The 72,089-nt window shown below is 41.7% G+C and overlaps 1 long non-coding RNA gene across 1 annotated transcript; it reads right to left on the reverse strand.

Annotated features, from left to right (window-relative positions):
* Window positions 1-16,966: 16,966 nt before the first annotated feature.
* LOC138739895 (uncharacterized) lies at window positions 16,967-53,836 on the reverse strand. The gene is made up of 3 exons (XR_011342528.1): window positions 53,786-53,836; window positions 52,526-52,600; window positions 16,967-17,359 (listed from the first exon to the last, which is right to left on the reverse strand). It is a non-coding gene; the product is annotated as an uncharacterized lncRNA (long non-coding RNA).
* Window positions 53,837-72,089: the final 18,253 nt, after the last annotated feature.

Here is a 72,089-nt window from a genome sequence, read left to right on the forward strand (position 1 = left end):
AGTTGCATTACATGTGTTGGAATCTAGGGGTTAAAACATCATGGAATATATGACTATTTAACAATCTTATATTTACTTTATGTTTACAATATATATATGACTATGTAACAATATTATATTTACTTCATGTTTACTGGTGGAATCTAGGGGTTAAAATATCATGGAATATATGACTAGGTAACAATTTTATATTTACTTCATGGTTAAGGGAAAAGAGTAATGTAATTAAGTGGCAATCACAGCATGGAGCAAAGTTGGCTGAGTACAGTAGGGGCAGAATTGTCTGGTCCCAAAATACAAGGGAGAGGAAATGTATGAAACGATTTAGGAGAAATGCTCAAACTGAAGGAGGTGTTGAGTAGCGCAGGAGACACAGGTCAGACCAGAACAAAGAGTATCCTATAAGAAACAAAGGGAATGGAAAGCCAGTCTAGGAAGAAGATTAAGGCATGAGGAGGTGTTAAGGAGAACAGAAGAAATTGGCCAGACAGGAACAGAACGATGATTGGAAATATCTGGGGTAGGAATTGATTTCTGTTCAAAACAATAGGATGGTCTGATCTTGAGGATTTAAGATAAGAGGACTACACCTGAGATAAACTGTAGAATAGGAAATTGCTGGTGATATACTTTAAATGTAAAAAATCTAGCATACAGAACTTTTGTTCTGTATGGTAATTTGGATCTATATAAACTGAGCAGACTGGACAATAGGGGTCAGTCTTGGTGAATAGCTCACTGTGCAGGTGACCTATGAACTAACGACTGACCCGGAGCTCTGTTAAGCTTTATTCTTGTGCTGTGTAATAAACTGATTGTTGAACTGAATACCTTCTCCTATCACTTCATTCTAAAGAACACGCTGGACTCAGACGACACATGGACTAAATTCTTTGGCTTGGCTTCGCGGACGAAGATTTATGGAGGGGGTAAAAAGTCCACGTCAGCTGCAGGCTCGTTTGTGGCTGACCAGTCCGATGCGGGACAGGCAGACACGATTGCAGCGGTTGCAAGGGAAAATTGGTTGGTTGGGGTTGGGTGTTGGGTTTTTCCTCCTTTGCCTTTTGTCAGTGAGGTGGGCTCTGCGGTCTTCTTCAAAGGAGGCTGCTGCCCGCCAAACTGTGAGGCGCCAAGATGCACGGTTTGAGGCGTTATCAGCCCACTGGCGGTGGTCAATGTGGCAGGCACCAAGAGATTTCTTTAGGCAGTCCTTGTACCTTTTCTTTGGTGCACCTCTGTCACGGTGGCCAGTGGAGAGCTCGCCATATAATACGATCTTGGGAAGGCGATGGTCCTCCATTCTGGAGACGTGACCCATCCAGCGCAGCTGGATCTTCAGCAGCGTGGACTCGATGCTGTCGACAGCATCGACAGCATGGACTAAATTAAGGGTAGGGTAAAGCCAGAGTCTGACACATGCCAAGTGTATTTTTAGTGTGTTGTGTTTTTACATGATTATTATGATAGAATGTTATCAGATCAGATACTATATATTGTTATGTGATAAAACAGAAATTACATATCATCTGAAATTGCCTTTAGTCTGCCATAAAGCAGACAAAGATTCACCATTAGCATTGCTTGGTGCCTCTTACAGTTAGAGAAAGTTTAGTGTCTATGGATTCGCTCTAGTTCTCCCACAGCCTCTGTAGCCATAGACTCTAGGTCAGTCCAAACCCTCAGCAGCTCGAGCTCAGATCCAAATTTTGCAGCATTCAATGCCAGGTCCCTTCAGGAGCCCTTCTTGCCCCCAACACTCTCATGATTTATGAATGCTAATGTGACAAAATACATCTTTATTACCCTATCCATCTGCAATGCCACTTTCAGGGAATTATGTATCTGTATTCCAAAGACCTCTTTATTCTACTGCACTCCTCCCTGCCCGACCATTTACTGTATATGTCCTAACTTGGCTTGTCCTTCCAAAATACTCCTCAGTCTTCTCTGCATTAACTTCCACTTGCCATTTTGCAGCCCATTTTCACAGCTGATCCAACTCTCTCTGCAAGCTTTTAAAGCCTTCCTCGCTGTTCACTGCACCTTCAATCTTTTGTGTCATCTGCAAATTTGCTAATCCAATTTAGCATATCATTGATATAGATGGCAAACAACAATGGACCAAGCACTGATCCCTGAGGCACACCACTAGTCATAGGCCTCTAGTCTGAAAGGCAATCATCCACTACCACACTCTGGCTTGACTCATAAAGTCTACTTAGAATCCTGTTTACTACCTCAGCATGAATACTGAACATCTGAATCATCCTGACTAACCTCCCATGAGGGACTTGTCAAAGGACTTACTAAAGTCCATGTAGACAACATTCACAACAGCCTTTCCTTTATCAACTTTCCTCATAAACTCCTCAGAAAATTCTATGATATCAGTCCCTGATTGTATATTTGATCTCTTGAACAACTTCCAATAACTTGGCTACTACTTTTGAGCCTTTTTTAAACAACAGAGCAGCATACCACCATACCTCATCCATGGCCAAGGTTATTTTAGGTATATCTGTCAGAGTCCTCCAATTTCTACATTAGCTCCCTCAAGGTCTTAGATGATACCTTGTCAGGCCCTGGGGATTTACCTACGTTTATTTGCTTTAAGACATCAAGCGCTTCCTCTTTAATCTATAGAGGTTCAATGACTTCACTGCTTGTTTGTCTTATTTCCCAAGATGCTTCCAGTTTTCTGGGTAAATAATGATGCAAAAATAAAACATTTAAGATTATTCCCTTCTCTTCTGGCTCCATACATAGCTGGACATTCTGTTCTTCAAGAGGACCAATTGTGTCCCTTACTATCCTTTTTCTTTTAATTAACCTGTAGAAACCCTTAGGATTTTTCTTTGCCTTGTCTGCCAGAGAAACCATATGTCTTCTTTTAGCCTTCCTGAACTCCTTCTTGAGTTTTTATTGCATTAATTATATTCCCCAAATAGCTTATTTGTCCTCTGTTCCTTATATCTGCTATACACCCCTCTCTTCTTAACCAGATTCTCAATGTCCTTCAAAAACCAAAGTTCCTTATGCCTTTAATTCTAACAGGAACACACAAACTCTGTACTCTCAAAATCTAGCCTTTGAAGGCCTTCCACTTACTGAGCACATCTTTGCCAGGAAACAACTTATCTCACTCCATTCTATTTTGATCCTTTCTCATTTCCTCAAATTTTATTCAATTTGGCCTTATTCCAATTTAGAATATCAATCCAAGGAACAGACCAATCCTTATACATAATTATCTTGAAACTAATGGCATATGATCATTGGACCCAAATTGTTCCCTTACGATTACCAAGTCTTTACACATGTAATGTATGCATTTATAGCAGGCACGGGAAAGTCAAATCAGTAATTTATAGCAGGTGTGGGAATGTAATAGCAGCATTGAAAGAGCATGCACAATTTATAGCCAGTATGGGAAATTTTGATCTTGGGAATGTCCTCTTGGCTTGAGTGCCATGGTATTCCGAGAAACAGGATATCTGGCTAGGGCACTACACCTTATCAATGTAAATTGCTGTATTGCAAAGTGTTGTAGGTGTCATGTGACAGCACTGCCCCCCCCCACCCCACCTAGTCACAGGACACACCAGCTGCCATTCAAGATTTGGTTCGACCCCACCCACTAGTGCACATCTTGCCATTGGAACCATGTAAATGACCTGGACTGGATTCTCCAGCCTGCCTGTATTTCGCCTTTGGTCATTGGCTGTTGTAATTGGATTAACCCTCCTGGAACAGAGCCATTGGTCTCTGCTAACAACCTGGGCTGAAATCTCCAGCACTATAAAGGTACCATGTGTTCATTTTGCTTACTTTTTGCCAGTTTGTGACCACTCTGCTTTACTCGAGGCCTAGAAAAGTGGAAGGGTGCTGGAAAAAGTTTTGGTAAGATGTGCACTTGTGAGAGATGGGAAAATTGATCTAAAATTATGAACATGGAAGAAACTAAAGTTCATCAGTAAAATGGCTGAAACCAGTTCAAACAGGATAAGTTTGGGGCTTAGGATGCAGGAAAGCAGAATCAGCACGATTAACATAAGAATCTTCGATCCTTTGTGACAAGACCATAGGACTAAGATAAGGAATGGTAAGGTACAATAGAATGTAGGAAGTTGAGGTAGTCTGGATCAGATAAGGGTCTCCTAGCCCTGGACAGAAGTACCAAGTCATACATTTCTAATTAGCTAACCATACACAGATTTATACATATGAAATTAGCCAACCCTAGATAGAATGAGTCAACTCTGCATATCAAGAGACTGTAGCCCCGAGAATCAGGAAGGTGTGAATAAGGACAATGACATGAAGGGACACCGACAGGATAACCCCCCCTGGTTCTCCAAGTATACTGAAATTTCACGTAGGCAGGCAGGATTGCCTAATGCCAAACCTCTCCAGCAGGAGGCAGAAGAATGTAAGGGGGGAGGGTATTCCTACACTGAAATCAACTGTATAAAAGTTGGGTGAGCCCCAGTGTGTGTGTGTATTCCCAGGGTAAGGGGAAGCACCCAACTTTGCATTGTTGTAGTAATAAATGTTCTTTGTTCTCAATTTTTGTCTCGAGCAATTTCTTTAAAGGTACTTTAATTCCTAACACACTGTTTATAAGGGTTGGGAGTGTTTAATTAGTGTCCCTTGTATCATAGAGTCATGCCTGCACTGAATTGAGGGGTAATTTTTCCTTGTTCATTGTAGGTATCAGTTCATTATGTGTATATTTTGTTCTCATTGTATTTTCCCCAAGTTTGTTATTAATTGTCCATTATCCTGCAGCAGACGTGGACATTACCCCTCCATAAATCTTCATCCGCGAAGCCAAGCCAAACTAAAATTACTTTCCCATGGCTGCTGAAAACTGTGTTTGTGGTATCTGTTACTATTTCCCACACTTGCCTTCTGTAAATAAAATCCTTCCCTACCAAAACTGTGTGTCCTTGCCTTTGAGACCTACCAAACTGGTTTCCTCGCTCATAACAATTGCCCAGACCTGTCCCCTGAGGGAGGTGATTAGCACATCAAGTGCCTCTGATCTGAGACAACAACAATTAGGATGATTCTTACCTTTCAAACCATAAAATTCACAGTTGCACACTTATCCTCATTTACATGAAATCAAACCATAAAATTCACAGTTGCACACTTATTTTTAACAAGATAGACTAAAGAAAGGCGTTTTAAATTGTGACAGAATTAAAATCCTGCCTACTCTGCCTGTCTTCCATCTATTTAATTGATTATTCTTCAAAGCTTGTTAATGTGGTGGAGCCACATCTATATAATGGGTGATTGACACATCTGAGGGAAGTTGATTGGGTGTTAATTGCGAGAGATCAACTGTGACAGATAATGGGACTATGGAATCTGCTTTGTCTCATGTCCCAAGTAAATGCAAATTGCTCTTGTAAATTTGAATGTAGACTACACCAGCGGGGTATATGCATGTGTGCACTAGACAAAAATATTTTACTCAATTTATGATTTTCTGTGCATTATATGCGCATGTGTGGTTTATGAGTGAAAATAAAAGATCCAATATTGCATTCTCTCTAGTTGATACCTCAATATATTGATTTATCAAACTTTCCTGAGCACATTTGACAAGCTCCAAGCCATCCAGCCCTTTTAGGGTATGGGAGTCCGAATCAATATGTCGAAAGTTAACGTCAACTAATATCACAACTTTGTTTCCTACTGCTGATTGCTATCTCTCTGTAGATTTGGACCTCCAATTCTCCCTGACTTTTGGGTGGTCTGTAATGCAACCCCATTAATGTGGTCCTGTTCCTCAGCCCCACCCATTTAGCCACAGTAGTCCAGCCTTACTCAATATCCTTTAGACTATGCCCCCCTTAAAACTCAGCTCAATGTTTATGGACCCCCCCTAAACCAGTCAAGTTTTGGTTTCTGTATTGCTCTCCAACCAACTATATAAAAAAACTATTCTGCCTGAGCACAGGTGTGATATTTTCCCTGATGAGCAATATCACTCCTCCCCCTTTCATCCCTCCTGCTCTATCACATCTGAAACAATGGAAACCCAGAACACTGAGCTGCCAGTCCTACCTCTCCTGTAACCAAGTTTCACCAATGGCCACAATGTCATAATTTCAGCTGCCAATCTACACACCATGCTTGTCTGCCTTTCCTACACTAAAACACAATTATTTTATAATATTTTTGTCATCATTACTGCAAAGGAAGTTTCACTTTCTGTACTCGAGGCTTTTCCATCAGCCAGTGTCCATCAAAAATCACCATTGTCTTCTCTTGCACTCTCCTCGCCACCTGTTGCCAACAATCTACAACGTCCACTCTCGTGGACTGTAAATTGTGAGCTTCCTCTGTCTACTAGAATTATAACGAGGACAAGTTCTTAACTGGACCTGGCTCCTTATGTCTGGGGCCATAAAGCTAAATTGATTTATCGCAAGGAGTTGCAATTTTCTTTTGAAATTGCTGTTACCTTGGTCACCAATAAATTGCACTAATTCTTTCTGTGCTACATGGGAGAATTAATTTAAACTGAGTTTATGTCTCTTACGCACCGATTGGGCACTCTAGTAATCTTGCTCTGGATATTTCCATACCTAAAAGGGGACATTGCCCTTTCAATGCCTGAGGAAGAGTGAGGTAGTTTAAGGTAAGAGAAAGCGTAGAGATGGAACTTTGCAGTCCACTTTCATGGTAATCTTTTATCATTCACAAGGGGGAAATTGAGCAGGTGGAAGGATGCTCATAATGAGGGTGGGTGGTGGAGATGGCAGTTGTAGGAGGCACACAGTGACAGGTATGGAGGATCTAAGCTTGAGGTGCAGCATGGGGTGGTTTTGAAACCTTTCTTTGAAACTTCAAAGAAAGGAGAGAAGAAAGAGTAGTGAAAAGCTCCTATGGAGACCTACCTATGAGAAGGTAAATGCCTCAAACTTAATAGTCACAGACTAAGAAATGTGCTTCAACTCGTCAGTTAAGCTCTGCTCTGTGTAGGATAGATGTGAGGGAGATAATTTTTATCATGGAAGAAAAGCTCAAAGACAGTGAAAGCAAAAACCTTTTAATAGTTTTAAGGCAGAATGAAACAGATAATTGATTAGCAAAGGGTTCAAAAGCTATCTGAGGTAGACAGGAATATAGAGTCAAAGTTTCAGTCAACAACTACACAAAGGATGTGTTGGTGTGTTAATTTTATACAGACATTTTCACTCACAGAAATTTGTTTAACCCACGCACACACCTGCTCCATCCTTTGTTTAGTTGTTTATTGATCTGATTGAAACTTTGATTCTATATTCTTGTCTACCTCAGATAGCTTTTGAACCCCTTGCTCATCAATGATCTATTCAATTCTACCTGGTGTGGTAGTTTCCCTGATGACTACAAATGCTAGAAGTGCATCCAGCTGATGCTCCTGACAAACCGTGCTAAGGCTTTGGAGCAGGAGTTGGATAAATTCCAGAGCATCCAGTAAGCCGAAGGTGTGTTGGGTAGGAGTTACAGGGACACCATTGCACCTTGGAGACAGGAACAGAGTAGATGGGTTGCAGTTAGGAGAGGGAAGAGGCAGGCACAGACCTGTAGGAGTCCCCCTGAAAAATAAGTATACAATTATGCATATTGTCGAGGGAGATGACTTACCAAGCACAACCATGGTAATCAGGTCACTGGCATGGAGTCTGGTGCTATGGCTAAGAAGGAAAGCGGGAAAAAGAGGTGAGCTGTAGTAATAGGGGTTTCCATAGTTAGGAAAACAGATGAGAGGTTCTGTGGATGAGATTGTGAATCCCAGATGGTATGTTACCTCCCTGGTCCCAGGGTCCAGGATATGTCAGATCAAGTTCATTACGTTCTTGGGTGGGAGAGTGATCAGCCAGATGTCATGGTCCATGTAGGGGCCAATGCCATAGGTAGAAAGGGTGAGGAGGTCCAGCAGGGAGAGTTTGGGGAGTTAAGGGCTAGGTTGAAGAAGAGGGCCTCCAGGGTAATGATCTCAGGATTGCTTCCCATGGTACTGCTGGAGGTGTTAGAAATAGGAGGATAAGGCAGCTTAACATGTGGCTGAGGACATGATGTGGTCAGCAGGGCTTCAGGTTTCTAGATCACTGGGCTCTGTTCCAGGGAAGGTGGGATCAGTACCTACAGGTCAGATCACATCTAAACAATAAGGGGATTAATATCCTTGTGGGTAGGTTTGTTAGTTTTGTCCTGATGGGTTGAAGCTAGATTTGCAGGGGGAGGGGAATCAGAATGTTAGAGCAGTTAGTGAAGAGGAGGAGGAGGAGGAGGATCAAGGTCATGTGAGGACTGCATGTGTGACAGAAATCAAAAGTTTGTACATGATAGAAATGTTCTTAAGTGCATTTATTGTAATGCAAGGAGTATTGTTAGAAAGGCTGAAGTGTTTAGGGCATGGATTGGCACGTGGGATTATGACTTTATTGTTATTAGTTCCAGGAGGGCAGGTCTGGCATCTCAGAGTTCCAGGGTTCTGTTGCTTCTGATGTCATAAAGGGAGAAATGAAAGGGGGAGGAGTGGCATTGCTAATCAGGGAAAATATCACAGCGGTGAGATGGCAGGACAGCTAGGAGGGTTTGTCTACACAGGTAGAGTTGTGGTACGGGAAAGGTATGATCACTCTAATAGGGTTGTATTATAGATTGCCCAATAGTCAGAGAATTGGAGGAGCACATCTGTAGACATAGCAGACAGAGGCAAGAAGCAGAAAGTTGTGATAGTATGAGATTTTAACTTTCCACATATTGACTCGGACCCCCATACTGTGAAAGGGCTGAACGGCTTGGAGTTTGTGAAATGTGTTCAAGAAAGTTTTCTAAATCAATATATAGAGGTACAAATGAGAGAGGATCAATACTTGATCTCCTATTAGGGATCAGGATAGGCCAGGTGACAGATAAGTAGGTGAACATTATGCGTCCAGTGACCATAATGTCATTAGCTTCAGGATAAATCTGGTCCTCATGTTGGGATTCTAAATTGGAGGAAGGCAAATTTTGTGGAAATGAGAAAGGATCTAGGAAGAGTGGATTGGGATATGTTGTTTTCTGGCAAGGGTGTGTTAAGTAAGTGGATGGACTTCAAAGGTGAAATTTTGACAGTGCAGAGTTTACATGTTCCTGTTAGGGTTAAAAGCAAAGTTTACAGGCATAGTGAACCTTGGTTTTCAAGGGACATTAGTGATCTGGTTAAGAAGAGGGAGGACTATAAGCAGGTATAGGCAACAAGGAGCTAATGAGGTTCTTGAAGAGTACAGACAATGCAAGAAAATACTTGAGAAGGAAATCAGGAAGGCAAAAGGAAGACATACGGTTGCTTTGGCAGACAATGTAAAGGTAAAATATAAATATAGTAATAATGAAAGGGACAAAATTGGTCCCCTAGAGGATCAGAGTGGTCAACTATGTGGGGAGCCTCATGTAATGGGGGAGATCTTAAACAGTTTTTTTCCATCAGTATTTACTTAAAAAACTGGCACAGTGTATAAGGAAGGGAAACAAACAGAAGTGTCATGGAACATATGGAGATTGAGGAGGAAGTGCTTGTTGCCTTACAGTTAATAAAGGTAGATAAATCCTCAGGATGGATATGATATTCCCTCAGACCTTGATGGAGACTAGTGTTGAAATTTCAGCGACCCTGGCAGATATATTCAAAATTACCTTTGCCATGGGTGAGATGACAGAATTGGAGGGTAACTCATGTTGTCCCATTGTTTTAAAAAAAAAGCTCCAAAAATTATAGGCCGGTGAGCCTGATGTCAGTAGTAGGTAAATTATTGGAAGGAATTCTGAGAGATAGGATATATAGGTATTTGGACAGACATGGAATGATTAAAGACAGTCAGCATGGCTTTGTGTGTGGTAGGTCATGCTTCACGAATCTTGTAGAGTTTTTGGAGGAGGTTACCAAGAAGGTAGATGAAGGAAAGGCTGTGGATGTGGTCTACATGAACTTTAGTAAGGCCTTTAACAAGGTCCCATATGGGAGGTTAGTTTAGAAGTTTAAGACACTAGATACCCATCGAGAGGTTATAAACTGGATTTGAAATTGGCTGTGTGGGAGAAAACTGAGTGGTAGTGGATGGTTGCTTTCCAGACTGGAGGCCTGTGACTAGTGGTGTGCCTCATGGATCTGTGATGGGAACATTGTTGTTTGTTGTCTATATCAATGATCTGGATGATAATGTGGTAAACTGAATCAACAAGTTTTCTGATGACACAAACATAGGAGGCATGTGGACAGCAAGGAAAATTTTCAAAGCTTGCAGAGGGATCTGGACCAACTGTGAGAATGGGCCAAAAAATGGCAGATGGAGTTTAAAGCAGACAAGTGTGAGGTGTTGAATTTTTGGAGGGCAAACCAGGAAAGGGCATACACAGTAAATGGTAGGGCACTGAGAAGTATAGAGAAGCAAGGAGATCTGGGAATACAGATACATTGTTCCCTGAAGGTGGTGTTGCAGGTGGACAGTGATATAAAGAAAGCTTTTGGCATCTTGGCCTTTATAAATCAAAGTATTGAGTATAGGAGTTGGGATGTTATGTTGAAGTTGTTTAAGACATTAGTGAGGCCAAATTTGGAATATTGTGTGCAGCTCTGGTCACCTAATTACAGGAAGGATATCAAAAAGATTGAACGAGTTCAGCAAAGATTTAGTAGGATGTTCAGGAGTTGTTACAGGAAAATAACTTTATCCCTTGGAGTGAAGAAGAATGAGGGGTGATTTGATAAAGGTTTACAAGATTGAGAGGTATAGACAGAATGGATGTGAGTAGGCATGTTCCTCTTAGATTGCAGGAGATAAATATGAGAGGTCATGGTTTTAAGCTGAAAGGGGAAAGGTTTAGGGAGAGCATTAGGGGAAAGTTCTTCACTCAGAGTGATGGGAGGAGGAATGAGCTGCCATCTGATGTGGTGAATGCAGGCTCAATCTTAAGTTTTAAGAATAAATTGGATAAATACAAGGATAGGAGCAGTCAGGATGGTTATGGAACAAGAGCAAGTCAATGGGAATAATGGAATGATGATCGGCACAGACTGGAAGGGCCAAATGGCCTGTTTTCTGTGCTGTAGGATTCTATGGATTGAGAGTCTAAAACTATTAAAAGGTTTTTGCTTTCACCAGCCTTTGAGGTTTTCTTCCATGATAAATACTTTCACTCCTCCATCTATCCTGTTAAGATCCCTCAGCATTTTTCACGTTTCAATCAACTTAGCTCTCACTCTTTTGAACTCTGATGGATACTAACACAAAATTAATTTGTGCATCCAAGAACCATGCAATGTGCTTACAGAGGCCCAGAGCTTAACTGATGAGTTGAAGCACATTTTTGAGATACTTAAATTAGACTAGGCATTTGTCTGTGACCAACAAGTCTGAGGCATTTAGAATTTCTTTTAAGAATCAGTCAGTGTGTCAATAGGAAACAATTAAAAATGCATTCAAGACGTAAGTCACCTTTGTATCAGGTGCCTCGCACCACTGGATGAAATGATACTGATGAGATAGCAAATTTCTGGACTCCATTGATGTTGCTCAGATGATCCTACTATATTTATGTATTCACTTTTGTAAGGATGGTGATGGAAGAGTTCCCAGGAGAACCATGCATAATGGTGCAAACCACTTCATATGTTATTCCCTGGAAACACTGATGTGCACACTTTCTGGGGCATTATTGCAAATACTCAAAAATTCTAGCTTGGCACTTTTTTCTTCACAGTTCGAAACAATGACATACAATGCCACAAATACAAGAATGCTGTGAGAAAAGAAATTCAGTGCATGTGAATATGCTTCTGAGAGCCCGAGAACCAGCAGTGCTGATCAGTCAAGAAAGGTTAGGAGAATAGATTGACTAAAGATGTACACCATTCCCTAGCTTTTGGGGGTAAGGGGAATGGTTGGGGGAGGTATTATAGATCATGAATAATGGTTCCTGGTGAATCAGGATAGGGTGGATTGGAGCCTTGGATGGTTAAGTGTGGAAGGCCTCAGAAACTTTGAGAGTGAAACCAAGCTGATGATGTCCCATACAGAAAATGGATTAGGCATGTAAACATCAAGTCCTCAGGTTCAAATTGGGCTCAACTCAGTGCCTTAGTTTGCTAACTACCCTCAAGTCACATTTTCCCTCTGCCTATGATGTGGGACAAGCTCTGTGCCCTGGATAGGATTCTCTAGACAACAGAGATGCCTTTCATTCCAGGGATCACTTTTTTTGTAAATTCAAGTAGGCTTTTATCATCAAAGTTAAGTGGGACAAGAACAAGAGGACATGGGTAAGATGTTTGGAGAACATTCGGGAAAATTTCTTCATGCAGAGAGTAGTGAGAATGTGAAACAAGCTGCCAGCTGAAGTGGTGAATGCAGACTCGATTATGAAATTTTGCATAGGTACAAGGGTGGAGTGGTATGGAAGGCAATAGTCTGTGTGCAGGTCAGTTGGATAACTGAGAATAATAGTTGGGCATAAACTATATGGACTGAAGGGCCTGTTTCTGTGCTGCACTGTTCTATGTTTTAGGAGGAGAGTAGCTGGGTAACAGTTAGTGGAGGGACAGGCAGGTAGTGAAGAGCACTCCTGAGGCCATTCCCCTCAATAACATGTATACCAATTTGGATACTTTTGTGGGGGTGAGATATGACCTACCAGGGACAAGCCTGGTACAGAGTCTGGTCTGGTGGCCAAGGGAGAAGAGGCAAACTCCAGTGATGGGCATTTCATAGTTAAAGAGACAGATAAGAGGTTCTGTGGAAGGGATCGAGAATCCCTGATGCCATGTTGTCTCCATGGTGCCAGGATCTGAGATACAGTATCTCAGATAGAGTTCATGGCATTCTCAGGAGGGATGATGAGCAGCCAGATGTCGTGGTGCATGTTGGGACCAGTAGCCTTGGTAGGAAAGGTGATGAGGTCCTGCAGAGAGAATTAATTGAATTAGGTGCTAAGTTGAAGGACAGGGTTGTGATCTCAGAATTGCTATCTGTGCCACGTGGTTCTGAGGTTAGTAATAGGAGGATACTGCAGCTTAACATGTGGCTAAAGACATGGAGCAGGAGAGAGGGCTTCAGGTTTCTGGATCATTGGGCTCTCTTCTAGGGAAGGTGGTACCTGTTCCGATGCATCTGAACTGGAGGGTGACTATTATCTTTGTGGAAGGCAGAGGTTTAAATTAGATTTGCAGAGGGATGAGAACCAGAGTGTAAGAACAGATCGGGGAGTGGAGGAGGGAAAAGTTTGTGAAAATTGCTTGTAAAATGTTAGAGGTCAATGGGTAATACATGGTGGAAAAGTTCTCAGGTTCTATTTCAATGCAAGAAATATTGTAGGAAAGGCAGACAAGCTAAGATCATGGTTTAGCATGTGGAATTATGACATTGTGGCCATTAGTGAAACTTGGTTGCAGGAGAGGGGTGGGAATGGCAGCTCAATGTTCTGGGTTTCCATTTGCTTCAGATGTGACAGAATGGGGGTGAGGGATAGGGAATGAAAGGGGGAGGATTAGCATTCCTCACCAGGGAAAACAGCTGTTCTCAGGCAGGACAGACCAGATGGCTCACCGAGTGGGTCCATATGAGTGGAGCTGAGGAATGGGAATGGTATAACCACACTCATGGAGTTGTACTATAGACTTGCCATAGTCAATGAGAATTAGGATAACAAATCTGTAGTGAGATAGCAGACAGCTGCAGGAAACATAAGGTTGAGATAGTAGAGGATTTTAATTTTCCCACTCGTTGACTGGGACTCCCATACTGTAAAATGACAGAATGGTTTGGAATTTGTCAAATGTGTTCAGTAAAGTTCTCTAAATCAATACATGGAGGTACTAACTAGAAAGAATGCATTAATGAATCTCCTTTTAGGGAACTAGACAGGACAGGGGACAGATGTATGTGTAGAGGAACATTTTGGGTCTAGTGATCATAATGCAACAAGTTTAGAATTAATTATGAAAAAGGATAGGTCTGGACCTCAGTTGAGATTCTAAATTGGAGAAAGGTCAATTTTGAGGAAATGAGAAAGGATCTTGAATTTGTGGATTGGGATAAGTTGTTTTCAAGCAATGATGTGAGAGTTAAGTGGAGTAACTTCAAAGGTGAAATTTTGAGAGTGCAGAGTTTGTATGTCCCTGTCAGGATTACAGGCAAGGTTAGAAGGCATAGGGAACCTTGGTTTTTGAGGGATATTAGGGATCTGGTTCAGAAGAAGAAAGGTGTATAGCAGATATAGGCAACGTGGAACAAGTGGGGTACTTGAGTAATGTAAGAAATGCAAGAAACTACTCAAGAAAGAAATCAGGATGGCTTAAAGAAGACATGAAGTTGCGTTGCCGGACAATGTGAAGCAAAATCCTAAGGGTTTCTACAGGTATATCGAGAGGAAAAGGATAGTAAGAGACAGAATTGACCTCTTAAAGATCAGTGATCAGCAAAAAGAGATTGGGGAAGGTCTTCAATGGTTTTTTTTTTGTGGCATCAGTATTTACTCAAGAAACTGGTGCAGAATCTAGGGGAGTAAGAAAAACAAGCAATGAGGTCATGGAACAAATACAGATTAAAGAGGAGGAAGTGTATGATGCCTTAAAGCAAATAAGGGTGGATAAATCCCCATGGTCTGGCAAGATAGTGCCTCGGACCTTGAGGGAGGCTAATGTAGAAATTGCAGGGGTCTGAAAGAAATATTTAAAATGTCCTTAGCCACAGGTGTGGTGCCGGAAGTTTGGACGGGAGCTCATTTTAAAAAAAAGGCTCCAAAAATTACTGGAAATTAGTGGCCGGTGAGCCTGACATCAGTAGTAGGTACATTATTGGAAGGGGTTCTAAGAGAGCGGATATATATATATGTACTTGGAAAGCCAGGTACTAATTAGGGATAGTCATCATGGCTTTGTGCATGGTAGGTCTTTTTTTTAAACCATATTTATGGAGGAGTTTACCAGGGAAGTTGATGAAGGGAGGGCAGTGAATGTTGCCTGTATGGACTTTAGTAAGGCCTTTGACAAGTTTCCACATGGAAGGTTAGTCAGGAAGGTTTAGAAGCTCAGATTAATGGTGAGGTAGTAAAGTAGATTCAACATTGGCTGGATGGGAGAAGCCAGAGGGTGATGGTGGATGATTGCTTCTCAGACTGGAGGCCTCAGAGATCGGTGAAGGAATCATTGTATTTTTCATCTATATCAATGATCTGGATGATAATGTGGTAAATTAAATTGCAGATGACAGTAAGATTGCAGGCATTGTGGGCAGTGAGGAAGGTTTTCAAAACTTGAAGGGATTTAGACCAGTGGAAAAACATGCTGAATAATGGCAGATTGAATTTAATGCAGATACACAAGTCTGAGGTGTTGCATCTTTAGAAGGACAAGGCCAAGAAAGGACGTACATGGTAAATGGCAGGATACAGAGGAGTGCCGTAGAACAAAAGGGATCTGGGAATACAGATACATAAATTCCCTGAAAGTGGCCTCACAGGTAGAAAGGATTGAAGAGAGAGCTTTTGGCACATAGGTCTTCATTGAATCAAAGTATTGATTATAGCAGTTGGGATATTATGGTAAAGCTGTATAAGACATTGGTGAGGCTAAATTTGGACTATTGTGTGCAGTTTTGATCACCTAACTACTACAAGAAAATTATCAATAAGATAGCAAGAGTGCAGAGAAAATTTACTAGGAAAAACCCAACACCCAAACCCAACCAATTTTCCCTTGCAACTGCTGCCTGTCCCGCATTGGACTTGTCAGCCGCAAATGAGCCTGCAGCTGACGTGGACTTTACCCATCCATAAATCTTCGTCTGCGAAGCCAAGCCAAAGGAAAAGAAATAATTGGTTAATAAGTGCTTCAAGGGAAGGGTCACACTATTGATGGGGCTGACCAATGTGTGCTGTTAAAATTGAAGTGTCTTTTTCTCTGCTTGGTATGAAGAACCATGCAGCAAACGTGGCAAAACGAAATTAATTCAGAGATCACTGAAGAGCAGAACAGATGCAAGGGGCTAAAAGGGATCCTCCTGTTGCTCTCTTTCTGCCATCCATGACTAGCAGACTGCCTGGTGCACTCATCTTACTGATGGCATTTAACTGAGGCAGGGCAGCAGGAATTAGCATGCACACAGCTCCTTCTCTGGACTAGCTTTGTAGCCACAAGTCAAATTTGTTCATGGCATACTGCAATTCAAAATCAAAATGACAGATGATTATCCTGGTTTCTCCTTCTGCCTGAACTGCACACAGATTTTTTTTCTGATCATTACACTCTCTGGCCATTGAAATATTGTAGCTGGAGTGAGCATGAAGATGTGTTCCTTTAGAAAATATTTCCAATTTCACGACCCTGATTAAAGGAATTTGCTGCAGTATTTATGAGCGCTTAAACTAAATGGGAAAAAAAAAATTCTAATGAATGCTCACCTTTGTAAGGGAGGTTCGTAGACACGGTTTCAATGCTAAACACCAGTGCTGTCTGTGTGGAGTTTGTTCAATCTCCCTATTACAATGGGAGTTTCCTCTAGGTGTTCTAGTTTCCTTCCACATCCCAAAGACATGCAGGTTGGTAGATTAACTGACTACTGCAAATTGTTCCTACTGTGCAGACAAGTGGGGGGAGGTTGATGGGAATGTGGAGAGAATAGGTCACTGGGAAGATTATTGGGGGGGAGGGGGAAATATGATTGGTTTTTGAGCTCGCATAGACTTGATGGGCCAAAATAATGTTCTAGGATGAAAGGAAATACAAGTTTTTTAGTGTAAATTCTGTGACTAAATTTATTTGACACTGGAATTCCACATGAAAGGAATTTATGTAAGATTTTCAATTTCTATGTGCTCTGTGGTAAATCAACCAGGCCAAAATTAAAATTAAAGTAGGAAAGTTTTAAAAAATTAGAAACTTCCTAGGTTGAACAAGTAAAATTTAAAAAAAAAAACAGAAAATGCTGGAAACAGTCAGCAGGTGAGATGCAATGAAAAGAGAAACTGTTCATGTTCCAGATCTTAAATTGAATTGAGAAAAAAGAGAAATCCAGATAGTTTAGCAGCAGTGAAGATGGAAGAGGATTGGACAGAACAAAAGGAATATCTCTGATTAGGTGAGACCCAATAATTTAAATTAGTCATTAGACACTCATTATGTTTCTTTATCTGTTAGTAAAGGCTGAGGCTTGAGTTGTGGCCTGGGTTAGAATTTCTCAGCCAGAATGGTCTTGGGGAATGGGGGATGGAGAGAAGTCCTCTTCACTGTCATGATTGGGATATGCTCAACCACTGTTCCTGCTCCATCATTTCTGTCCAGTGACACTGTGGCACATCGATATCATTGCGGTGCCTGCAGGAGGAAGGAAGGAAAGCATGGGAATATGTGTGGTAAACCACTGTTACGCTATGATTGGCTGATGCCGGATGGATGCCTCCTGAGACCAATCCTACCCATAGCCATCTGCACGCTCCACATTCCACTCTGCCTTGATCAGTCGATGAGATGGACGGCTGTCCAGCCTATAGCTGATAAAAGACTCTCAGTTTCACAACTTCAGTTTTTTGTGATTATTGGTGGTGCCTCAATATGGGGAAAAGGAAACTTTCCCAATAGCGGGCCAGTTCCCAGTTTATTTTAAATACATGGAACCATTCAAAGATCAATGTTAACCTTTCTTTAGTCTTTTTTTAAGCTTTACTAAGTTAAAAATACTAAATATATTTTCAATAAAAATAGACACATTTATAGAATAAGTAGTCTAATAATAAAACAAACCCATCCCCTCTCCCCTCCCACAACAGATCTCTAAAAGGAAGCATTAAAAATAAACAAAAACATTCAGTAACGTGCATTACTAAATTCATATTCTTCATATATTGTGTCCACAAAAAAAATCATAATTATGTTATTTTCTCCATATAGATACACGACTTCAACTCATGATGCCATTGAACTACATTTAACTCCGCTTCATCTTTCCAAGACATTTACGAGGAACTGTCAATGTTAGACAAATAAACGGTGTCTGAAACTTATCCAACCCCAAGTCCCCTAACGGAGTAAAATAACCCAACAAAAAAAAAATTTGGATCTAAAGGAAATTGAATTTTAAACAAACTTTGAAGAAACTTCCTAATTTTAAACCAAAAAGGATGAACTTTATCATAAAACCACAGAAGGTAGAAATGTTCCAACACATGCTCCACACCTAAAACATAAATCAATTACTAAATCCATATTTTTTCCATTTTTCAGGGGTTAAATATAACTGATGCAAAAAATTATAATGAACCATACTATATCTTACATTAATTAATTTAGTTAACCCATCATAACACCTATTTTCCCAATCCACCTGACTAATCTCACAACTTAAATCATGCTCCCATTTAATCCTAGATGTATCTAATTTTTTGTAACCATTGTATCTTGCAATAATGCACACATTTCTGATATAAAACCTTTATCTGAAAAATATGAAACCATTAACTCAAATTTAGTTAACTCAGGAATTTTCATTTCTCTTCCAAAATTATCTTTCACTAATGCCTTAATTTGATAATAAACGAACAGAGAATTCTCTAAAATCCCAAATTTCTCTTTAAGCTGATTAAATAATAAAAATTTTCCTTCTTCAAAAAAAATCCTGCAATCTTCTAAAACTCTATTATTTAATGAAAAAGGGAATCAATTTATTTTGTTGGGGTTTGAACTGATGAACTACCTTTTGATCCTGTTAATAAATTCCTTTTAGTCCAAATTTCTAATAAATGTTTCAAAATTGGTACAGTATATTTCTGTAGTAAGACAGTATTCCATTTAAATACAAACCGGTGGGGACAAAAGCAGGAATTGAAAGCCAATTATAAGCTGATGCAAGGGTGATTGTAGAAATCTCAGGATCGACTTCCTTTTTGATACATTGTTGATTATCTGAAACTATGAATTGCGAAAGAATCCAAGCAATAAAGAGGTTGTGCCTTTCTCTATTAAACCCCTCCCCACTCCTCCATCTCTGCCTCTCAATTGCTGCTCAAAGTGTTTTCTGAGTTGACTATGGCCTGTAATTAGCAGAAAAACCTAATTTCTCATGATCTTGGTGGTGCACTGTTGGACAGAATCAGACACACACAAGGTAAAGACTGTACAACAGGCTTTAATCCACAAAGACTTCCACAGAGCCAGGCTGGCTGTGGCTGCAGCAACTCTGAGTGAGGCCTCGGGAGGCCGGCACAGGCTTGTATCCCGAAGGGTAATTAACACCCAGCCGGGTGGGGCTTGATCCATTCAGGCCAACTGATTGACAGCCAGCCATGTGTTGTCCTGTCCCCTTACACTCCTGCAGGTACAGAGGTTGCCCCCTGCAGTAGGCCATTGGTGTACCACCACACTGCCCATTCCTATTTCTCCTTGAAATGAGTGCCTTCCTAAGTCATTTCAGAGCAGCCAATCACATTGGTGAAAGGAAACAAATGTAATTTGGTCAAGGTAAAGATGAGGAATTTCATCTCCTGAGGGAGACTGGTAAACTTGAAGGGTTTTTCTGACAATCTGGTGGTTTTGTGATCATCTGGTAATTTTTCATAATTAGCTAAATTAAATTCCACAACTACACTTGACGGGGTTTAAACCCAGGCCTTTGGATTGAGATGTGTATCATCACTGTTCTTCCAAAACACCTGTCTGGTTAATTGTTTTTAGATAATATTTTCTTACTAGCAATTGTTAAATGATTTTCATATAATGACAAGTAATTCAACTTTTACTCCTCTTGAAGTTTCCTATGAACTGGTCACAAAACTTTACTTCTTTCCCAAAAACTCAGCATCATCATGTTTCCGATTTGTCTCGAGGACCCAATCCTTCCTGGGGTATCGATCAGCCAGAAATCTTCACCATTCAGAATCCAGGTGTACTGTGAAAAAGCAGCATTCAGCACAGGTAAGGTGGGGAAATTCCAAGCTTCAGTTGAGCTTGGTTGTGAGTAAGGAATCAATTTGAATGCTGCATGGGTTGGTCAGATGGTTGGATGATTGGGAACCAGACTGTTCTTCTAATAAACCAGCCACTGCCCACATAAACAACTGAGATTACCCTGAGAACTTCTGTTGGTAGGTCAGATATTGTAGCTATGAATTTGCTTGTCATTGTTTATTTATTTAGGCATACAACATGGTAACAGGCCCTTTTGCCCAATGATCTTGTGCTGTCCAATTTACACCCAATTGACCTTCAACCCCAGTACATTTTGAACGGTGGGAGGAAACCAGAGCCCCTGGGGAAAGACCATGCAGACACGGGGAGAACGAACATACTCCTTACATACAGCGCGGGATTCGAACCCCAGTCGGTGTTGCTGAAACAGTGTTGAGCTAACCGCTACTTTAACTGTGCCACCCTTGTTTTGTTTTTAACGTTTTAATAAAATCACTATTTTTCATAGTGTGATTAATATTTAAGACATTCCAAGTTGTGAATGTTTATGAATCTCTTGTGCATTCAAATATGCTCTTAACTCTTTTGTCGGTTGATTAAACTACCACTCGATTATGTTTTCCCATATTTCTGCAACTGGTATAACCCAGCAAATCTTTTGGTTGAAACTAATGTGACAGCAAACCACTTTTACCCAAGGAATCAGACTGGAGACCTGTGACTGGTGATGTCCTACAAGGTGTAGTGTGTCATCTTCATCAATAATTGAGAGGTAAACTCATATATGCCATGATTAGCAGTTTTGCAGGTGACATTAAAATGCTTGGTATTATAGATAGAGAAGACGGTTGCCAAAAAATTGCAGAAGAGCATTGATTGGTTGGGCAGGTGAGAAGAGGAATGGTTGATGGAATTTAATGCAGAGAAATGAGATGTATTCTGTGAAGTCTTACATAATGAATGGCATGGATATGGGTTGTTTTGAAGAGCAGAGGATCTAGGAGCATAGATTCACAGTACCTTGAAAGTGATGCCACAGGTTGATAATTTGGCACATTGGTCTTTGTCAATCAGAGTATTGAGTAATGAAGTTAGGAGGCCATGTTGAAGTTTTATAAGATGTGGTGAGGCCCTATATGGAGTATTGTGTTCAGTTTTAGTCACTGAGCTGTAGAGGAACAACGTTGTCAAGCTGGAGAGGTGCTGAGGAAACATGAGAATGTTGAGCCTGAGCAGGTTGAAGCAGGCTAGAGCTTTATTCCCTGGAGTGTGGGAGATGAGGGGTGATGTCACAAAGATGTACAAAATCATGAGGGGAATAGATCAGGTGAACGCAGAGTCTTTTGGCCAGATTTGGGATATCAGTAACCTGAGGCTATAGGTTAAAGGTGAGGGGAAAGAGATTCAACAGGAAACTGAGGGGTATCTTTTTTATGCAGAGTCTGGTGGGTGTATGGAATGGACTGCAGAGGAGGGGACTGAGCCAGGAACTATTTCAATGTTTAAGGTTGTACAAATAGATGGATCGGGCTGTACCAGGTATTCAAACCGAGATGTAAGATGGTGTCATTGGGTGGGTTGGTGGTGGGCGGGGGGTGGGGGGGGGGGGTTGGTTTCCATGATCATGTCAGGGGTTTGGATCTGGAATTTGTGTTGCCGACGGTTTGGACTGAAAGCGGTGTAGCTGCAGGAGAGCAGGAGGTGAATCCATAGACACTTGGTGTCACTGGGGGACTCTTTTGCTTTTCTTTCACTGACTGTAAGGGGTGCTGAACAATTTCTGCTGATGGCAAATCTTTCTGTCTTATTGTAGACTAAAGGAAATTTCATGTAATATTACATTTTCTATTTTATTACATGACAGTAATGAATCTTGAATAGGATGCATCTAGCGGTATATGGGCCAGATGCAGGCAGGTAGGATATTTTAGTTGGACGGGCAAGTTAGGACAAAGGGCCTTTTTCCACATTGTATGACTCTGTGAGAAATAGTCACTCCAATCAATAAAAAGCATGATAATGGGGTAGACTTGTACTTTACAATGCTCACAGGAATTGATTTCTCATTATAAAATATCACACTACTTTCAATACAACTTATTTTAGCATTTCCTGGCAGTTACACAAGTCATCCAAAATCCTCATCCTTTCCTCATCATCCCTCTCGCCCTGTTCTCTTTACACAGCTTCTGAACTGAATTCCTTCAGGCCTGATGAAGAGTCGGCCATTCTTTTTCTCCCACTGAATCTGCTGAGCCCCTGCAGATTGTATTTGGTTCTTTATCTTTCCCAGCTGGTTGCTTTTTCTGGGCCCATATACTAAAGGGCAGAGAGTGCACTGGGGGACTTTACAGCTTTGTTCACAGTAAAGAATTCAGAATAAGTGTTGGAGAATGCAGATTTAACATATTTGGTTTTAAAAACAATGACGAGAGTTTATTGTCAAGCACAAGTACAATGTACAAATGCACTGAAATTCTTGCTTGCTGCAGTAGCATTGGTACACAAAATACACTAACAAACAGTAAGTGTAAGTTACCACGAGGGGTAAAAATAAAAGGATAGATCGATATTCACAGTTGCAGATGGTGTAAAACAGAATGGGAGTTTATAATAGTGCAGTCAGATCGTTGGTCCTGGAATGCTACAGTTAAGGTAGTATGGGAAGGTTTAAGAACATGATAGCTATTGAGGAAAACAGACTGTTCTTGAAACCAGAGATCCCAGACTTCAGGCCAGGCATGGGATGAGGAAACATTTGTTGTTACTACAATCCGAGATGCTTTGGTTGAAGGAGGACTGGAACTGAATCAACAATGACTTCCAAAGAAGAATTGGATAAATGATTTTAGATTTGTAAGGTTGTGGGCAAAAATAAAACAAATGGGGATAGTGGGACACAGTGACAGACTCTTTCAAAGAGCTTGTATGATCATCATAATGGCCAGAATATCCTTTTTTCTTTTCTGCATCATTTTATGTTCAATGCATGTATTTCATGGTACCTTGTTACCTCGTACCATGTGGCGGACCCAAGAAAATGAATACTGCAATGTATTATCGATGTTGAGGGAGAAATCTGCTTGCAGATTTTAAAAGCAAAACTTTTCATTTCAGAGTTGGTAGATAATGCAATAGATGACATTGCATACAGCAACATTCATGTTTCACACAGAACAAACGAGCGAAAATATCATCAAACATTTTTCAGCTGCACAAATGCCCATTTAACACTCTGAGGAGCCTATTCTATGCCAATAAATCAAAATGCACTCAGGTGGTGTTTTGTTGATGATGGCTTTATAGGAATGCGCTCGACTTCTTCCACAGTCAGGTTCTCATTGAATTCCAGTGACAGTGAAATGCAGAATAGCAAATTGAAATCAGACAGCTGGAAACATGAATCTAGCAATTGTCATAGATTAAAACAAGCTTGTGGAAGAATCAAGTGATAAATAATTAAGTTATATGCCCAACAGGACTGAGCTTGGATACACTTCAATATTAAAACCAGTGGAGAATGTATTATAGAAGGTGTTGGTTGATGGTGGGATTAATATTGTTTTATAAACCAGAAGGAATGAATAGCTGCTTCAGTTGAAAAAAAAATTGCATTCATAATGAATGAAATACCTGACTGGTGAAAAGGTGTTGAATTCAGGGTTGGAGTGTGGATAACATTGACTATTTCTGTCAGTAGCATGCCTCACCTGGCTCCCTCAGGTGAAGGGTACCCCACGGACAACAGATGGAGGAAGTTGGGCAGAAAAAGAAACAAATTAGTGATGCCGTAATCAGAGTCACTCATCCTTGGGCAACATGTCATCTTGAATCATCATATTCTGCTTGGTCCATCCAAATTGGGTCAGATAAAATGAGGAACTCATTGTAAACATTGATGTTCCCCCCCCCCTCTCCTGCTCCCTCCCCCTCCCAGATACTTCCCTTCCAATTTTAAGCAGTTGTCTGAAGAAAATATTTAATGGTTAGTGGGTTTAATCATCTGCACTACATTTTTTTTTATCATGGCTACATATTATTTTCAGCTTGCACATGCTGTGAAACTGTTTCAAACCTTAAAACTTAACTTGAATAGCTGTAAGAGCTATTGTTTTCCTGGCATTTCTATGAAAATGCTATCATAGGGTTTTATTATGACATCATTGCAGATTTCACACTTATCACTGTACAATTCCTACAATGGAGTTACACTTCATAAAGTATTTCATTGGCGTGGATAACTCTGAAGAGCTCTGTGGCTGAAAAAATGCCTCTAAAATGCACAACTTCCTTTTTTAGCAATTCATTTACTTCTCATGTCTGTTGCAGAAAAAGGCAGAAATATCACAAAGCAAACAAACCAACAAACTCAGCGGATCAAGCAATATCCATCGAGAGAAATGGAAGGGGTGGGGTGAGAGGCAGGCATAAAAAGGGGAGCAGGAGGGCCAGGGAGGTTAGACAAATGTGAGGGTGGTGGTCAGTTAGAAAGGCAACAACTTAGGGAGGGGGTGTGAACTGAAAAGTGAGTACTGGAATGGGCTAGCAACAACGGGAAAAAGGATTAGGTCTTTGTATCATATCACTCAGTTTACAAAGGGTAAACAATTACAGATGTAAGGGGAACAGTCAGACATTCGAACTTGCTTCTTAACATCTAACGTTTTGACAAAGCCTTCTGATCCATCCAGGGTCACATCTTAAAGATGGAGACCAAAGGTGATCTGACAATACTGGATGTGATCGGGATTGCTGTGCATGAGCCACAATGGTGAAGTCAATGGCAGTAGTCATATGTAAGGTGTCTTTGTTGTGCCTGGACAGGGCAGCCAGGCCATTTGCTTTTCCTCGGATGTGCCGTATGTCCAATGAAAATTGTAGAATAAAGTCCAAGTACCGAATCTCTCTGGGTGAGTAGAGATGTGCTTGTACTTGCAGTATGAGTGCTGGTGGTCTGTATAAATGGTGAAAGCACGAACTTCCTATAAAAAGCGGAAATATTTCAACCAAACGTATTTTACTTTGCCACAGCTGGCGAAAGCTTGGCTGAAAAAAAACACCAGAAGTTCCATTTCTCTACAGACTCATTGTTCTTTATTTGTCTGTAAGCTGTGGCAAATCAATGCCGTTACAATGGTCAGTTCTGGGTTTGATTTTTCATTTCTGATTTTTTTATTAACAACCACAGTTGAAATCCTCTCATGCGATGTTAACAATAAGCCTGTTAAAACTATATAGGGAATTCATTTATACTTCACTGGTCTAAATAAGGCATTAATCTTTGTAAAATAAACATTGTCCAATTCTGCTTTATGTTTCTATGTCTATACAACAATAGAGGAGACTACACTCATTCTTCAAAGATCCATCACCTTTGTGATCTTGGTGACAAATTTTAAGTCCTTAAATGTGAACACCATTGCAGGAAATTCACAGGGCATTAAAGAGACTATGCCTTTCGTATTGCACGTTGCTTTAATCTCCTAACTTGATGAGGAATATTGGAGAATTTGGAGTAAGTTCACTGGGTGATTCCTGGGTTGACGGATTAACACATGAGAAATGGTTGAAAATGGGTTGGCCACTCCTGAGTTCTGAAAAAGGAAGGGTGACCTTTTCAAAACATTAACAATTCTGTGAGGTTTTGCCAGGGCAGTTGTTGAAAGAAGCAAATTTGAAAAAGATTCTCCCAAATTACCCTCAATTAATGGAGTGAGGACTTTTGAAAGCTGTATTGTTGTCCATTCTTCTGGGATTGTCACCTGTCAACGAATCAAGCCTGTTGCATCTGTGGCTGAGCAGAATTTACTGGGAGAAGCCAGGTGAGGAGGATCATTGAAGCGACTTTCCCTGTGGGAGGTGGTAGAGCAACTTTTCTGTAGTCACTGAAATTGGAATTATATCCTTCGTTGAACACAATGATTTAGGTCTTAGATCTTCTCCTTTTCAGATGGCTGAGGCGACATCATGAATTTGTGCCAGAAGAGCTCTCCACTATTGTTTACTTACTTCAGATCTACTCAGTATGCCTTGTAATTTTTCAGTTATAGATGGTTTTCATGACCACTAGCTGAGCAAGGGTATGGTCACGATTGTGGCAAATTGTTCACTCTGGGAAGGAAGTAAAGATAATTATATCAATGATAGAGGCTTGTTTAAAGAACACTTTATTTTCTTTCCTGTGAGAATTCTCTCTGATCTTCAAAGCTCTCTTCCATCCTTGATTCTTATTGCGTTGAGTCTTTGAGCGACAGATGCACTTGACAAAGTTGAAAAATCCAGATCATGTTATTGGCTAATAACTGGATCCCCCATGCTTTTTCTATACCTTGGTTAAAGTCATTTTTTTTATACTGGACCTCAGCTTTTGTTTTGCTTGAGTTTGCTACATTGTAGGATATGTGTTTCCCTGGAGTTCCTAACATCCAAAAAAAAAATTTGGAGAATATGTAAACAAATACTCATGGCACAGGAAGCTTGCAACAAAGCATACTCTCATTGTGCAAGGGCTCTTCAAAGACCATCACTTCAGAACTTTCTATGGCATTGTTGCTGTTCAGAGAAAAGTTTGCCATATAACACAATGTTGAAAGAAGTAACAGCCTTGATGGAATATTTGTTATTCAAAGCCAAGAGAAGGCACTATCCAAAAACACCTTGAATTGTGTTTTGTCACATGTACTAAGGTACATGAGAAAGCTAATTTTGCAAACTGTATGGCTGGTCAACCTGTACATAATACAGTTGTTAAAAAAAAAATTACCAAGCATGTTTTGAGAGTACAGAGGAATCAGTTAGAACAGAAAAACTGCAACACCATTTACAAGTGTCAGGTTCATTTGGAGTCTCGTAACAGTGGGAACAAAATTCTTCCTGAATTTAGTCATGCGTGATCTAACAGTCATGAATTTTCCTCTCGAGAGGAGGAGAGTATAGAAATTGGAGCTAGAGTGAGATGAGTCTATTAAAATGCTGACTGCTTTACCAAAGCAGAAGGAAGTATAGATGGAGTTGACGAGGGTTAGAGGGGGTGTGAGATGGTCTGAGATGCGTTCACAACTCTTTACGTCACTGGCACTCTGGGGACCCTATGGCTTCTCAGTGCCTTGAAGAGAGGCTCAGGCCTAAATTATCGATTATATATCTTTACTTCCTATGGACACTGTGAGACTGTTTGAGTTCCTCCAGCATTTCTGTTTTCACTACAATCACAGCATCTGCATACTTGTTTAACCCTATGGCTTCTGTTGGTCAAGTCTCATCAACGTTGATGGCAGCCCTGACTGGATTCGGTTCTCCAAAAGCAAACATTTTATATATTCTTATGATGTAGGAAGAATCATGTAATGTAGAAGGAATCGATGATGGTTCTCAGAGCAAATCCCATTTGCTCTTCTTTGTGCTCACACTTGCCCATCAAAAACCACCAAACTCCCCTTACCTCCATTCTCCCATGACACCAGGATCAGTTCATAGCAGTTAACCAACTAACAGCTTTGAGATAAGTGAAGAAACTGGAGCTCTGAGGGAAACACATTGCAATTGAAAGGGTAACATGCAAACTCCACATAGATAGCATCAGAGAGAGGGAATGAAATGGTGATAGTAAGGGGTGGAACAAAACCATTTATCCCATGGAGTCCATGCCAGCTCTTAGAAAGTCCTAAATCTCCACTCATTTTCCTTGCATGCCCATTAACTCCTCTTGGATTCTCCTTCCACCCAATATCGATTAAGTTTGAGTTCAATTAGATTTCAGAATTTAGTACATATATGATATCACATACAACCCTGAGATTCTTGTTCCTGCAGGTAAGAAAGAATGACTGCTTATTGGTTGTGCAAAAAAACTATAATCAATGTACACATGTAAACAAATAGAACTGTAAACAAACTGTGCAATACAGACGGGGGAAGAAATCAATAAATTACAAAAGTAAGATTCTGAAAATAAGATCTTGAGTTTGTTGTTGAGGACTCTGATGGTGGAGGGGTAGCAGTTGTTCCTGAACCTGGTGGTGCGAGTCTTGTGGCTACGATCACTACTGGCTATCCAGTCGACCTCTGTAAAGATTTTAACGCTGTGGTGTTATTGTGTCTCCATATGTTTTACTGTATGCAGACAATGGGGTGCTTTTTGCTTCTTTTTCTTTGTTCTTTCTCTGTTTAATAGGACAAGAAGAGGGGAGGGGGTGGAGGGAGGGGTTTGCTTGATGTTTTGCATTTTGTATGATTTTTGATTGTTAAATAAATTAAAAATGATAAATAAAATATTCCAAAAAAAAGAGATGGCATGCACCATAGTAGACCTCTTGCTATAGTAAGCAAATTGGAATGGATCCATGTTGCTGCTCAGACAGGAGCTGACATGCTTCAACACCACGCTTTCAAAACACTTCATCACTGTTGATATAAGTAGCCACTGGTCAATAGTGTTTTAGGCAGGTTACCACACTCTTCTTGGCCAATGGTACGATTAACACCTGTTTGAAACAGGTGGGTATCATGCGTAAAGTTTAAAACCTTGTGTTTTTGATTTTTGTTAATTTTGTTCCTATCCCTTTAAGGAATTGTTTGTAGTGTTACCATAGTTACTATGAGGTAATATCCAAGCAGATGAGGAGTTTGTATCTCATTCTTCGAAGAGCCATGAAAGATGTGTGAGCTTGAGATACTTTTCTTTGAATCATCTTATTTAATCATAATCATCTTATTTTTGGTTTATATCTGTTTAAAGTTGAATATCTTTATCATTATACAGTATGCTTTGTTCACTCATCGTATGAAAATCTCAATGCAAAGTTATGCAAAATGTTTATCAATGAATTAAAGCTACTTACAGCTGCAACTCCAAAGTTTGATTTATTGGATTAATAAAATAGTAATTTGGAATATTGTCACTTGTGTTTCTGTGAAGATGACATGTTTTGAAATTGGGAAATATGAGAGCTTGGAAAGTGTCTATACCATGCCCTGTCAGAGTGAGGTGTTGAAGATATTTGTGAAAACATTGGTAAGTTGATCAGCACTGATTTTTAATACCCGACCTGATACTCCATTCAGGCTTGATGCTCTCCTTTGATTCATTCTCCTGAAGGCAGCCCACACGTCATCCTCAGATACGGACAGGAGAGGATCATCATGATGGTTCTTCCTTGTTTTTGTAGTTGAATCAGACTTAAAGGCATTGAGTTCATCTGGGAGTGAAGCTTTGCCATTTCCTATTGCACTGGATTTGGTTTTGTAGAATTTGTCATTTAAGCCTTGCCACAGCTGTCGGGTATCCTTGATCGTTTCCATTTTCCTCTGGAAACTCCACTTCACCCAGGTCGTACCTGCTCCTTCTCTAGTGATCTGGATCTCCACACTTAAATTCTCAGCAGATTATATTTCTAGTGCATAAGCAATTCATTTTAATAGATAGCTCATAAATTATGATAATGCTAGTTACCTTGGTTACATTTCTGAGAGAGGTTTCAAATGTGTTGGCAAATTATTCTTAATGAATTTACATCCAAGTGGATTTAGGCTTGAGTGCCTAAACTGAATTCAGTTCATTGAAGGGAGGCAGAGAACTATAAGCTAGTTTAACATCTGTTGTTGTGAAACTGCTTGAAGCCATCATTAAAGAAGGAATAGCGAGGCATCTGGAGTGAAACGGATCCATCAGGCAGACACAACATGGATTCAGCAAAAGCAGGTCCTGTTTGACAAACTTAATGGAGTTCTTTGTGGATATAATGAGTGTGGTAGATAGAGGGGAGGTGATGGACATGGTTTACCTGGATTTCCAAAAGTTATTCGATAAAAGACTTGTACATCTCAAGCAGGATGGATAATTGCACAGAAAATACCAACATTCTGTTCGGCTGCAGCAAGTAAGAGTTTTGGTGCATTGGGCAATGTACATGACAATACACCTTGTCATTAACATTGTAACCTTTACAGGAAAGAATCATGCAGAATTGATCAAATGAACCGAAGCCAATAACAGAATGATAACAATTCAAATTTGTTTGTAGATATTATCTCTAGAGTTACTGTACTAGGATGATTCTTGGAATGCAAGGGCTAATGTCTGAGGAAAGTTTGGCAGCTCTTGGACTGTATCCATTGGAGTATAGAAGATTGAGAGGGAGATCCTCTTTCGAATTTTGAAAGGTTTTGACAGAGTGAATGTAGATATTTCCCTTGGTGGGTGAATCAAGGACAAGAGGGCAGTCTTAAAATTAGAATGATGATTTCCTGACAGATTAATGAAATTAAGTTGAATAAAAACAGCTGGTATAAACAAAGAACTTTTGTGAATGATTCAACAAATAGAAGCAATGGACAAATTTAGGGACTCGTCTCAAACAAATAATACATCTTAAAGCAATGCCTGAAAACTAGCTAATAAATTGCATATAATTTGACAGATACAGTGTTAAATAATCTCACTAACTTGTATTTTTATAGAACTGTGAATGTTAAAACATTATTATGCGAACATACCAGAAGCAGTTTTGTGATTTAGGGGACTAAAATGGTAAAATTATGGAACACAGCAGCTGCTTGGTTACATTGTGGTGTAAAATGTAATAAATATTAATAAAACAGATTCTGGATATCTGAAACTTAAAAAATGGAAAATAATCATAGGGTTGGGCAGCATTTGTGGAAAGAGAAGAAAAAAAAAGCACCAGAACTAATAGATGTATTTAAAAGCAATATCTGCTCGATGAATCTCCTTAATAGTCTTCAAATGGCATGTCGATCTGTTCCAAATGTGCAGCTGACAAATTAATCAAAAGGCAAGAATTTATAAATTTATTAGACATGATGGTAACAGGCCCTATTAGCCCTTGAGCCCATGCTGCTCAATTTCAGCCAGTTGACCCACTACCCCTGCTACGTTTTGAATGTATGGAAGGTGACAACTGAGATCTTTTTAATAGCTTAAATAAATGAATGTGTTGAAGATTTGGGCACTGATTAAAAGATGGTGGCTGCTGCTAAATCCACAGGTAAAAGACTCGGCAACTGGTAGGTGTTGGGAGTTGGGCTTCGTTTCAGGAAGTCAATAGACTTTGGCATGATTCCAAAGGATTGGAAGGTTACAAATGTGGTTCTGCTGTTTAAGAAAGGTGGGAGACAGAAAAAAGGAACCTATAGGCCTACTAGTCTGATGTCGGTGGTTGGGAAGATATTAGAGTCGATCCTCAAGGACGTGGTCATGAAATACCTAGAGACGCTTGACAGGATAGGTTCAAGTCAGCATGGTTTGTTGAAGAGTAGATCCTGCCTGTCCAACCTATTAGAATTTTTTGAAGAAATCTCAGGTAGGATGGCTGTGGATGCTGTATATTTGGATTTTCAGAAGGCTTTTGATAAGGTGCCGAATGTGAGACTGCTTCATAAGATGAGAGACCATGGAATTACAGGGACGATATTAGATCGGATAGAAAATTGGCTGATAGGGTAGGAAGCAAAGGGTTGAAATAAAGGGATCTTATTCATGTTGACTCCCTGTAACAAGTGGTGTTCCACAGGGGATCGCTACTGTTTATAATTTATATTAATGATTTGGATTGTGGATTGAATGGTTTTGTGGTCAAATTTGCAGATGACATTAAGACAGGTGGCGGAGCAGCAAGGGTTGAAGAAACCATAAAGTTATAGAAGGATATAGACAGCTTGGGGGACTGGGCAAAAAATGGCAGATGAGATGCAATGTTGAGAAATGAATGGTTCTACATTTTGGTAGTGGAAATAAACAGGCAGTGTACTATTTGGATGAAGAGAAAATTCAAACCTTAGAAGTGTAAATGGACCTGGGCATCCTTGTGTAGGGAAACCTAAAAGTTAGTGACCAGGTTGGATCGGTAGTAAAGAAAATGGATGCTATATTGGCATTCATTTCAAGAGGATTAGTTCTGGTGCTTTTTTTTTCTTCTCTTTCCACAAATGCTGCCCAACCCTATGATTATTTTCCATTTTTTAAGTTTCAGATATCCAGAATCTGTTTTATTAATATTTATTACACTCTTCTTTCAAGAAGAGTAAAGAGGTGTTGATGAGGTTCTATGAGACCTCAATTGGAGAACTGTATGCAGTTTTGGGCCCCCATCTTAGAATGGAATGTGATGGTGTAGAGGAGATTTACTAGTATGATTCTTTGAATGCAAGGGCTAATGTATGAGGAACCTTTGGCAGCTCTTGGACTGTATCCATTGGAGTATAGAAGATTGAGAGGGAGATCCTGTTTTGAATTTTGAAAGGTTTTGACAGAGTGAATGTAGATATTTCCCTTGGTGGGTGAATCAAGGACGAGAGGGCAGTCTTAAAATTAGAAGTTATCCATTTAAAACAGATGAGAAAAAACATCTTTAATCAGAGGGTCATGGATTTGTGGAACTCATTCCCACATACAGTGGTGGAGGCCCGATCACTGGGAGAGTTTAAGCTGGAGACTGATAAGCATCTAATTGGTTGAGGCATCAGGGGATATGGGTAAAAGGTTGGAAATTGGAACTAGGTATGAATATAGTCCAGCTTCGGGTTGAGTCATAGGACAGACTCGATGGGCCAAGTGGCCTACTTTAGTTTCTTAACCTTATGATCTTGTGAAAAAGGACGTGGAGACAGGAATCGGCAACTGATGAGTGTCAGGAGCTGGACTTTGTTTCAGGATCTTTAAAATGATAAACAAAGCAAAGATTGGTTGGAGTACAGACTACAGATAGAGCCCGCAACATATAAAAACAGAAAAGCTCAAGCGGAGCAGCCAGTGCATGAGTGGCCCGCTGTTGTGGAGATTTAGTACCCTACTGTACGGTGGGGATTTAGTGGCCCGCTGAAAGGTGAGGATTTAATGGCCCGCTGAAGGGTGAGGATTTAGTGGCCCGCTGAAGGGTGAGGATTTAGTGGCCCGCTGAAGGGTGAGGATTTAGTGGCCCGATGTTGGACTGGAGATTTCGTGGCCCGCTGTAGGGATGGGGATATAGTGCCCGTTGTTGGAGTGGCGATTTCGTGGCCCGCCGCCGGGGCGGGGGCCTCCCGGCCCGCCGCCGGGGCGGGGGCCTCCCGGCCCGCCGCCGGGGCGGGGATTTAGAGGCTTTTGTGAGCAGAGAGTGAGGACGTACAACTGGTAAGTTCAGGTAAGATCTTTGTATCACAGCAAAGAGTGGGTAGTGGAAATGGCATCTGAGGCAGTGGAATGCTCTGATTGCAGGATATGAAATCTTTGGGAAAGCATAATTGTCCCTCGTGACTACACCAGCAAGAGGTGTATCCAGCTGTAGTCCCTTACAGACCATTTTAGGGAACGGAGCTGGATGAACTCCAGATCATTCGAGAGGCAGAAGGGTTGATAAACAAAAGCTAAAAGTAGACGGTCATACCCAAAAGGCAGCTAACTGTGTGACTGTCAGGAGAGTGAAGGGAATTAAAGGGAAAGTGCAGAGAACCCCTGTGGCCATTCCCTTCAACAATGTATAATGATTTGGATACTGTAGGGGGGTCTATTAGGAATATGGCACAGTAATCAGGACTGGTACAGTGTCTTGCCCTTTGGCTTAGAGAGAAGGGGGAGAAGTGGAAAGCTATAGTGATTGGGGATTCAATGGGTGAATAGATTGGCAATTTTGTGAACAAGATTGAGATTGCTAGATGGTACCAGAATCAGCATCAAGGATGTCTTGGATCGAGTATGCAGCATTCTCAAACAGGATGAAGAGCCAGATGTTGTGGTCCACAATGGTACCAATGACATAGATAGGAGTAGGGATGTGATCCTGAAGAGAGAATATAATGATTTAGGAAGGAAGCTGAAAATCAGGACCTCAAGGGTGGTAATCTTGTGAATGCTGCCTGTGCCACATGCCATTGAGTGTAGTAATAGAAAGTTGTGACAGATGAATGCATGGCTGAAGAGTAGGTGGAGGGGCAGGGGTTCAGATTTGTGCATCAATGGGATCTCTTCTGGAGAATGTATGGCCTATACAAAAAGGTCAGGCTGCACCTGAACCAGAGGGGAACCAATATCCTGGCGGGCAGATTTGCTAGAGCTGTTGGGGAAGGTTTAATCTAGTTTGGAAGGATGATAGGTTACAGAATGTGGGGGGAGAGAACAGAACAGAGCAGAACATGGAAAGAATGATGCAATGTGTTGTGAGTTGGTGAGGAAGGACAGGCCGGGTAGGAAACATAAATGCAACCATTTGGAGGGTTTGAAATGTTTCTATTTCAATGCAAGGAGGTTTAGGAATAAAAGCGAGTTAGAGCATGGATCAGTATTTGAATTACGGTGTTGTGGCCATTGCAGAGACTTGCCTAACGCAAGGATGGAATTGGTTGCTGCAGGTACCAAGGTTTAGATCTTTTAATAGAATAGGATGGGAAGTAAAAGACTGGAGGGGAGGGGTTGGTGGGAGTAGCATTATTGGTAAGGGATAGTATCACAGCTACAGAAAGGCTGTTTGTTGTGAAGGGAGTGTCTAATGATTTGGTGTGGGCGGAAATCAGATACAGGAAGGGAATAATCACTATATTGAGTGTAGACTATAGATTCCCATATACCCTCAGGACACTGAGGGACAGATAAGAAGGCAGATTTTTCACTGGTGCAGAAATAGCAGGGTTGTTGTTATGGGAGACTTCAACTTCCCAAATATTGACTTGCACCTCCTTACTGTAAGAGGGATAGATGGGGCCAGAATTTGTCAGGTGTGTGCAAGACGATTCTTAACACAAAGTGACAAGCAGCCTCAAGGAGAGGCCATACTGGATCTAGACCTGGTCAGATGGGGGAGTAATATGGTGATAGTCGCCACAACTCCGAGCTTGAAATATAATTATGGACAAGGGTAAAACACCAGACAAAATTGCAAGGTGTTTAATTGAGGAAGGGATAATCATGATGGAATGAGGCAGGAACTAGGAAGAGTAAATTGGAAACAAATATTCTTGGGGAAAAAACACAGAAGTGATGTGGAGGATGTTTTGGGACTACTTGAGCTGTGTCCTGGACAGGTTTGTTTCTCTGAGATGGGGAAGAGATGGTTGATAAAGCAGGTTAGGCAGCTAGTTAAGAGGAAGAAGGAAGCGTACATTAGATTTAGGAAGCAAAAACAGGAAGGGCTCCTGAGAATTGTAGTCAGGAAGGAACTTTTTATATCGTATACTAACACTATATAAAATACAGAGGTATTCTATCTCTTAGGAGAGATAGAAAGAGGCCATGACAAGGTCTTAGCAAGTAGGATTAAGGAAAACCCTAAGGTGTCCTATGCACATATGAAGAACAGAAAGTTACCAAGAGTGAAGGTAGCACTGCTTAAGGATAAAGATTGAAACCTGTGCCCAAAGGTTGAGGAGGTCCTAAACTTTGCCTCAGTATTCACCAGAGAAAAAGATCTTGCTCAAGGTGAGATCAGAATAAAACATGCTTATGTACTGTACTAAGTTGAGATTTTAAAAAGAGAAAGACCTGGGTCTTCTTAAAAACATTAGGATTGATAAATCCTTTGGACCAGACAAGATGCTGTATGTCCCAGGTTGCTGTGGAAAAGGAGGAAAGAGATAGATGGGGTGTTTGCAATGATCTTTGTATCCTCTTTGGCCACAGGAGAGGTTTTGGAGGATTGGAGAAGGGAAAATGTGGTCCACTTGATTAAAAGAGGTAATGGGGGAATCCTGTGAATTATAGACCAATGAGTCTTGTATCAGTGGTGGGCAATCTATTGAGAGGATTCTTAAGGAGGACAGGATTACGAGCATTTAGAGAAGTACAATCTTCTCAGGGATAATCAGCATGGGTTTGTAAGGGGGTTTTGCCTTATGAGCCTAATTGATTTTTTTTTTGAAGAGCTATCTAAAGAAATTGATGAAGGTAGGGTGACAGATTTAGTGTACATGGCATTTGACAAGGTTCCTCATGGGAGACTCATTCAGAAAGTCATGAGGCAAGGAATTCATGAAACCTTGACTGTGAGGATTCAGAATTGACTTCTCTGAAGTAAGAGGAGAGTAGGAATGATGAGAAAGTATTCTATCTGGAGGTCAATGATGACTAGTGGAATTCTGCAGCGATTTGTTCTGAGACTCCTGCTCTTTGTGATTTTTTTTTAGAAATGACCTGAACAAAGAAGTAGAGGAATGGGTCAGTAAATTTGCAGATGACACAAAGGTTGGAGATGTTGTGGGTAGTGCTGAAGGTTGTTGTAGGTTAAAAGTGGATATAGACAGAATTCAAATTTGGGCGGAAATTGGCAGATAGAGTTCAATCGGGATAAGTGTGAGATGATGTATTTTGGAAAGTCAAACCTGAAGGCAGAGTACAGGGTTAATGGTGGGATACTTAACAATGTGGAAGAATAGAGGGACCTTGAAGTCCAAATCCATAGATCTCTTAAGGCTGCTACACAGGTTGATAGGATTGTTAAGAAGGCCTATGGCATTCTGGGCTTCATTAGATGGAGAATGAGTTTATCAATTGTGAGTTAATGGTGCAGCTCTATAAATCTCTGGTGAGACCACTCTTGGTATATTGTGTTCAGTTCTGGTCACCTTTTTACAGGAAGGATGCGGAAGCCATGGAGAGGGTGCAGAGATTTACCATAATGCTGCCTGGATTGGAAAATATGACACAAGACAAGGTTATCTCTTTGAAGCAAAGAAGGATGAGATGTGACTTAATAGAGGTCGACAAGATTATGAGAGGCATAGATAAGGTAGGCCACCAGCATCATTTCCCAGGGCTGGAGTAGCAAACACTAGAAATCATCTGTGAAAAATTTAGCAGAGACATCAGGGATTTTTTTAACACAGTTGTGGGTTCCTGGAATGCATTGTCAGGGATAGTAGTGGATACGAGAACGATCGGGGGCATTTAAGGGATTCTCAGGCACATGAATGAAAGAAAAATAGAGAGATGAGGTAGGAAATGTTTAGAATTTTGGGGGTAGGTATATATCAGTCAGAACAGCATAGTGGGCCAAAGGGCCAGTGCTGTGCTTTAATGTTCTATGTCTTAAATGAATATTACCATTCATTAACATGTCAGAAGTCCAGATATAATTCATATTCAGAATCAGGTTTATTGCCATGTACATGTGTCATGAAATTTCTTGGTTTGCCTCAGCATTATTATGCTTTACAAGTTCAAAACTTGCTATAAATTCAGTTTTGTTAATACACTACATTAAAAAAAAGTGCAAAATAATAGAAAAAAGTGAAGTATCTGTGGCTCATTGTGCATTTAGAAATCTAATAGTGGAGGGGAAGAATCTGTTTTTGTTACTTTGGGTGTTCATCTTCAGGGTCCTGTACCTCCTTCCTGATGGTAGCAGTGAGAAGAGGGAATGGCCTGTGAGGTGGTGGTCCATGATGATAGTGGCTGCTTTCTTGAGATGTAGATGTCCTTGGTGGAGAGAAGACTAATGCCCACGATGGCTCTGGCCGGATGGTAGCAGTATGAAGAGGGCATGGCCTGGATGGTGAGGATCCTTGAGGAGAGAGGCTGTGTTTTTTTAAGAAAATACCTCTTGTAGATGTCTTTGGGGTGAAGACTGATGCCCATGGTGGTGCTGGCTGAGTTCACAACTCTCTGTAGACTTTTTCTTTGACACCTCCACACCAGACGGTGATGCCACTAAACAAAATGCTCTCCACTGTGCATCTGTGGAAATTTCAAGTTTTGGTGACCTACCAAATCTTCTGAAATTCCTAACAAAATAGAGCCGATGGTGAGCCTTCTTCCTGACTGCAGCGACATGAAGTTACTAGGATATGTTTACAGAGATGTTGACACTCAGGAATTTGAAGTTATTTGCCCTCTCCACTGCTGTGTCCTCAGTGAGGACTGGTATATGTTCTCCTCTTTTCCTCTTCCTGCAGTCCACATTCAATTGCTTAGTCTTGCTAACGTTGAGAGAAAAGTTGTTGCGATACCACTCAATGAGCTGATCTGTCATCCTCCTGCATGCTTCCTCATTGCTGACTGTGATTCGGCTGACGACCATGGGGTCATGGAACAATTTGTGGATGGCATTTGAAATGTGCCTAGCCTCACAGTCATGGGTGCAGAGAGCAGAGCAGTGGGAAAGCACGCATCCTTGAGGTGCGCCAGTTATTTGTCAGTGAAGAGGCTATGTTATTACCGATCCTCACTGACTGTAATCTTCCAATGAGCAAGTTGCAGAGACAGGTGTAAAGGCTCAGATTTTGAAGCTTGTTGACCAAGACCGAGGAGATAATGGTTCTCAGAGCAATGTGTAATTTGGACTATCATGCCCCGTAGACAACAACGAATTCATGCCATTTTGCCTTATTTCATCATTAGACATCTGGTAATGTGACCCCCATGCCCATATTTAGATGTACCGTGAGTATCCTCACAATCACCATTTAAAAATAGAACAACAAGAGCAGGACAAAGCCATTTGGCTGAGCTTTTGCTCCACTATTTACTTGGATCATGGGTGAATTTTTGTCTCAAGACAATATTCCTCTTTTCTCCCCATATTCCTTAATGGCCTTTATATCTACTCTTAACTTCATGGGTTAGACCATTCATCTCTCTAAATGACTTCTCCTTAGCACAATTGTACGCAAGTTGCTTCTTCAAACATCACTCTCAGGTACAGAGATGCCTATGCTCAGGGCATGAAAAAACTCTAGAGCACACATGTCAAACTCTGATATAATTATATTTGGCCCGCAAGATCATTTCAAAAATGTATTAGAGGTGGCCCACCCTGCAGCGAGAGCCGATGCTGTTTTTTGGTAATGTCACCCCCACCATCTTCCCTTTTCATTGCACATCCTTCCCCATTGTTACACGAGAAATTGTAACATGAGAAGTCTGTCGATGTCATCAGCCGGCAAGCCAGTTGGAAGGCTCCCCGCACAACCAGTCACTTCTCCCACCTGTTGAGCGGTGTGGCGGATTGGCGAGCGCCTGTGATTTCCTGTCGGTGCGACGGGCATGGCAGGCTGCGCACGGCCCCTGGGCAGCGCGAGCCCTGCGCGACTGGCACCGGATGGCCCTTCCACAGCGCGAGCACACTTCTCCCGGTCGCAACGGCCTTCAGCGCTTGCACCCGCGCGGACCCCAGGGACGGCTGGTTCGGCCCTGCACGTGAAGAGAGAGATGGTGGCTGTCTGCAAAGGCTGATCGGCAGCGCACTGGGCCTGAGTGGGTGGGTAAGCAGGGGTGAGTAGAGGGTTTAGGTGAGGAGTAATGGGCAGGGGAAGTTATGGTGGTGCGAGGGGCAGTTAGAGGGAGGGATGAGTAGAAGGAGGGGTGGATAGGGAAGAGGTAAAAGGGGAGGGGCAGGGCGAGTAGGGGAGGGGTGATTAGAGGGTGAGAGATTGGTAGAGGGAGGAACAGGTTGAGGGGAGAGGCAGTAGAGGGGCGTATATAGGATGGGGTGGGTAGAGGCAGAGCGAGTGGAGTGAGGGGTGAGTAGAGGTTGGGTAAAGGACTGGTCAGGTAGAGGGATGGTGGGTCGAGGGTGAATAGAGGCCTAGAGCCTGAGGAGTGAGCAGGAAATGCTGAGTCCTGATGCAGGCCAAAATGGACACAACCTGGGAGGAAGTTTTAGGGAGAAGTGCAAGATAAATGTTTTACAGAGAGTGGCAGGTGCTTGGAATGGGCTCGCAGAAGTGATGACTACATCTCCACAGGGACCAAATATGTTTCCCTCAGGTCAAGCAAAGGGTGAACTTGAGCTACCTACTCCTGACCTGTAACATTATCCTCCTAAAGTTGTATCCTAAAGTTTAACATTACATATGTTGAAAGAAGAGAAAACATGCAGATGTTGTTGAAAATTTTCAGTAAAATTCGGCCCTCAACTTAGTCCAAGTTTTTAATTTTGGCCCTCTGTGAATTTGAGTTTGACACCCCTGCTCTAGAGGGTTGTTAATTTGGTCTGCAACATCACAGTCTTCACTCCATCGAGGACATCTACAAGAGGTGGTGTCCTAAGAAAGAAGGTTCTGTTCTCAAGGACCTCCACTGCCCAGGCCATGCCCTCATCACTCTGCTACCTTTGGGGGAGAAAGGTATGGGAGCCCAAAGACGAGCACTCAGCGCCACAAGGACAGTTTCTGCCCCGCTGCCATCAGATTCCTGAATGAACAATGAATCAAAGCACTGCCTGACTTTGATATTTTCTTGCATTACTTTTATTTATTTTATAAGGTGGTTTATATTAAATGTTTACACAATAATGTTGCCATAAAACAACACATTCTGTGACATATTCATGACAATAAATTCTGAAATTTTCTTTCAATACAATGCATGAGCTGCTGCCATGGCAGGAGCTTGCATGGTTTGATGAGCATAATGGTCTCCTCTGTGTCATGATAAATAAATAAGATAGTAATAATTTTGTACAACAGTAATAATGCTTCAGGCCTGGGATTTTTCTGGGGGCAGACATGTAACCTGCACTTGAACAATTTGCTGGAGAAAGTTGCCTGAATGAGGAAAAAAAAATCAATGAAGCCCTGCCTCTTATATTCACAAATATTCAGAAAGGGTACAGGAGAGATTTACCAGGTATATTGCATGACTAGAGGGTGTGATTATGAAGAGAGATTGGACAAACAGGGGTATTTTCTCTGGACCATGTCCAGCTGAGGGCATTTATGAGGCGGACGGGCAGAATCTTTTCCCTGGCGTAAAAATTTCGCTCACTGAAGAACAAGCATTTAAAGTGAGTGGGAGGAAGTTTTAGGGAGAAGTGCAAGATAAATGTTTTACAGAGAGTGGCAGGTGCTTGGAATGGGCTCGCAGAAGTGATGATGGAAACCGATACAATAGTAGCATTTAAAAGGTTTCTTCAAAATAGTAATATGAAGGGAATAAGGGGGGGTTGTCTATTAAGTGCAAGCAACATATTTTTAGTTTGATTTGGACTTCATATTCAGCACAGACGCGTGGGCCAAAGAGTCTGTTCCTGTGCTGTTCTATGGAGTGAAATATGATGGTCAACAAACACTGTGACTGGAGTAAAAACATAGAAATGCTGGGGGATCTCATCAGGTCTCATAGTGTTCACAAGAAGTGGTGTATGATTCAAAAACTAGAATTCATGTGCTATATTAATTCAAAACATTTGGAACTTATCCAAACATGTCCCTGTTTCTTACAACCATGCGATCCCAGATGTTACGCCATTATGGTGATGGAAATATTTATTTGAAATACTTATTGACTGAATTACTTTCTGAATTGCTATCAATGTACATAATTGACTGTAAACTGCTTTGGGATATCCTGAACTCGTGAAAAGCACTGTAAATTTAATTCTTCCATTAATAATTTTGGATATTTTACAAGAGCTAAGATCATTATTGGTAATAAATCGGAAGTCTATCAGTGCTTTCTACCTTTTCTGAGGCAGATTAAGAACACAGTGGGGCTGAAGATCAAATGCTACTTCTCACTCCATCCTTCAACTTGTCCTTGGTTCTTGGGACATTCCATAGAATGCAATCTTCATGCCCAGTCCTTTATCTTCAGGCCAGCTATAATTGGCATGCCAACTAGATGTGAGCTCATCCATTTGTATAGGGTTGCTGATTAGTTTTATTCGTTTCACTCTATATTTACATTTGTAAGGAATCAACAGCAGGTTAATGCATTTATAAATCAGATTATTTTAGATTTTCACAAATTTTATCTGTAAAATTAATTTAATTTCAATTGTTTTTCGACATATTTTTTTCAAAAGGTTTTATTCCTGAAAATCAATTGGGGATTATGATAAACGACTTCAAGCTGAACACGGGTAATTTCAGATCTGCTCTATCACGTAGGAAGTTGGAGCAACATTAACTTGAACTTAGCCTATTTAATTGCCAAATGATGCTGACACATTGCATTCGTTCAACTGACCTAAAAATGTTTTGCCGCTGATTTTCATTTGTACTCAGCATCTGATGCCTCTCATGTCAGTGTCCAACAATAGTTGACCAGCATTAATGGATTCCAATTGCCCTAATATCGGTTTTCCAAAGTCACAATGTCCTGGTTAAAAACTTTCACTGTGTTTGTCACTGACGGCACTAAGATCAGCAGGGAACAAGTCCAAGTGCGAATGCAGAAAATGGATTATCAATGTCATGTTTGCACGTGATGATTTTGAATGCTTGAAGTAGACTTAAAATATGACAGGAAATCACAAAACTAGGTTATACCTTTAAAAAAATTCAGGTGACTTTTTGATCAGCAGCCCAAAATCCATAAAATACACCCAGAAATGTTCAGGAAGCAAAATTTTTGTTGTCCCATGGTATTTGAACCCGTAAATGGGGTTCTTTTGTCAGCAATTCATAATGTTTAATCAAAAATTCTGAATAATTAATTCTAGCTTTTATTACTTCCTTCATTATAACTGCTCTTGCATCCAAATTAAATTGGTAACACAATCTTCCATGAAAAGGGACATAATAAAATTCATATTCTTTTACAATGTTGATACAGTGTTTATTTTGCAGACCAGTCATTATTTTTATATTTCTTCCTTAAATACTTAAACCAGCTTCTGCTAAAGTGCACCCATATTTTTTGCTTCAGTTACTTTATGGAAGAAGTTCCACATTCCTTCTTCGCTGAGTAAATATATTTCTCCTGAACATCTTACTAAAGTTACGAGTTGCTCTCTTAAAATTAAGTGCCTAGCTTAAGGGGGCTTGTGGGCATCTCTATGTGCATCTTCCCAATTTTATTTCATTATTTAACCTTTTGGACTGTCCATTTTTAACCTTTCAAAATATATAGTCAAGACTGGCTATATATGGTAGTTTATATATGGTACATATATGGCTATATGTAGTTTACTGGCTGTAAACTACAGAACAAACATCAATATGAATCAGCTGGTGGTTGGGTGTAAAACCAGTCCAGAAAAATGGGGACACCAAATCCCTGAAAACTGGGACATGTAGTTCAAAAAGTTAGACTCCTGAAATCTCTTTTTCAGAGAGGAGACCTGCAGCTTATTCACTTGCTTCTCAAATTAATTATCTCTTAACTCTAACCTTTCAAATGTTTTCACTTTATTTGGTGCCTTAATTTTCCCTGCAACTTAAGAATACAATACATGATGAGAGGTTTGAATGATAGAAACCAGAGAACATTACAGCACAGAACAGCCCTTCTAGTCTGTGCTGATCTATTTTTCTGCCTAGTCCCACTGACCTGCACCCAATTCAGTGATGTTTGGTATTAGTTTAGCATTCTGTATTGCAGGATACAAGTTGGCTGAAGTTGGGTGGCACAGTTGGTGCAGCGGTTAGCACAATTCATTTATAGTGCCGGTAATCGGGACTGGGGTTTGAATCCTGTACTGTCTGTAAGGAATTTGTACATTCTCCCTGTATCTGCTTGGGTTTCTGCAGGGACTCAGTTTTTTTTCCACTGTTCGAAATGTACTGGGTGTTTGGCAATTGGGTGTAAGTTGGGTGGCACGATCTCATGGGGTGAAATGGCCTGTTATCATGCTGTATGTCTAAATAAAATATGTCAGCAGGGCTAGAACATGGATAAATGATTGGTTATAAATTGATCTTTAGACACAAATGCTGCACTCATTGCGATGTCTGCACATTTGGACTGTTCTTCTCAAATTCTGTTCAATTCAAACTGAAATCAGGAGTTGTGTTCAATAAACATTTGTGTTCTACTGTACGTTTTGTATGATCAACTGAGGATGAACTTCAGGTGAATGTGAAGTGATGTCAACATTTATGCATTGTGTCCCTTCTATGGATGTTTAGGAATGTTCCTGAAGATTATTATAAATATTACATTCTGGGAGCACAAATTATTGCAGATATTTAAATTTGGAATACAAAAAAAAATCCGCTGGAGGAACTCAGTTGGTCGAGCCGTATCAATCGTAGAAATAGAATAGAAACATAGAAACATAGAAGATAAGAGCAGGAGTAGGTCATTCGACCCTTCAAGCCTGCTCCGCCATTCAACGAGATCATGGCTGATCTTAAAGTTCAGTACCCCATCCCTGCCTTCTCTCTGTAACCTTTAATACCCTTATACTGAAGAAATATATCTAATTCCCTCTTAAATATATTTAATGAACCTGCCTCTACTGCCCTCTGTGGTAATGAATTCCACAGATTCACCACCCTCTGGGTCAAGAAATTCCTCCTCATCTTGGTCCTAAATGGTTTGCCTATTATCCTCAAACCATGGCCCTGGGTTCTGGATTTTCCCATCATTCGAAACATCCCATCTGCATCCATTCTGTCCAGTCCTGCCAGAGTTTTATGTCTCTGAGATCCCCTCTCAATCTTCTAAACTCCACCGAGTACAATCTCATATTGCGCAATCTTTCCTCATAAGTCATTCCTGCCATTCCAGGTATCAGCCTGGTGAATCGCCTCTGCATTCCCTCCATTGCAAGAACATCCTTCCTTGGATAAGGTGACCAAAACTGAACACAATACTCCAGGTGTGGTCTCACCAAGGCCCTGTACAGCTGCAGTAAGGTATCCTTGTTCCTATACTCAAACCCTCTTGATATGAAGGCCAACATGCATTTGCCTTTTTAACCACCTGCTGTACCTGCATGCTCGCCTTCAGAGACTGGTGTACAAGTACCCCTAGGTCTCTCTGCACTTCCCCATCTCTTAATCTATTGCCATTCAAATAGTAATCTGCCCTCTGGTTTGTATTACCAAAGTGGATAACCTCACATTTATCCACATTGTAGTGCATTTGCCATGTATCTGCCCAGTCCCTCAATTTATCCAAATCACACTGGAGCTTCCTGACCCCCTCTTCCGTGCACACAACCCCTCCTAGCTTAGTGTCATCTGCAAACTTGGAGATATTACATCCAATCCCCTCATCCAGATCATTAATGTAAATTGTGAACAGCTGGGGTCCCAGTACAGATCCCTGTGGCACCCCACTGGTCACTGTCTGCCATTCAGAAAATGAGCCATTTATCCCAACTCTCTGTCTTCTACCTGCCAGCCAGTTAATGGTCGAAATGTTAGGTTGGAATCCTTTTTGAGACTCGGTTTCATCTCAGGTAGTGTGGATAAATCCATATAAATATATCTGTGGTAGTTCAGGGATCATAAAGAGCAGTCTGATTTCTGTCCACAATAATCAAAGTATATTCCTGATGAACAGCTTATCTACGCAATATGCAACAAGCCCATTTTTATTCCATTAGTAAGTTAAACAAATGAACTAACCAGTACACCATCCACCACAAAGCCCTGTCAAAATATCCCTGGAACCTCGTACATTATCTATTGCAGGACACTTGGTTTCTGATTGCAAAGTTTAGTAAGAAAGGTAATGGTGTATATATGGTTGTTGGGCACTATCAGTAGCCCCAATAATGATGCAGAGAAAGACTGAGGGTAACCGGTAACAACAAAACCCAGAGGCAATACAAGAGCAATAGAGAAATATTTAACAAACAACCAGGTTGAAGAAGCGGGCGCCCCCCACCAGCTAGAGGTTGAGCTGCACAGGCGGCCTCCATCTGACGGACCACCGAGGAACCGGCGTGCAAGTATGGAGCTCCTCCGAAGAGGGGGCTGATGGGGGAGTGTCTGCTGCAGGAACTGTGGGGGTTGGGGTGCTGGCGGTGGACTCCTGGAGTACTGGGGGGGGGGGGGTCCTCCGCAGCTGCAGGAGTGGTAGAAGGCTGGATGTCCAGCTGCAAGGTAGGCGACTCGGACTCCAGGGCTGTGGTTGGATGTGGATGTGGCACCATCGGGTCCGCGGCATGGTCAGCAGCTGGCAAGGCAGCCTTAGGGTCTCCAGCCCTTGCTAGGTCTTGTATAGGCACAGTGTCCTCGTGGCCGTCTGGTTACCTCACAAATGCATATTGGGGGTTAGCATGAATGAGATGTACTGCTTCAACCAGTGGATCCATCTTATGGCCTCTGATGTGCCTATGAAGGAGAACTGGTCCTGGGGATATCTGCCAGGGAGGGATGGAAGATCCATTCGCTGACCTCCTAGGAAAGCAAAGAGGCGTTCATGCGGGGTTGGTGTTAATAGCGGTGCAGAGTAACGACCAGATAGCGTGGAGGGCTTCGGGCAACATGTCCTGCCAGCAGGACACTAGCAAGTTTTTGGACCTCAGGGCCAGGAGCACAGTGTCATTCTCCCTTTCCACCTGGCAATTACCTCTAGGGTTATAGCTGGTGGTCCTGCTGGTGGCTATGCCTCTGGTCAGGAAGTACTGACGCAGCTCCTCACTCATGAACGAGGTCCCCCGGTCACTATGAATGTAGTCAGGGTACCCAAACAGAGTGAAGATACTGCTCAGGGCCTTGATGGCCGAGGTCATATCCGGGCAGGGAATTGCAAAGGGGAACCTAGAAAACTCATCCACCACCGTCAGGAAGTAGATGTTCCTATTTGTGGTCAGGAGGGGGCCATTGAAATTGACACTGAGTCACTCGAAAGGGTGAGAGGTCTTGATGAGGTGCGCCTTTTCTGGCCGGTAGAACTGAGGCTTACACTCGGCGCAGATTTTGCAGCATCTGGTCGTGGACTGAACATCCTCGACGGAGTACGGGAGGTTCCTTGACCTGATAAAGTGATATAACCTCGTAACTCTGGGGTGGCATAGACTGTTGTGCAGGACCTGGAGATGGTCAAGATGCGCACTGGCGCACGTCCCTTGGGATAGGGTATCCGGGGGATCGTTGAACTTACCCGGTTGATACAAGATGTCAAAATTGTAGGTGGATAGCTCAATCCTCCACCTCAGAATCTTGTCATTTTTGATTTTACCCTGTTGTTTGGCACTGAACATGAAGGCCATTGCCCTCTGATCAGTCAACAGGGTAAATCTTTTACCGGCTATGTAGTGCCGCCATTGGCGCACTGCCTCAACGATCGCTTGTGCCTCCTTCTCGACGGAGGAGTGCCGGAGTTTGGGGCTATGGAGGGTGCGGGAAAAAAATGCTACCAGCCTAATTTAATGTGGCAGCCAGTGCAAAGTCGAAGGCTTCACTTTCCACCTGAAAGGGGACGGACTCATCCAAGGCATGCATCGTAGCCTCAGCGATGTCCCCACAGATCTGATTAAAAGCAGCTTGTGCCTCTGCCGAAGTGGAAGAGTTTCCCGTCGGCTTCGAACCTGGTATAGATTCGATCGCTTGGACGGAGGGGGAGTTGGTGGTAAGCCAACTTAAGGTTAATAGTTGAAAAAATTCTGTATTTGGCGACCTTATTGACCAAGTCAGCTATACAGGAGAGTGGGTACGCATCCAGCTGGGTGAAGCGGTTGATGGTTTGACTATAGTCAATTACCATCCAGGGCTTGCCCGCTCCTCTGACCACGAGGACCTGTGCTCTCCAGGGGCTGGAGCTAGGGGCTATGATTCCCTCCGCCAGGAGTCGCTGAAACTCAACCCGGATAAATTGCATATCCTCCGAACTATAGCGCCGACTCTTGGTGGTGATTGGTTTGCAATCCGGGGTGAGGTTCGTGAACAGTGACGGAGGGGGCACTCTTAAGGTGGTGAAGCCACAGGTCGTAGTCAGGTACCCAGTGTCGGAACCGCTGGACGGTGTCAAGGACCGAGTGCCAATACCTTTGGACTGTGTCGGAGATTGGGTGCTGGGGCCACAGGACGGTAATGGGGGCTGCCTATCCAGTCGGGGATGGACACCCGAATGCTGTGAGCTGCAAATGATCAACGGTGGCTAGGGGCCTTGGAATGCCATCGTCACACTCCTAAACTGACTCTGAAAGTCAAGGCCGAGGAGGATCAGCGCGCAGTGGCAGGGCATGGTTAATAACAAAGTCTAACATTCCACCCCCCCCCACCATCAGCGACGCTACACAATACCCCTGAATACTTGTCTGTTGGTCCCTAGACGCCATTGAAACTATCCCGGACATGGGTCAGACTGGGAGGTTGAGTCTCTGGACCACATCGGGATGTACAAAGGTTTCTGAACTGCCGCTATCAAAAAGACAGTTAGTTTTATGTCCATTCACCTCGATCTGCATCAATGAGTTTGAGATCGGGTGAGGTCCGGCTTGATTTAGTGTCATTGAAACGAGGAGCGGCGTTCCTTCATCATCGTTGTCAGTGGGGAGGCTCGCCAAAGATGGCATCCTCCATGTTGACCACACAGCATTGGATGAAGAAGCCGGAAGTAGAGTCATGGCGGACAGAAGTGATGTCACTAGAGCAGTAGGCTGAGGTTGGGAGCAGTGGCCGGAAAGATGGCGCTCCCCCCACTGCGCGCGCGGTCAGCACTGGAAGCTCTTCAGGGATGCATGCTGCACTGCTCGCTGGTGTGATCGAGACCTGCAGACCCTTAGATAGTGGCCCCTCTTTCCACAGCCTGAGCATGTCGCTCCTTTCGCAGGGCAGAGGCACCTCACGTGCCTGGCCAGCCAACAGAAGTTGCATCTCAACAATGCGGTCGGTGTGATTGCGGCCGCGGTCAGGTCGCTGATCCCCGACACTGAGTCCCAGGCCGATGTGCTTCATGGTGGAACATACACAGTTGGCCTGCTTCTGCCCGCGATTGACACCGCTTGGCGCTGGGCCGAGTCCAGAGTTCGATGGCCTTTTTGAGCGGGAGCTGGTCCTCCTCGGGGAGTCTTTGCCGTAGGGGTAAACGTAAGTCTTATCTCTAGAAATTGATTTCTGAGAGTTTATTTTCTCAGATTTATTTGCTTCCAAAGTAACTCCAACAGGAACAATTAAATTTCACTATTGTCAATTTTAATGATTAAAACAAAAAAAAAGATATTTATCAAGGAAAGTCTGCAGGTGAAGTGATTGTAATGCACTACACAAAAGGTCTGGAATGTTGTAACGTATACCTTTGTTTCCAATGGATGTTGCGTGATCTCCTGAGTTTCTCTAGTACTGCACTGGAAATTCATCTGCTGTTGAAGTCTTAAAACTACTGGCTTCCTATTTATTGAACTAAAGGGATATAAATCTTCTTGAGGTTTGACATCCCATATTAGAGCCTGATGTATCCAGCCAGATTAAATCTTCCTCTTTCCCCTTTTAAACAAAATGAAAATATCATGTGAAATTTTAGCAAATATCATGATGTTATGCTACTGTATAAAATAAAATGTGGGGTAAAGAGGCAATTAAATTAGGAGAACTAATTCAATCTGAGTATATGAAAATAATACTCATGTAATGCTGAATCAGTTTCCTCTGAGCATGCTGTGTATGCCCTGAAGAATTGTGCTGGAATTGTTCACAGAATAAACCTTGCAGTAAAAATCTGTAAGAATATCTATCAACAAGGACCACTGTAAATTAAATAGTGTGACTGTGTAAACCTATTTCAGCTTCTTTGAGTCATGAATTCTCTTAAATTTGTGAAATACATTTATAAAAAATAAGGGGGATTTTCCTCACTGAAGGGCAGCAGAGTGACTTGTTCTTGGTAAATATGAGACCAAAGCTAGGGTGGACATCCCAAAGGAGGACATGGTCACAGGTTACCATATATTATTATATTTATGTATATGTATGTGTATTTATATATATATATATATGTAATAAATATTTTATAGATATACATTATATTTATATATACATATATGTGTGTGTGTATACATATATATACATATATGTGTGTGTGTATACATATATACATATATATGTGTATATACATATATATATACATATATATGTGTATATACATATATATATATACATATATATGTGTATATACATATATATACATATATATGTGTATATACATATATATATACATACATATGTGTATATACATATATATACATATATGTGCGTATATACATATATATACATATATGTGCGTGTACACATATATACACATATATGTGCGTGTACACATATATACACATATATGTGCGTGTACACATATATACACATATATGTGCGTGTACACATATATACACATATATGTGCGTGTACACATATATACACATATATGTGCGTGTACACATATATACACATATATGTGCGTGTACACATATATACACATATATGTGCGTGTACACATATATACACATATATGTGCGTGTACACATATATACACATATATGTGCGTGTACACATATATACACATATATGTGCGTGTACACATATATACACATATATGTGCGTGTACACATATATACACATATATGTGCGTGTACACATATATACACATATATGTGCGTGTACACATATATACACATATATGTGCGTGTACACATATATACACATATATGTGCGTGTACACATATATACACATATATGTGCGTGTACACATATATACACATATATGTGCGTGTACACATATATACACATATATGTGCGTGTACACATATATACACATATATGTGCGTGTACACATATATACACATATATGTGCGTGTACACATATATACACATATATGTGCGTGTACACATATATACACATATATGTGCGTGTACACATATATACACATATATGTGCGTGTACACATATATACACATATATGTGCGTGTACACATATATACACATATATGTGCGTGTACACATATATACACATATATGTGCGTGTACACATATATACACATATATGTGCGTGTATACATATATATATACACATATATGTGCGTGTATACATATATATATACACATATATGTGCATACATATATATATACTTAGATATATATATATCTCTATATTTACATATATTTATATTTAAATATGTATCTATATATCTATATGTATATAGATATATAGATATATGTGATGCGCTGCAGTGTGAAGAAACAAGCTCAAACTATGAAGGCTGCACTAAGCTTAAAACGTTCAGTATCCCTTCTGGCTCCATGTGTTCTACAGCCTGCACAATTGCCAGTGTGGGCCTTTATATGGGGCACGTGACTGGCAGGGAGAAGGTGGAGCCAGCCTTCCAGGTTACCTCCCTGCAGGTACAGTGAGTTGCCCCCTGCAGTAGGCAGGTAGGAATGCAGACAGGTGCAGACAGTCCAGTGGTAGAGGCAGATAGAAATGGATCTTTTGAGAGACTATTAGATAGGTACATGGAACTGAAAAAAAATGAAGGGTTATACAGTAGGAAAATTCTAAGCAGTTGGGAGAGTAGGTTATTATGTTGCCACACCACTGGGCTGAAGGGCTTATACTGTATTGTAGATTTCTTTGCTCTATGTTCAATATTCATGGGACAAATGATCTACTTCCATGATCTAGATTCCATCAATACATGAAACAAAAAGGATTAGTTTACAAATCTATACACCTCAGGTCAGATTACAAAGTTAACAAGAGGGAGATGAAGCAAGCCATTTGATGTTGTTCAAGCCCATAAAGTTTCTCCAACAAGTTTAGCGCATCTTTCACCTCACTTATTACAGCTACAGCAAAATCCTCTCAATCATTTCAAAGTGTTCATTACACTGCAAATGTTTTGTGTATATGATGCCAAGTATTTTTTAAATTTATTCAATGAAAACCTGTTCTTCAAAACTTTTGTTTAAACCCATTTCTTCTCACTTTCTCCTGTATTTTTTAAACTGACTTATAAACTGCTATGCATTTTAATAATAATCTTTAATTTTATTTGCATTTCACTTTAGCCTGTTAAATCATTAAATTGGCCAACATTATAGAAAACTGGTTTTAAAAATAATAAGCATGAATTAGTACTGAGACTATACCAGTGAGAGAGTATTTCCTTTGTCACACAGGCAGACTAAGAAGCCTTTGTTTTTCTTGAAATTGACTTTTGCATTTCACTAAGTCATTTTATACAGAATTTGATGTGCATTTGCAGAATTGCTGCTTCGGTGAATTTTTGGAAGTACTGAAATGCTCTGCCAGACTCACTGGGATTCACCTGCAAAGATCAATGGAGGCATTTCTCATGTAGGTTGTCAACAGTGAAGGGGAAAAAGAAACCTGCATTTAGACTGCCCCTTGCAACTTTGAAGCTCTTTATTCTGGGAGTTATTTTTGATACTTAGTGAGCTTTGAAAGTTGCAGCTAATTTGCATACAACAAAATCCCACGAATATTATTGAGATAATAAACAGGTCATCTGTTCTACTGATGCTGGTAAGGCACAGATATAGGCCAAAGGAATGGATTGAAAACCCTCCCTCCACAAACCAGAATAAGATCTACCAGTGCCAAATAATGACAGCAATCTGGAAATGTAAGAGAAAACTCCAATAATCTGCATCCAACTGTTTGGAAATTCTGGTGGTCTTGCTTACTCATTAGATTGGGATGTGAGGCAGGGGTCTGGAGTTGTGTGTGGAGAGTGCAGGCAGAGCCAGGGACCCTGAGTGCAGGGAACATTGGGTGGAGGATTGTTGTGAGGGGGTGTGTCTGGAGCTGGGGTCAAAACCCCAGGGAATGGGAAGGTTGCAATCAGAGCAACCTGCTCCCTTTAAACTTTTTGGGTTCTCTGGAAAATTGATTGTGCTATATTTTATACTCCAGGATCGATCAGTCTTGTCTAATTCAGTGACAGGTAAGATGAATCTTTGAGGTTTCTAGATAGGCAGGACCTTTTCCTGCTCCTGCAGTCACCAGACCTATGGTGCAACCTTACCTGCTTTCATCCTTTGGCTTTTGCTATGATGTTATTTGCTCAGTGGAGAACCAGTCCGGTTTCTAGATGGGAATCCTGTTGGAAATAAATGCCACAAAGGGTTTAGTGCAGGACTAGTGTGAATGCATGCTTGATGGTCAGCATGGACTCAGTGGGCAGAATGGTCTGTTTCTGAAGGGCTGAGTGACTCTGACTCCATGAAAATATTTGGAGAATCAAGAGCCAGTTCTTATTCCCTCACTGTTTAGGAATTGCACCTTGGGAAGAACATTTCATCACAAAATCAATCACCAGAATTTGTAACCAGTCAATTGATATCAGATGAAATGAGCAAGCTTCGCAAGACACAAGGATAAAAGAACTAGTGTACTCACATATGACACCTTGCTCCTCAGTATAAGCGATGATGCTTGAGTGTCTGCAGTTATTATCATTGATAATATTGTGGTGAATGCAGTGTTTTATACTGTTGTATACTGAGGGAAAGCAGTCATGTGGTTACTTGAAAAAGAGATTTTAAGACTCCTTGGAGAGCATCTCTGAAGAGTTTCCATGTTGGCGTACAACCCTGGAAACTTCAGGTATTGATGTACCTGTATTAAAAAGCATCACTCGCTCATGTGAAAAAGCTGGAGGAAGCAAAAAGATAAATAGAATTTCATATAGCAAGAACTACTGGTGCCACAGATCTCTACATCTCTGCCATCTGGGTGAGAGGAACCTTTGAGCTCAGGTTGGTCTAATTAACTAAAGACAAATCATCAGGTCTTACTCAAGACCTTTATTTGGTACTCTCCTTGACAATTAGCTGGCCTTTGACAATATTTATTTTCCTTTCTGGTTTGCTCGGAAGTATCTGTCCAAAATTGTTTCTGAGTGAATGAGGACGACCTTCCTTTCTACTTTTGTCAGTTCTGACGTGACAAGTGAGACCAATATGGGAACTACGATTTCTTTAACACATAGTGTGGGTGGGTCTTTAATTCGTGCAGTGGTCCAGTCCTTCCATGACTGATACAAGGCTTCTGCAAGCTCCTGATGCATGGACTTGAGGTTCTTTGAATGCTGCTTCTACACTTTGAGCAAATGGAGGGCTTTTCAGTGCTGGGCAGAATTCATTTTACATTAATACACAAATTTACATGTGCACTGCAATGCAATCATCTTGTCTGCAGACTTTCCTGTTTTAAAAATGTGGCAGTGGCAACCAACGGCGACTTTCCGCAGGACCCCTGTTAAATACTCTTTGAAAATACTCACCTTTCCAGCTGCCTTTGTTACAATGAACTGCATGCAGTTTTTTTCATGGCCAACCAGCTGCTGAACACAGTTAATGATTTACAAATCTCTTGTTGAAGGCTGAGTCAAGAACAGGCTGACTAGATGGCCTTAAAGGGACAGGCCAACACCAATGTCGAGGTCAGAAATGTGGAGTGAGGTCTGTGATCCAAACAAGACTGAAGTACAGGGGTCTGAGACCTCCCCCACCATCTATATTACTGGCAAATGTCCAGTCAGTGGACAATAAAACAGCCTAAAAAGGCTGCTTTATCAGAGTCAGGTAAGACAAATCTCAGTTCTTTGCTGCACTGAGACCTAGCTAAGAGAGAACATACCAGACACTGCTATCTGACCAGATCAGAACTCAGATTCTGGAAAGGGGAGATGGGGTGGTGTGTGCTTTTTTTGTTAATCTGGATGAGTTTTTCAAGCTTTGTTGGGACCAAGGAAAACTGCCTCAGGACCTTCGTGATGCCACCATCATCACCCTGTACAAAAACAAAGGCGAGAAATCAGACTGCTCAAACTACAGGGGAATCACGCTGCTCTCCATTGCAGGCAAAATCTTCGCTAGGATTCTACTAAATAGTAGAATAATATAATACCTAATAATAGTATAATACCTAGTGTCGCCGAGAATATTCTCCCAGAATCACAGTGCGGCTTTTGCGCAAACAGAGGAACTACTGACATGGTCTTTGCCCTCAGACAGCTCCAAGAAAAGTGCAGAGAACAAAACAAAGGACTCTACATCACCTTTGTTGACCTCACCAAAGCCTTCGACACCGTGAGCAGGAAAGGGCTTTGGCAAATACTAGAGCGCGTCGGATGCCCCCCAAAGTTCATCAACATGATTATCCAACTGCACGAAAACCAACAAGGTCGGGTCAGATACAGCAATGAGCTCTCTGAACCCTTCTCCATTAACAATGGCGTGAAGCAAGGCTGTGTTCTCGCACCAACCCTCTTTTCAATCTTCTTCAGCATGATGCTGAACCAAGCCATGAAAGACCTCAACAATGAAGACGCTGTTTACATCCGGTACCGCACGGATGGCAGTCTCTTCAATCTGAGGTGCCTGCAAGCTCACACCAAGACACAAGAGCAACTTGTCCGTGAACTACTCTTTGCAGATGATGCTGCTTTAGTTGCCCATTCAGAGCCAGCTCTTCAGCGCTTGACGTCCTGCTTTGCGGAAACTGCCAAAATGTTTGGCCTGGAAGTCAGCCTGAAGAAAACTGAGGTCCTCCATCAGCCAGCTCCCCACCATGACTACCAGCCCCCCCACATCTCCATCGGACACACAAAACTCAAAACGGTCAACCAGTTTACCTATCTCGGCTGCACCATTTCATCAGATGCAAGGATCGACAACGAGATAGACAACAGACTCGCCAAGGCAAATAGCGCCTTTGGAAGACTACACAAAAGAGTCTGGAAAAACAACCAACTGAAAAACCTCACAAAGATAAGCGTATACAGAGCCGTTGTCATACCCACACTCCTGTTCGGCTCTGAATCATGGGTCCTCTACCGGCATCACCTACGGCTCCTAGAATGCTTCCACCAGCGTTGTCTCCGCTCCATCCTCAACATCCATTGGAGCGCTTTCATCCCTAACGTCGAAGTACTCGAGATGGCAGAGGTCGACAGCATCGAGTCCATGCTGCTGAAGATCCAGCTGCGCTGGGTGGGTCACGTCTCCAGAATGGAGGACCTTCGCCTTCCCAAGATCGTGTTATATGGCGAGCTCTCCACTGGCCACCGTGACAGAGGTGCACCAAAGAAAAGGTACAAGGACTGCCTAAAGAAATCTCTTGGTGCCTGCCACATTGACCACCGCCAGTGGGCTGATATCGCCTCAAACCGTGCATCTTGGCGCCTCACAGTTTGGTGGGCAGCAACCTCCTTTGAAGAAGACCACAGAGCCCACCTCACTGACAAAAGGCAAAGGAGGAAAAACCCAACACCCAACCCCAACCAACCAATTTTCCCCTGCAGCCGCTGCAACCGTGTCTGCCTGTCCCGCATCGGACTTGTCAGCCACAAACGAGCCTGCAGCTGACGTGGACTTTTACCCCCTCCATAAATCTTCGTCCGCGAAGCCAAGCCAAAGAAGAAGAGATGGTGCAAAGATATTGGAATTGTGTCGACCTCCTGCTCCACTGCCTAAGAGTAAATCTCCCCCAAGAGTTCTCATCAGTAGGCCTTTTTCTACTGGGCCTGTGGTGATATGTAATCATCAGGGGTCATCCTGGGGACCTTGTATATAAAGCAGTCCAGAGCTACAGTCAAGCCTTTCTAGGTTCGTCTTGCAGAGAGACAAGACCTCTTAGTATACATATTAGTTTATTAAAGCTGTCTTATACTCGCACTGCTGGTGTGGTTATTGTCAGTACAGGGCCTTGTCCCAGGAATTAACAGGGAATTAACTGGAACAGAGTCCAGTGGAAAAAGAAAATAGTCAACATGTTGGTGTCAAATCACACCAGGGATTGACGGCCTTGACCCCTACTCGTATCCCTGGCATCAGCTGAAACTGACGTGCTGATTAAACCAGTGGAAAAAGGACAGCATAAAGTCACCCGTTTCAGGTTGAAGGTAGACTCTCCTATCCCTGGGGATGAGTAGTGTTCAGTAGAAAAGCAATCAGTGTCCTGGTTAAAAGTGGCCCAGTAGAAACAGCACAGACTGCTTCATATCCTGGCAATTAACTGGAATACCAGTGGAAAAAGTGCTTTTTTCTCACCAGAGTTTATAACCCTCCCAATGTTGATTACGAATAGGCACTTACGAAGCTGCATGATGTGATCATTAAACAAGAGATGGACCACCCCGATGCACTACAAATCTTAGTCAGTGACTTTAACCAAGTATGTCATTATTAAAAAACCAGTCCACTACCACCATCATGTAGCCTGCTGTTCCTGAGGTCCTAGCACACTCAATCACTGCTACACTGAGATAAGGAAGGCCTACATTTTGGCAAGTTGGTTCACCTGGCTGCGCTCCTACTGCCTTCATACTGACAGAGAATAAACAGAGGCTCAGGATGGCTAGAAGGTGGTTGCAGGAGGCTGATGAATACAGAGGATTGGGTGATGTTCAAGGATTCAGCTGAGGATCTGAATGATTACATCAGGACTTTATCAAAACAGCTGTGGATGAGAGTGTCCCCACCAAATTGTTCAGGGTTTTCTCCAACCAGAAGCCCTGGATGAATAATGAAAGCCAGATCACAGGCATTTAAGTCTGGAGATCTAGATCAATACATAATTAGCAGATATGCCATGCGAAAGCTATCTCCCGGGTGAAGTGGAGATTCCAGATGAAAATGGAAACAACAAGGGACACCTAACATCTTTGGCAGAACCTAAATGCCATAACCCACTACAAACCCAAATCAATTAATTAGCAATGGCAAAGCTTCACTCACAGAGGAACCTGATGCCTTCTGCATCCGATTTGATGACTGTAACAGTGAAAAACCATACCTCTGTGCTCCCACATCCCCTGATGATCCCACCCACTCTGTATCTGAGGATGACGTGCATACTGCCTTCAAGAGAGTGAATCCGAGGAAAGCATTAGGCCCAGATAGAGGACCTGCTGAGTGTTAAAAATCAGTGCTGACCAACTTATTCACGGATATCTTTTAAAATTTTTTTTACTGAGTTTAACATAGAAATCCTATACACAAAATTGTCTAATATAACAAATAACAAGTCATATACCTATCACAAATTAAACATATAATGTAAATCAAAAACCTATCCATGATTGTTGATTTAACTTATTTCTTTAAGAGATATCTTCATTATCTTACTCCAGCAGGGTGTGGTACCCATCTGTTTCAATCAGGCATCAAGAAGAGTATAGTAACCTGCTTTAATGATTATCGACCAGTGGCACTTGCATCAAGAGTGATGAAGTGTTTGAAAGGGTGGTGTTGACCCATATCAGTTCCTGTCTGAGTGGTGACGTGGATACGTTCCATTTCGCCTATCATAGCAACAGGTCTACGGCAGATGTCATTTTACTGATTCTATACAAAGCCATGGAACTCCTGGACAGTAAAGATACATTCATCAGGATGCTCTTTATCTACTATAGTTTTGTCATTTAACACCATCATCCCCTCAAAACTGCTCAGCAAACTCCAAGACCTGGAACTCAACATCACACTGTTTCATTGGATCATGGATTTCCTCACCTCCAGACCACAATCAGTGAGGATTGCTAGGACACTTCCTCCACAATCTCCATCAGATCCAGAGCACCACAGGGCTGTGTTCTTAGCCCCTTACTCTACTCACTTTACACCTATGATTGTAAGGCTCAGTACAACAGTAACACGATCCACAAATTTGCCAACAATACCAGGGTAGTGGGTTGTATAAAGAAAGGTGATGAGTCAGTATACAGGAGTCTGGCTGAATGGTACACCAACAACAACCTTGCATTCAATGTCACCAAAACTAAGGACCTGAATGTTGACTTCAGGAAGAGAAAGCCAGAAGTATACAATCCAGTGATCATTTGGGGGATCAGAAGTGGAGAAGATGAGCCAATTTAAGTTCTTGGGAGTCACTATCTCAGTGGATCTTTCCTCAACCCAACACACTAATGGCATCATGAAGAAAACACATTAGTGCCTCTACTTCCTCAGGAGTTTGTGTAAGTTTGGTATGACATTGGAAACCCTAGCAAATTTCTGGTAAGTGTGCTGACCAGCTACATCACAGACTGGTATGGGGACACCAATACCCCTCAGTGTAAAGCCCTCCTAAAAGTACTGGACACAGCTCAGGGCATCACAGGCAAAATCCTCCTCATTATTGAGAACATCTCAAAGAATGCTGCTGTCAGAGAGCAGCAGCAATCATCAAGGATCCACACCAGCCAGCACATGCTCTGTCTCACTGTTATCATCAGGAAAGAGGTATAGGCATCACAAGACTCACACCACTGGGTTTAGAAATAGTTGCTACCCCTCCACCATCAGGCTCCTCAACAACAAAATCAATCAAGGACTCGTTTATTAAGGACTCTTACTTGTGCACTTCATTGATTTTTTTTAAATTCTCTCTGTTTTGCACAGTCAGTTTGTTTACATTTGTTATCTGTTTATAGTTCTTTATTTGTTTGCATATATACAATATGTACAGTTTTATTTGTACTACCATTAAGAGGTAATTCTCTCTCGCCAGCAGGAATAAAGAATCTCAGGGTTGTATGTGATGTCATGTATGTTCTCTGACATACTGATATCTTATCTGAAAATCTGATCTTAACTTCATTTTGCATTACCCTTCTGTGTTTGGAAAGTGTAAATCTGTGGAATTGAACAATGACATCCATTTTGGTAATTCTTGTAAAAGACACAATCCAATATTCACTACTTAAATATTGAAAACAACCATGTATGAAAGGAATACTACATTGATCACCTTAACGGTTTCCAAATGTTGAGTTGTTATCTCCATTTTTCTTTCTTTCTTTGGCTTGGCTTCGCGGACGAAGATTTATGGAGGGGGTAAAAAGTCCACGTCAGCTGCAGGCTCGTTTGTGGCTGACCAGTCCGATGCGGGACAGGCAGACACGATTGCAGCGGTTGCAAGGGAAAATTGGTTGGTTGGGGTTGGGTGTTGGGTTTTTCCTCCTTTGCCATTTACTTATCTGCTTAATATATGTATTTGCTTAGACAAAGACAGTCCTGAAAATTGATATATTTTAAGACTAGTTTTGCAGCTTTACTTTTGCAATCAGATGTAGATGTCCTTGCAGGAGTTCCAGTGATTCTCTAGAATGGAGGACCTTCGCCTTCCCAAGATCGTGTTATATGGCGAGCTCTCCACTGGCCACTGTGACAGAGGTGCACCAAAGAAGAGGTACAAGGACTGCCTAAAGAAATCTCTTGGTGCCTGCAACATTGATCACTGCCAGTGGGCTGATCTCGCCTCAAACCGTGCATCTTGCAGCCTCACAGTTCGGCGGGCAGCAACCTCCTTTGAAGAAGACCGCAGAGCCCACCTCACTGACAAAAGACAAAGGAGGAAAAACCCAACACCCAACCCCAACCAAGCAATTTTCCGCTGCAACCGTGTCTGCCTGTCCCACATCGGACTTGTCAGCCACAAACGAGCCTGCAGCTGACGTGGACATTTACCCCCTCCATAAATCTTCGTCCGCGAAGCCAAGCCAAAGAAGAAGATATAATAATGTTGTAAGATGGTTGACTGTTTGCACCATGTTGCTGCCACAAAGCATTGAATTTCATGACTTGTTCATGACAATAAATTCTGATTCTGATGCCTGGATTGCATTCTTTTATGCCTGAAGATTGTATCATTCTTGTTGCAAAAGGAAACACGGACACAGGAAAGAAACCCAGAGAGAGGCAGGGCAGTTTGACAGGTTATGTTGTAGGACTTGTATTTTTTTTTTGCTTAATTACTTTGTCACAAGCTAGTTTGATTGCATTGAAACCGAATTCCAATTTGTGCGGTAGCCAAATAAAAGTCATGTGGTAACACATAAGCAACATAGTAATGTTGGTTAAGTACTGGGTTTGTGCCCATAGACCTGAATTATTAATCTGAAGACATGAGTTTGAATTCCATCCAGGAAACTGGAGAATTGAAATTCAAGTAAGTTAAGTAAATTCAAAATTAAACCAAAGATGGGAAAACCACCAAATTTTCATGAAAATGAAGCTGGTTCACGAATGTTTAGACTATCTGTGACTTGGACCCAGAGGAATGCAGAGGATTTTTAGCAACTCTTTAAAACAACCTTCACAATAGCAGTAACTGCGGATGAATGCTAAATGCTACATTTACCTGATCCTGGTTAATTCCTGTGAAAGAACACAAGAAGTAAATGGACTGGTCACACTCGTACATTCCCTCAACCTCTGGCACAGAGTGGCAGCAGTGTGTACCATCTACAAAGCACACCACAGTTCTCAGTCCACCCTCCCGGCCTGCCTGTCACCTACTCCTTCCTTCCCCTAGACCCCCCCACTACTTTCACTTCCTTCCTCCTATCAGAGTGCATCTTCATCAGTCCCCTACCCTCTTTTCATTTCCACCTCCTCCCACCTGTACTCCCCTTTCACCTGTCAGCTTAAACATCTTCTCCTCCCCATCCGTACCATTTTATATGAGTGTCTGCCCAGTTTTTGCTATTCCTGATGAAGGGTTTTTGGCCCAAAATATCAATCGTCTTTTGCTTTCCGTGGATACCGCCTGACTCGATATGTTCCTCCAACACTGCTTTGCTCAACCACCTCCTTATCTTGTTTTCTGCAGTTCACAGCAGTGCATTTAACTAGTGAAACAAGGAAAAACCTGATCTCCCCTGTTTCCAGCCTTGGTTATGCTCCATTAATGAATGTAGTGGTACTTTCAATTGAAGCCCAATCAGATAAGGCAGGAGGCAGGATCATGGGATTCAGTCTCTCATTTTCTTCAGCAGAAATCAGTTTTCCATGATTTTTTTTGGAGGTTTAGAAAGATAACAGGAAGTATATACCACCCACAAAACTGCCCAAACTCTCACCATGCATGGATCTCCATGGTGTTTTGGGGGGGGGGGGGGTGTCTGCGAAATGAATTTGTTTGCTAGTCTTAGTGGTACTAATTAAACAGGAATGTTGGAGACACAGTCTCCAATATTCAGGGTCAAATATTTGGAATTAGTTTCTTAAAATTACAAAGGTACTAACTACTGCAACCCAAGCTAATTTACAATTTTTGCATCATTTTAAAATACATTTTTCATTGTGTTATGGTCGGTTACTCACAAGTTAATAAACTCTGTGCAGTGAACTGGAATTCAATGTCTGTGTGTTATTCTGATGACTGGCTCCATCTTACCTCAGATTCACCTGAGGACTATTGTGTCTACTGGCCATTGATTGTAAACTATTCAAAGTGTATTTGCGCTCCTCACTTGTCTCTGAGTGCAACCAGTCACGTTACACGCTGTGTTTGTTTTGTTTTACAATAATATTTTAAGATATATGTTTACTGACTGACATGAAACCCTCTGCACTATTGAGTACATCTATAGGGAAAGCCGCCATCGGAGAGCAGCAGCAATCAAGTATCTCCACCACCCAGCACACGATCTGTTCTCAAGAAAGAGGTACAGGTGCCACAAGACTCACACCACCAGGTTCAGGAATAGCTGCTCCCCCTCCACTATCAGACTCCTCTCAATCAGGACTCATCTAAGGGCTCTTACTTGTGCATTTTATTGATTTAAAAAAATTTTCTCTATTGCACAGTCAGTTTGTTTACATTCATTATCTATTTAGAGTTCTTTATTTGTTTACATGTACATTATGTACAGTTTTTTTTTGCACTACCAATAAGTGGCAATTCTGCTTCTTTCGCAGGAAAAATAATCTGTATCAGTATCAGAATTAAAATTTATTGTCATGATCAAGTCATGAAATTCAATGTTTTGCGGTAGCATCATACTGCAAACATTCATATTGTAACCATCTTACAACATTACTATAAAAAATAAAAATAATAATGCATGAAATGTAAGGCAGTGTTTTTGGTTCATTGATTATTTAGGACTCTGATGGTAGCAGGGAAGATGATGTCCTTGTGCTGTTGAGTTCTCGTCTTTAGGCTCCTGTACCTTTTTTCCGGTGGTAGCAGAGTGATATGTGATTTAGGTACTCTGACAGTAAATCTGAAAGCTAATCTAATCTAACATGGTGCATGTACTTGGTTATATACAAGTGAGTTAAATCCATGTGGAAATTAAAACAATATTGTTTTAAAATAAGTGCAATTTGAGCGACAGTTGGCACTGGGATTGGTGATCCTACTGAAAGTTCAAAGTCTATCTCAGGAACAGGAATAACCCATTCAGCCCACCAACCCTGCTCCATTGCTCAATTTGACCAGGCTGATTTGTACTTCAATACTGGCTTCCTATCCTCTCAATATTCTTACCCAACAAACAAATGTTGATCTCAGCCCTGAAAGCTCGAGTTGCTTTGTGAGAGATGACCTCTAGAGGGAGAATGATCCAGCTTTCAACTCCCCTCAAGATGAAAAATCAGGTTCATACATTGTCCTGATTTCACTCAAACTCAATCTTAGCACCTTTTAATAACATTCCGGCCTGCTTATTCTTGATTCAGACATGAGGAACTAGTTTCCCATCAGATCTTTTCTGACGTCCTTTTGAATGTGACTGCAGTGTTGCTTCGTCAGAAATGTCAGTCTCTCATCTGCACAGTTAGAGAATAAACAGAATTACAATCAAGGGAATTAAATATCAAGTTTTTTTATGTTAGGTTTATGTTTGCTACCATTTTAAAGGTAAGGTGTGAATTAATTGTGTAACATGGCACAAATTATTTTTATTACAGATACATCTGCAGCTTTCTGACTTTCACTTGCCATCATACGATATCACCACATGAATTAAGAGATTTGTACTGTTTTGAACAAGATCCTAGTTTTGGAAGAATTAAATGTTTTTGTTTATTAGTGCTGCATTGAAAATAAACATTGGTGCAGGCCTGAATTTGAGGACAACCAATTGTACCTCATGCTGGTATTGGATAGCACAAATATGGAAGTCAATGTAACGCAGTCAATATTATTAGACTCTGGCAGCAGTTCATTTTAGTCTTCCTTTACAATTAATTTCTGATGACCACAATACAGTATAGAATGACAGTAAAACAAAAAAATTACATTCATAACAATTGCCCAATAAACTAAATGCTATTTTTAAAGCATGCTTCAAATATTCATGAAACAATATTGGTTTATTTGTATATATGAATACTTGTCCTGCAATTGTATTGTTTGTTTGTATGTGTGTTATGTCTGGTTATGTGTCTGTGTGTTTTGCAGTTCATTGGGTTGTACAGTGGAACCCTAATTTAACGCACCCTGATTTAATGTGAACCCAGATATAACACAATGAGCCATTGGAACCTTTTTGTGCTCTTCCTGGAAGTGAATTTTTTTCAAAGTGGAACACACCATTAGAAAACATAAAGCTTTTTCTTGAAAGACAAGCTTTACACACTTGGCATGACCAAGAATAAAAGTCAAACCAAAGTTACACGTGACCTTGGCATACCTGAATCAACACTTCGAGGTGAGGAATCTCAGGAAGATAAGTTGCGCACTTTGCTTTGGAAAGTTGAGGAAGAGCAGGAGTAAAGACCAAAAGTGTGAAGACAGCCAAAAATGTCAGCCTCGATGACTCCTTGTGGGAGTGGTTTGTTCAAGCTTGCTCGGCAGGCCTTCTAATTTCCTGGCCTATTCTCAAAGCTCAAGCCGAGAAGTTTGACCAGATAATCAACAGAGATTCCTCACAGTTCAAAGCTAGCAATGGATGGCTAGACCGGTTTAAACGCCATCATGGGAAGTGTTAGTGTCTGGAGAAATTCATTCAGCCGCCAGTGAATACTCGGCAGAACTAAAAACTCTCTGAGAAGAAGGTGGCGCTGTTGAAGAACAAGTGAACAGCTGTGATGAAAAAGGCCTCTGCAACAAGATGATCTCAGGCTGCATGCTGTCTTGCAAAGATACCACCCATCAACGTGAGGGTTCAAACAATGCAAATATCGCGTGACATTGTTGTTTTGTGTTAACAAGACTGAAACACACAAGTTAAAACCTCTCACGATTTGCACATTTTGCTTGCCCCGCTGTTTCCACCATGTCAGCATAAAATCGTTACCATTCGAGTACACGCATAGCAGCAATGCTTGGATGACCAGCGCCATCTTTGACTATTATTTTTACAAAATTTTTGTTCTTGCGGTCCATGCTCATTTGCACAGGCAGAAAAAAAAGCTCTTCTTTTGCTTGACATCTGTCCCGCCCACCCACCACCTGACAGCCTAGTAAGCCACGTTGGAAAGATCCAGGTTTCTTGCCTCCCAAAGAACATTATATCTAAGATCCAGCCCTAGATCAGGGGGATCATCTCCATGTTCAAGAAGAATTACAGGAGTGAATTAATTTGTAGAATTGTAGATGAATCAACAACACTGGAAAAACATGCCCATTAAAGAAGTTGCCACTTAGGTGGGAAGGGCTGGGTAGCAGTCAGCTCCTCATGTGGGAAAAAATACTGGGAGATGAGTCTGGGTCCAGCCTTTTCATCCTAACAATCCACCAAGGAAGATGATGAGCAAGAATTCTACGGCTTCACACTTGGAGGTGTGGGAGGCAGAGAGGCTGTTTGAAATTAGCAAAGAGGATTTACACCAGTGGGGCTCTGCTGGTGATGAATGCCCAACATGTGAGCATCTGATGGACTCTGAGATCATCCGTAACATTACTAGAGCATGGAATCCCGAACCACAGGAAGATGATAATGAGGAGCCTCCACCCCAACCCCAAAAGTGTCTGAAGCCATTGAGTACCTCAAAGCTAACCTTCGTTGGCTGGAGACCTAAGATGTGGACCACATAAAAATCTTCTAGCTCAGTGGCATTTTGGATTTCGCTCTCAGCCAGTGGCATGATGTGTTCAGGCAAACAAACACTCGATTGCTCTTTTAAGAAATAAAAAATGATTGTAAGAAATAAGGATGATTGCAAATACAGGTGTTGTACATGTACTCTTTATTTTTTTGAACCGCTGTTTTCTTGAAAGACATATCAACCCTACTTTTATCGTGATTTGATTTTTTTTTAACCCCAACTATTGCGTTATAACGAGGATTCCACTGTACTTGTGCAATCAGACTTCAATAAGCTTAACTATTGCCTGCATTTATTCAAGACTTTTATCAGCCAAAGGCATCCTTAAAGAGAATGTTTTAAGATGGGCTCCATCAACAGACTCACTGTCCACATTTCCTCATTCATTGCAAGTAAAAATGTATTTTAAAGCATTTGAAAATAAATACACTAAAAATATTGTAATAAAGTAAGCAAGTCTACGCAGACAAGACCCCTCAACTCTTCCTCTGGTATATTGACTACTACATCAGGGCCGCCTCATGCACCCACGATGAGCTTGTCAACTTCATCCACTTTGCATCCATCTTCCACCCCGATCTGTAACTCACTTAGTCCGTCCATCTCTGCCAACACTCTCCCCCTTCCTGGACCTCTCTGTCTCCATCTTGGGAGACTACAGGTCCTCTAACTCCAACTACCTGCACCACACTTCCTCACACCCCATCCCCTGCAAAGATTCTATCCCCTTCTCTCAATTTCTGTCTCTGCCTCATTTGTTCTCAAGATGAGGCCATCCAGTCCAGATCTTCTGAAATATCAGCCTTCTTCCACAAACATAGCTTCCCCTCCACCATCATTAACTCAGCTCTCTCCTCTATTTCCCATTCATCTGCCTTGGCCTCCTCTTCCCCCAGATGCAACAATTGTAAAATCCCCCTCATTCTCACCTACCACCCCACTAGCCTCCGCATCCAATACATTATCCTCTGGAATTTCCAGCACTTACAATAGGATCCCACCACCAGATACATTTTCCCTTCTCTCCTCTCTGCCTTCCGTATGGACCACTCCCTCCATGATTTTCTCATGCATTCCTCCCTCCCCACCTATCACATCCTGGCACCTTCCCCTGTGGTTGCAGGAAATGCAACACTTGTGCCCACACCATGGTCTGGGACCCCGAACAGGCCTTTTAAGTGAGGTAACACTTCACTCGTGTATCTACAGGACTGACTTACTGCATCCAAGGCTCCTGTTGTGGCCTTTTCTACATTGGAGAGACAGCTTCACTGAGCACCTCCACTCCCTCCGCTACAGTAGCAGAGACCTCCCAGTAGTCAACTATTTGAATTCTGAGTCAAACTCCCATACTTGCATGTCCATCTATGGCCTTGTGTACTATCCCACCCAGACCACTCACAGATTGGAAGAACAGCACCTTATTTTTTGTCTGGCACTCTCCAGGCAGATGGCTGATTTCTTCTAACCTGGTCACTTTTTTTTCCTTCCCCTTTCCAGTTTTTCCAGTTCTCCTCCCTCCTTCCCCCTCCACTCACCTTGCCACCCCTCCTCCCCCTGAGCACTGCTGACCCTTTCCTCCTTTCTCCACCTATCACCTCCTGCTTTTGCCCCCCTCCCTCCCCCTCCCCCACCCTTTCGTTCAGACGCCTGGCATCATTCTTCCATCCCTCGATGAAGGGCTCAAGCTTGAAATGTCAGTTATGTACTTTTACCGTTGCTACATAAAGGGCACTATTTGACCAGCTGAGTTTCTCCAGCATTTGTGTCTTTATTTCAACCATGTGTGTCTACAGATTTTCATGATTTACTAAACAAGTCATGCACTTATTTATACTTAAATTTAAAAAAAAGAAATTGTATCATCGTTCATGCACTTTTCATCTATAGCATGAAATTGAGGGGCCAGATGCAAAGTGTATCTCCATCTCTTCTGGGAGTCACTGTTCTAAAATTGGACTGAAGGCAATGTCCAGCCATGGAATAGACAGTCCGGTGTGTTGGCATCTGACCTTCAGCTTATCTCAAACTCACTTGTCAATATCAGCTACCAGAGATTATATTTCCAATAATTCTTTAAGGACTCTAGACAGCCATACTGATCTGTGTGTAACTCTAAGCACAAAAAGATGGAACTTATTGTCAGCCACAAGGAAAGCTAACCACAATCTAACAATCTCTGTGATATATGCATCTCCTATTTGATCTTATTTTCCAGCAGGAATGCATTCCAAAGAATCCCTACCACCCAGCAGACATAATATCAGCAAGTCGGATGAGCAGCCAGTCATAGTCAAGAATTGTCAGACGCGCCAAGTCAAGAAGCGAAATTATTTTTTAATGAGATCAGAATTTATTGACAGAACGTGTCAAGAAGGGGTTTGCTAGAGCATCACAGTGTAAACATTTACATAAACCAATTTACAAAATAAATATAAATAGTTTAAGAAAAAGTCAAAGTAATGCCGTTTCTATGGTTCATTGTTCATTCAGGAATCTGATGACAGGGAAATAAGCCATCCTTGTGCCGTTAATAGCTCGTCTTCAGGCTCCTATACCTTTTCCCCCAATGCTAGCAGAGTGAAGAGGTCATGGTCTAGGTGATGGGGGTCCTTGAAGATAGAGGCTGTGTTTTTAAGATTCCACCTCTTGTAGATGTCCTTGATGGACATGTTTTTAGATAGCATTAGCATGTTTTTAGATAGCATTTGTAGATAGCATTAGAATTATGCCTTGCCGTGGGTGTATAGTGTGAGTAGAGCAGTGGGCTAAGCCTGCATCCTTGAGGTGTGCCTGTGTTGATCATCAGTGAGGAGAAGATGTTCTTTCCAGTCCATAAGCCCCTTTCATATTTGCATCCCAGTAAATCGGCTGTTCCGTGTCCCGGGATAGGAATGGGGGTTTGGCCTTTCATACTAGATCTCTCTTAACTGGGACACTGAATGCTTTCACACTTGCCAGTGTTTGGCCTGTTCTACCTTTAGTAGGAAGTGCCTGCAATGCAATTGCCTGTTTCACACTTGCCTGATCTCAACGACGGTGTCCGCAGACTCTGGGGATTGTACTAGGGGTCAAGGCTGGCAATCCCGGCATGAGATGATGTCATCTGGTATCAGCTTTGAGCAGATTTTGCTTTTGCACTTGCAATTTGAAAGCCTGATTGCTGTTCAATTTCTGGGATCACTGGCAAGAGGGAAAGGGGCTATACTGACTGTGGTCTTCCAATGAAGAAGTCAAGTATCCAGTTGCAGAAGGGGGGGTGCAGAGGCCCAGGGTTTAGAGGTTGTTGACCAGAACTGAGGGAAAAATGGTATTGAAGGGTGAGCTGTAGTCAATGAAGAATATCCATATGTATGATGCTGTTTTCTAGGTGATCCAGTGCTGAGTGGAGAGCCAGCGATATTGTGCTTGCTATATTGTGACAATTGATGAATTACAGTGGGTCCAGTCCTTTGCTTAGGTATGTGTTATTTCTGGCCATGACCAACCTCTAAAGGCATCACACTAGAAGTTAGTGCCACAGGGTGATGGTCGTTGAGGTAGCCCCCACTACTCTTCTTGGGTACTGGCATGATTGATGCTCTTTTTTTCTCATGTGAGATCAGTTCTCACACATAAAATCAAGTTAAAAGGCAATACATTAAACATAGATTCATGGAATGGCCCAGGAGGCCATTTGGCCCATTATCCATTTACCAGAGGAACCTATTACTTCCATCTCCTCAGGCTCCTCCTTGGTCTTCCTCACCATATATTTATGCATTTCCTCTCAAGGCGACAATCGAGCCAATTCCCACCATATGTGAAGGCAGTGCATTGCCACCACATACTGCAATAAAAAAAAGTTTCTCCTCTTCTAAAAGTTTATAGAAGGGCCATTTCTTATAATAACACCATTATTTACTGGAGGCAGTTATATCCACAAATATAAAATCATATGATGTCTGCAGAGTTTGCTAAACAGTAGTTTTAGTAAGGGCTCCAACACTTCAACAAAGCCTAAGATGTTCAGGTTATTTCACAGTAATTAATTATGGGTAGGCTTTGGCTAATTGACCAATGTCTGGAGATTACACTGGAGAAGATAGCTTTGGTATCATTCAAAGGGACTTTAGAGTGTTCACGTTAAGATGGACACGAGCTTACTCCAGAAATGTCTTGTCTGTTCTACACTTCAAAGGCACTGAACGGTGACATTGACAACTTTGTCCACACTATAACCTCAAAATCTAGGCCATGGAAGAATGGCCATGTGCTGATTATGTTCAGTGGAAAACTGATGTGCTCTTCTTCAAGTAATATTCCAAGCTCTTGTATGTCTACTGAGTAGATCTTGGCTCAAATTCAAGTTCAAGTTTATTTTCACATTCAGCCAAGATTCAGTGATAAAATTCTTTTGTAAATAGACCAGTGCAGATTTCATAATCTCCTTCTCCTCCTGAATTGCCCTGTTTTTCACCATCACATATCTAGGCTAGGGTTTGAATACATAATCTCCTGTCTCAGAGATGAAAGTTCCTCCATTTAAGTCACAGACAACAAACAGTTCATTTTAAAAAAAGTCCACTTTGATGCAAATGCAGGAAGATTTAGTTTTTTTTCAGATCCGGGAAGGTTGAACCTGGTGTGTGATTTGTGGAGGCAAGCAGCATATGAAGTTATTGGACTGCAGAGACACTAACATAATCAAGAGTGAAACCGGTGGAAACAGATTAGAAATGGATCTGAACAATGATAATCATGTGAAAATGTAAGATTTGTATACGCAACTCATCCCACTGCCCCCTCGTCAGTTTAGCTTTTAAGCACTATTTGACTATAAGCCCTTTCATACAAAAAAAAAGCCCACCTGTAAAGGCGGAGGTTCTCCACCCTTGCATCGTGAGATCTATCTTCTTGAATGTGCTGTAGCTGGCTCAAGGCTTCAAATGCTGTCCCTCTCAGGGAAAGATCATCAGTGGAGCCCCAGATGAATGTACAGCCACTTCAAGCGACTGGTTAGGGGTGGGCTGATGATGCTATCAGCCTGCGACCCAGCTCTCCATTTACCCCTCTCCCTCCATGACCCCCTCAAGGCAGGGGTGGTCTGCAGGAACCGTCAGGGCAGGGGCAGTGGGTGGGAGCCATCAGGCTGCGGGAGTGGTCAGGGCAGGTGCGGGCTGTGACTGCCTCATTGAGCTTAGTGGCAGAGCAATGGCTGTCTTTCCCTACCCACAATCCCCCATGCAGCTGGAACTATTCTGGGAAACAGCAGATGGGTGGCATTACGGCACTGGTTGCACCACCTCCATTGGCTCTGGAGGGCATTTTGAGGCACCACTCAACATGAATATGGCACAGGAGCAGCCTTTCAAGGCTGCTTCATGGAAGGTAAGCTTCATGTTTTCCCTCCACGCTTGTTGCCAGCACCAGAGGCCTGGCATGAAAGGGCCTTATTTTTCTTTTTCTTCTTAGTTGTATCTGAAAAGACAAAATAATTAAGATTCACTGTTGAAACCACTGAACTGAGAGAAATCATGAGTTACTTATCACATTGTTATCTGTTAGATGTGGTGTCAAAAGATCAAAGTATAGCGAAAGCAAAAAAAAGCAGAGGTCTTGCATTATGCAGTCATCACTGAACTACTGTTTCCTTTCTCAGGACCTATAGGATGCAAGCTGATCAAAAGCAGTTCCTTTATGACAGATTTCCATGTGATAATGACCCATGATATGCACCAGCTGAGGCTAACAGAAGACAAATGCCAGCAGCACATTGAATCAAATTAAGTCATTAATAACTGGAAATTCTTGGCAATAAATTTTAACTTCAAAGTTGATTGCAAAATGGCAGCTCTGGGTTGTGGTGGTACAGTGGTTAAGTAACAGGCCTGGCATGCAGAGACCCTCTCCAATGTTCTGGACATGTCTGTTTAAATCCCACTATAAAAGACAGAGATTTAAATTCAAGTAATTAAATAAATCTGGATACATTTTAAGGAATTTTTAAAAATACCCATAGAGCAATGTAATTGTTGTAAAACCTTCACCCACTTTGAGAGGGAGAACAAAACAGTGCCTACTAGAATCCCTGCAAAGACTGAGGACCTGGTGATGTCTGTCTCAGAAGACAATGTCAGAACATCATTTAAGACGTGAACCTTTGCAAGGCATCAAGCCCTGACAGGGAACCTGGCAGGGTACTGAAAATCTGCACAGCCAACCAGCTGGAGTGTTCACGGACATTTTCCTTCTCATTGCTGCAGTCAGAGGTTCCCACCTACTTCAAAAGGGCATCAATTATCCCAGTGCCCAAAAAGAGCAGAGTGAGCTGCCTCAACGACTGTTGCTCAATCGCACTAACATCTACTGTGATGTAAAGTTTTGAGAGGATGGTCAAGGCCAGAATTAACACATATCTAAGCAAAAATCTGGTCCCACTGCAATTTGCCTATTGTCACAATCACTCTACAGCCAAGCTGGGGAAAGCATCAGTGGCTGTACCTCTGGCACGAAGTAGCTCAGAAGGGTAGGGAAAGGAAGATGAGGACAGTACTTAAAGGGGATTCTGTGGACACGGTAAGGAGAACTGGATAGTGGTCTGCCTCCCTGGTGCCAGGATCCGGGAGGTATCTTCCCATGTCCATGACATCCTAAGATGGGAGGGAAATGAGCCAGTGATCGTGGTACATGTTGGTACCAAAGGCATAGGAAGGAAGAGTGAAGAGGTCCTAAAAAATGAGTATAGGGAGTTAGGTAGGGAGCTAAAAAGAAGGTCTGCAAAGGGAGTAATCTCTGGATTACTACCAGTGCCACGCGACA

Source organism: Narcine bancroftii, chromosome 7 (assembly GCF_036971445.1).
Source record: "Narcine bancroftii isolate sNarBan1 chromosome 7, sNarBan1.hap1, whole genome shotgun sequence".
In the NCBI taxonomy this organism is placed as follows: domain Eukaryota; kingdom Metazoa; phylum Chordata; class Chondrichthyes; order Torpediniformes; family Narcinidae; genus Narcine; species Narcine bancroftii.